Raw genomic sequence first — 60,948 nt, forward strand, 5'->3', positions numbered from 1 at the left:
AATAAATAAATAAATCTTTTAAAAAATAAATAAAACTAAGTAACATTATGTGTACTATTTCATGTATTTCTTTTTTTTTTTTAAGATTTTATTTATTTATTTGACAGAGAGAGGCAGCCAGCGAGAGAAGGAACACAAGCAGGGGGAGTGGGAGAGGAAGAAGCAGGATCCCAGCGGAAGAGCCTGACGTGGGGCTCGATCCCAGAATGCCAGGATCACGCCCTGAGCCGAAGGCAGACGCTTAACGACTGAGCCACCCAGGCGCCCCTATTTCATGTACTTATTTGTATATCTCAATCTGTCTATTTGTTTTTCTTTAACTTAAGTGTTGTTTAACAACTTTGGATATTTGATTGTCATTGTTTTTCACCTTTGATTTATTTGTTAATAAAATTGAACATCGTTCTTCGTACATTCGTTTTTATGTCAGTTATATTACTTATATCCCACTAAATTATGTTTTAATTATTTCTTTCATTTTCTGATGGCTTTAAGTGTATTGTGTTTGGTGATATTAAATTTTTAATTTCCTCATATTATTCCAAACAAAATGTATTATATTTCACTGTAAAAATAGTGAAAGGAGCACTGGTATACATTTTTTTTACTTATTTCTCAAATATGCAGATACATTCCTTTATTTCTTTTTGGTATCTCTGACCTCCACTTTAGACCTTTTCCATATGCTCCTTACCTACATTTTCTTTCTATGATTTGGGGAGTTGGTAGTTAAAGCTTAGTTGAGGCAATACAGTGTCCTCCCTGTAGCCCAGTGATGTAAACAGACCATTTCAATCACTAAATTAAAAACCATGGAATAATTAATTACGTCAACGAGTTTCAGTTTACATTTTTTAAATGTGATTAATAAGCCTAATAGAACAGCACTGTTGTGAGAAGATAAAAATTATGGAAAAGTTCTAGCCCGTGGCAGGCTTTTGTCAATTGTTACTTTTTTTCACATCCCACTTCCTCCCTTCCGTGAATGAAATTACTTTGGCATTCACTTAGTAGCATTACCATCATAGAGAGCAATGATAAGTGTAAAAAGGAAAGTATGTGTTCATTCTCATAATGTATGACTGAGATTTGGTGGCATTTTTTTTGTGTTATGACACATCAACAAATGGAGCTGGGGAATGCAGAGAAAATTAACTACTTTCTTTTATTTCATGCATTATCCTCTCCCTCTTTTTACTGTTTGATTGAAAAACAGGCACATAATTTTCCACGGAGCTTAAGAGGGCAGAATTAATTCCATAACTTAATAAATATTTGTTGGTGCACTGTTGGGGGTAATGCAAACTGGTGCAGACACTGTAGAAAACAGTATGAAGGTCCACCAGAAAGTTAAAAATAGAACTACCTTGTGATCCAGTAATTTCACTACTGGGTATTTACCCAAAGAATACAAGAATACTAATTTAAAGGGATACAAGCACCCCTATGTCTATAGCAGCATTATTTACAATAGCCAAATACGGAAGGACCCCCAAGTGTCCACTGATGAAGGAATGGATAGAGAATATGTAGTATATGTAAAACGGAATACTATTTGACCATAAAAAATAATGAAATCTTGTCATTTGCAATGACATGGATAGAGCTAGAGAGTATAATGCTAAGCAAAATAAGTCCTTCAGAGAAAGACAAATACCATATGAATTCACTCACATGTGGAATTTAAGACACAAAACAAAACAAGCAAAGGGAAAAAACAAGAAATAGAGGCAAATCAAGAAAAAGACTCAACTATAGAGAAGAAACTGATGGTTACTAAAGGGGAGGTGAGTGGGGAGATGGGTTAAATAGGAGATGGGGATTAAGGAGTACACTTGTTATGATGAGTACAGGAAGGGTTGAATCACTATATTGTACACCTAAAACTAATATAACACTGTATGATAACTAACTAGAGTAACAATAAAAACTTAATAAATATTTATTGAATGCTGTAGTCCAAAGACAGGAAATTATAACTACCACACAGAGGTCAGGGGACTGCAGAAAACCATTGATAATCTTACATGTCCTCCAGAGCCTTTGGGTGCAAGACTTGTGGAAGAATGCTAAAGCCACCACAAAAATTCATGTCTTATATCTTTTGGAAGCCATATAAAGAATGGCTTTCATCCCCATTCCATTTTAAAATGTCATACAATGTCATACAAATGTATATCATCGGTAGGACCTAAACCATATTCAGAATCCTGCTGGCCAAGAAATCTGAGAAATGTAATTCATAGTCTTCCAGCTTCTGCAACACAGGGGAGTGCATAGAAAGGGGTAGAAAGGCTTCCCAGGGCTAGCTGACAATATCTGGAAAAGTCCTCTGAGTTTTATTCCTCCAACATTTCTGATGATTTTTTAACATATCAGATTTCTTATATTAAATCTTTTCTGTTTAAAATGCTCAGTGCAGTTTCTCTTTTGTTGACTAAATCCTGAGTGATGTACACTCCCCAAAGATTTTGACTGAATGGCTTTTATACAAGTGGATGGTGATTCATATTTTGAGAAACAATGTTTTTGAGGGATTTCCTCCCCCCTACACACAATATTAGAAGGGATAAAATTGCATTCCCTCTTTAGGCTAACCTTGTCCTATTGGCTATTTCAGTGGAATATTTCTTGTGTGTGATCTATCCAGTCATTTCTTTGATGAGTAAACACTGCAGTAACTTCCAGAAGGACAGAATAGAAAATTAGAGAAACCATAAAACACCTCAGGTAATCTTGGGTAAATTACTGAACCACAAAACAGCAAAGACATGTTCCTGAGAGCCCAGCATTCCAAGTCTTCAAATTTGCTAGTCAGAAATGCACAGCCAATACTGCCAAATTTTCAAATGCTTTTAAGAAACTTTTTCTTGGCATGAAATGACCCTTTCAAATAGTGACAAGGAAGTAATAAACAATTTTACAGTTAAACAAAACATATCTGTGGGCCAGACCTAGGGACTTAGGGACCTAGCCCTAGGAACCACTGGCTTGTGACCTTGGCTCTAGGACTTTACTGTGCTAGAGCACAAGGATTCAAAAATAAAACAAACTGTCTTTTGTATCAAAATGTTCCCAGGCTATGGAGAAGAAAGGCACACAATACAAATATGCACAGGATATAGGGGCAGCACAGAGGAGGGTGGAAGTAAGTCTGTAGGACAGCACAGGTTACTGGAAGAAGTGATGCGTTATCTGGGTTTCAAGGGGGTGTGTAAGGGCTCATTAGACATGTGCCCAATGTGGGGAAAAGGGCATTTCAGGAAGAGGGAACAATATATACAACTGTGCATAATGAAATGACAGTCTTCATAGGGATCTGTAATTTATTTAATATTGCTGAATCATAAAGTAAGAGTGGTGAGGTGGGGGACAGTGGAAGGGATTGAGATCAGAGGAAAGGAGATCAGTAAGACAGAAGCCATAGTTCTGACAAGAGATGATGACTTGAAATAGGGCAATGGAAATGAGACTGGAAAGGAGAGCATACCTAAGAGAAACTTTTGCACAGAAGCACCAGGACACATATCCATCAACAGGGAAAAGAATGGGATATTATACAGCATTAAAAGTGAATGAACTACAGCTACATGGATGAACCTTATAAAGAAAATGTTTAGCAAAAGATAAAAGTCCCAAAATGCTACCTAGAAAAAGATGCAAAATGTTGTGAAATTTGAAAACAAAAGTAAAATACATTGTTTAGTCATACATGTATGTGATAAGAATATAATAAATATAAATCAAGATATTGGTTTCTTTAGGAGGGCAGTTGGGGGAAAATGTTGAGAAGTTTTAAATTATCTGTAATATTCTAGTTCTTCAGTTGGGTACCAGATTCACAGGTTTTTCCTGTTATTTAAATGGGTAGACGGATAGATAAGTAGTTGTTTACGACCCCATGATGAAAATGTCATGACCAAGTATTCTGTTTATTTCTGTACTCTGTACTGAGGGCTACAAGAAAGAGATATTTTGGAGGTGAAATCAGTTGGTTTCCAGACTTTTTTTAACCTTTAATTGGTTTTAGACCAGCTCCTCCAAAGGAAGAGGCCTCACTGTGTGAGGCCCACGTGCTTTTACATCCCGCGCTTTTTGCCCTTTGCCCTTGGCCATCATCGCTTCCCCTCCACAGGGAAGCGGGTGACGCCAAGCAGTGGGGGAAAGGGGAGGAGCAAGCCCGCGGGTCCAAAGTGTTCCTATTGGTGGGGAGAAGGAGTGAGAACGAGGCTCGAGCTGAAGCGTGGAAAAGAGGGGCGAAGGGGGCGGGGCTAAGCGGAAGGCGGGGCTAAAAGAGCTTAACGGGAGCTAGGCGCAAGTGCAATTGTCCGCGCCTCGCTGCGATGGCGGCGGCGCCGAGCACAGTCACACCGCTGGCGGCGGAGTCTTCCCCTCAGGAAGCTACCGTCTCTGCCACCTCCTCCTCCTGCTACACCGCCTGCGCGGCGGCGGCGGTGGCGGCGGCAGTGATTGTGCCTGCCTCCTCCGCCACCTCCACCCCTGCCAGCCCGCCTGCCGGTGGCTGTGGCGACGGCGGCGGCAGCTTTGGCGGCTCCACTATGGCGGCGGCGGGGAGGGGGGGCAGTAGTTTTAAAGTAGACACCCGCCCTTGCCTCAGAGAAGGTGAGTTCCCGTCCCGGGGTGTGGGGGCGGCCCCATCTCCTTCGCTGCCTCTCTTCAGCCCGTCCGAGATCGGACTGGGCGCGGTTCGTCACCGCCCCACCCCCCACCTGCTGTGGCGCAGTAAAGGCCAAGCTCGCCCCGCCCCGCCGTAGTAGCCCCGAGTGTGCAAGATGGACCGAAGCAGAGAGGGGCTTCCCTACTTCTTCCCCCCCCCCCAAGAAGGCTGGGTGGGGGTTCCCCAGGAAAAGGAGCTGCAGGTATTCACAAGGCAGGAATTTGAAGGGAAGAAAAATACCACATAGTTTTTCTCCCAGCCAGGGTGCCTCAGTATGGTCTACGAAGCTGAGGTGTGATTTGGTAAAAAGAGGAGGCAAGGTAGAAGTGCTGTGGAACTGGAGGGTCAGGGAAAGGGAAAGGGGACTGATGGAGAAAGGGGGCAGAGATAAAAGAGAAAAGGCCGAAGAAATAAGTAAGAGGGAGGAAACCCCGTTTGGTGAAATTCAGCGTCCTGCAGTGGAGAAACTTGCAGTAGGGTATTTAAAGAGAGAGGAGGTTAGGAATTTGGGGAGGTTAGAGTGTATACTTTAGCTTTAAAGTAGGAGACTTTAGGGTCCTAGGGTCTGGTGGAGGGGGTTGTACTAAGAAAAGAATAAAGGAAGAGAGTGTGGTAGAAGCACAGATTTCAGAAATCACTTTGGAGAGTTTTCTTTGGCTATTTGAGGATGTGACCTTGTAGAGCAAGGTTTAGGGGCCCATCTTTGAGATGGTTTTGATTTTAATAAGTGCTGTTGTACCTACCAACACATACTACTCCTAACATAAAAAAGATATTTCTTGATGATTTCAGTAATAAGTGGTTTCTAGTTCACACGAAATACTATATACTAGTAAACAGCCTACTAACAGCAAACTGTAAAATTTGCCATTGAAATGTGTTTTAAAGCAGTGTTTGGAAATGCTTCTTAGATTGTTGGGACCGATTCCACTACAGAAGAGCTCAGTAAAGCATTTTGCCATCGTCAATTTCGTAATTAATTTCCAGTATTTGTGTGTTACCTTATGTTGCTGACTTGCCTCCAAAGTGAAAGACGTGGACGCCAAAATGGAGTAGAATAATTTAAGTTCTTTTTTCTTAGAACACCCCATTAAAATTACCCCATAAAAATGATTTTCTCTTCACATTCTTAAATGCTATAGCCCTCTGCTGTTTCATAACCTTTCACACCTTTCACTTTGGAGGAATGGCAAAGTAAAAAATAATTCCTTTACAATATTGGTCATAGGCACATTACATAAATGCCACTTACTAAATATGGAAGTTAGAAATACACTGTGATATGGTGATGTCTTTTTATTTATTAACTCACTTACTGAAGGCAGCCTTTGAAAGACTGTAGTGTCTTAAGTCAGCCTGAATTTGTACAGTTGTTTCAGGATGAAAATATGAAATCTGTATTTTTTTTAAAGATTTTATTTATTTATTTGACAGAGAGAGAGACAGCCAGCGAGAGAGGGAACACAAGTAGGGGGAGTGGGAGAGGAAGAAGCAGGCTCCCAGCAGAGGAGCCCGATGTGGGGCTCGATCCCAGAACGCCGGGATCACGCCCTGAGCCGAAGGCAGCCGCTCAACGACTGAGCCACCCAGGCGCCCCATGTATTTTTTTGTTTTTATACCAAACTATGTATAACTACAAAGAGGGAGAGAACAGGTTTTTTTTAAAGATTTTACTTATTTATTTGACAGAGATAGAGATAGCCAGAGAAGAGAGAGGGAACACAAGCAGGGGGAGTGGGAGAGGAAGAAGCAGGCTCACAGCGGAGGAGCCTGATGTGGGGCTCGATCCCATAACTCCAGGATCACGCCCTGAGCTGAAGGCAGACACTCAACGACTGCGCCACCCAGGCGCCCCGAGAGAACAGTTTTTAGAGATGGTCGAGATCACAATTCAATCTGGCTGTCATGGCCTTTCCACAGTAGGCTTTAGGACCAGTATCTCATGGGTATCTCATGGAGCAAATGGCTTTTTGCTTGTCTCTGTGACTGTCTTGGTTATAGTATCTTTGAATTTATGTAGGTATTGATGGCTTTAAGAGATAGAAATTCATAAAGTAGCAGCAATACCCTGTATATACTATTACTAGCTGGCAAAATGAGGAGAGCTCTAGCATAGGAGTTTGGTGCAGTGAACCTACGTTCTGTTGTTTATCTACTAGATTTTGTGACCCTGAACAGATCACAAACTTCCTGGATTTGGGTTTTGACATTTCTGAAATAGAGGTGTTGGACCAGCCAGACTCCAAGGCTGATTTCAGATCTGAAAGTATGAACCACGATTTTGCAGTTCTGCATTGATATTCTCAATGGCATTTCCATGGCTGTTCATTAGGACAGTAATTCATAAGCCATGAGAAACTTTGACCATAGTTATCATTTGACATTCAGTGAGTAATGAAATCTGTGTTGTTAGTGTTGAGACCATTTACTGGGATATGAAAAACCAAATATTGCTATCTAAAAATTACCTCTTACCATTTCATTTTAGGTAAATATCCTTCATTAACTGTTCACTGCAAACCAAAACTCTCTTACCTTTACCCTTAACAGAAGATAAATCTGTGATATGGTACACTGTCCAAAACGTTATTAGGCCTCAAAAATATTTTTGTTTAGATATTTATAAAGACTATAAATGGTTGCCAGTTGTACGATAGTGGATAAAGGAGAAGAGAGAAAAATGTTGCTTGATGGTCTGCCGTTATCTTTTGCTTGTTTGCTTTTTAAGCCCTGGTTAGGAAATTGGTCTAAACGATGACAAAGAATTGTCAAGATTCCAGTTATTACAAGTCCACTCCAGATAGGACCATTAAAAGTTGTTTGATCAAGCATTTGCTGAACTGTTTTCAACTGTAGCCAACATCTTTCTTGGGGTTGGTAATGAGCAGATGTCAGTGGAGATTAGAAATTGCCAAGCAGGGGAGATAGAAGCTTTTGAGGTTACAAATGGGAAATTGGGTAATAAAAAGAAAACAACAAACAAAAGAAATGCCAAGTAAATGGACATATGACAAAACACACACCTGCCCAGAATTCACAGTAAGGGGAGTCATGAGATTTTGTAGGACACTTCATATTTCATTCAGTAACATTTTCAAAAATGTTTAATGGCTCAAAAATGAGTTTTGACCCAGTGTTGATGTTCCAATGTAATCATAGTAAAAAGCAAAACAAAAACAAATCCCTCTTGTTTATTTACCTCTTCCTTTTAAGAAAAATAAATTATTAAGTGGATTCTGTTTTAAATTGGAGGACATGCTGGCTTTTTACTTAATTAATAATTCATTTGCATAGCAATTACCTAACAATTACCTTCGTCTCCTTATTATTTGGTAAAGTTTCAAGCCCACTATAAGAAAACCTAGTTAATGGCCTTTCCTTCATTTATTCAGGAATCATTTATTGAACGCCTGTATGCGTGTGTGCCAGGCACTACGCTCAGTGATGAGGATATAGATGAATTAGACACAGCTATATTAAAGAGCTCAATAGTAGTACTTGATAGTAAAATTATAAAATGAACAAATAACTGGGAGAAAATACAATTTTAAATATCACTTGTCAAATTCTTAAACTATCAGGGCTGTCCCATTGTTCATTATAAATCTATTCTACCCATGGTGTCTTATATACTACAGGCACACTAAAACACATTATATTATAAATGTGGTATCTAGGAAGGAATAATCAGCAAACTGTTAGAATTAATTTTTAGTTCATTACATTTGGCAGGGTGGAGATATCTGGAGAGAGGTTAATGACCACTTGTTAGCTTCTGACCCTCTGTCTTTATTAGGTGTCAATATGTGATAATATTGACTAAGCATGCCCCCTCCTATATTCATCATCTATCTGTTAGGGTATGAACTTTGATTCTTTTCCACCTGAAACCAGTCTTGTAGATCCATTCACACTTACTAACCTGTTGGAATGAATGGCATGGTGGCTTTCTGACACCAAGTAGCTCTCATAGGATCAAGTAAATTAATGGATATACACAGGACTTGAATTCATTTTATAACTTCACAAGCAGGCAGGACTCCAGAGCTAACTAGCCAGAGAGTGCTTATTATTATGAAGGTCAGGGACTTAGTTTAAATAAAGACAAAGTCAATATTAAACATAAAAAATTAGTACGCCCAGTAATTTTATTAATTACATTGTATTTTGTAATTGTTAATATGCTACAGGAAAACCTTCATTATTTTTTTATTGTAACAATCTGTGTAAAATAACCAAAACTTGCCAAACTTATAGGTCAGGTGCTAATCTTATAAACTGAGAAAGTAAGGATACTAGACAGCATTATAACTGAGTGTTAATAATGCTCACAGGTACAAATCTGCATTTCTGGCGCAAATAATATTTCTGAAAACTCCTTAAATGGGTTATGACATTTAGGGGAAAACAAGAGTTAAAACACCTTGGCAAGGTTAACGTGGTCCGTTTTCCACCATAACTTAGTGTTGAGCCTGTTTATCTTTCCTTTATATGATGGCATTAAAAAATTGCAAAGGTCAAGTCAGCTATTAAAAAATCCTTTTAAATCAAAATGTTTGAGGGAGGCAATCTCAAAAGGTGTAATCATGGAGAATACAGCACATTTGCGCTTTGCAGAATTAAAATGATGGTTTCTCTGGTTTATTAATACCTGACTTAAATCTGTGACTAAGAGTGAGATTTATGTTTATATGATTGCAGCCAGCTCTTCTGAGGTTTGCTCCATTCTTGTCACTTTATTAAAATAGGATGCAAAAAGGTTTTTTTTACAATGCTATTTTTTTTGCATCAATATCAGTTGGACTGTGAAATTCCCACCTCAACAAAGCATTAAAGCAGTGAATAGCTAGTTATTGCCATAAACATTTGATGGGTTGTCTTGAGGAAGAAATTTGATGTTTTGTACAACTAAATCTAATTGTCAGCAATAAATGTAAGTAAGTTTCATTTTGTTAATTATAGCCATTTATATAGAGAATCATCTAATTTTAATAAGCTTAAACTTCTTATCAAGATAATCAAAGAACATTTAATTGGAGTGAACAGAGAAAGTTCTTGTACTTAGAACTGAAGGTATGTTACAATCTTCCTTTCCTTAGAAATCCTGTGTGGTTGGTTTTTTGGTTTTATTTGTTTGTTTGTTAATCTATCTATCTATCTATCTATCTATTTTTATTTGAGAGAGAGAGAGAGAGTGCATGCACGGTGCATCCGGGGTGTAGAGGGAGAGGGAGAGAGAGAATCTTAAAGAGGCTCCCCACCCAGTGCAGACCCCAACACAGGGTTTGATCTCAGGACCCTGAGATCATGACCTGAGTCAAAATCACGAATCAGACACTTAACCGACTGAGCCACGCAGGCACCCCAGATCCTGTATGGTTTTTAATTTCATTCGTGAGAGTGGACCAAATCATAGGAATAGATTCATTGTATTTTTTTCTGACTTATGCCATAAATGTTTTTCTTTTATCACAAAAATCTATTTCATCCTAAGTTGTCTGGTGTTATCTAGTAGTATTAGAAAAAAGTTTCAAATAGGATAATTTGGATTTCACACTCAATTGCATTTTTGGACACAGAAGTTAATGGTATTTTACTTTAATATAATAATGCAGCTATTTGGAGTAGGTACAATCCAACAAAGGTCTCTAAAAATGAGTTTCTGGGAAGTGAATCCTCTTTGCTTTTTATATCATCAAAGGCAGACACTCAAACAAGCTGAATTGAATATTTTTATGTCAACATAAGGGATTCTAATCCACAGAATGTTAATTATTTGTACTAACATTTGTATTTCACTTACTTTAAAACATCCCTCAGCTATTACTAATGCCTCTCCTCAGACTTCTGGAACGTTTTCATGTCAAAATCCACCTGAGGGGCGCCTGGGTGGCACAGCGGTTAAACGTCTGCCTTCGGCTCAGGGCGTGATCCCGGCGTTGTGGGATCGAGCCCCACATCGGGCTCTTCTGCTATGAGCCTGCTTCTTCCTCTCCCACTCCCCCTGCTTGTGTTCCCTCTCTCGCTGGCTGTCTCTATCTCTGTCAAATAAATAAATAAATAAAATCTTAAAAAAAAAATCCACCTGAATCTGGAATCATATATTTTAACTTCCCCAATCCTTTGTTTCCTTTGACCTCTGCGCTTTAGCTTCCTTATTTTGAAATGAGAACAGTAGACTAAATCACTTAAAAACTAGAAGCAATTTTGCCCCACAAGGGACATGTGTCAATGTCTGGAGATATTTTTGTTTGTCACAACTGGGGAGTGCTGCCAGCTTCTAGTTGGTAGAGGCTGGGGATGCTGCTAAATGTCTTACCATGCATAGAATAGCCCCTCACAACAATGAATTATCTGGCCCCAAGTGACAATAGTACTAAGATTCAGAAACGTTGGACTAGATGATCTCTAAAATTACTCTGATCATAAAAAAGTTATTATATATAATATTAAGTAAAACTTTCAGCTACTGAATTAGTAAACAAGCATACTTTTTCAAGTGATTATGTGTGTTAAACATTTTATTTTGTTTCATTTAATAGTCACCATGTCTTGGGAGAGACATTGTTTTTCTGTACTTTTTAGATAAAAAAACTGGCTCAGAGTGGTTAAATAATTGCTCAAGGCTATATAGTCAGAGGTAGAGATAGGATTTGAATCTGTTTGACCAACTCAAAAGCTTATTTTTTTCCTTCTACCCAGTACTGTAGGTCATAGTTTTTCCCCCCAATCCAAATTATTACGAAAGCTTTGCTTTCTCAAGTCATGTAAACACTCCTGTAGGAAGAAAATAAAAAGACTAAACACTTGGGACACCTGGGTGGCTCAGTCGGTTAAGCATCTGCCTTCAGCTTAGGTCATGATCCCAGGACCCTGGGATGGAGCCCTGCATCGCGCTCCTTGCTCAGCTGGGAGCCTGCTTTTCCCTCTGCCTGTCGCTCCCCCTGCTTGTGCACTCTCTCTCTCTCTGTCTCTGACAAATAGTAAAATTTTTAAAAAGACTAAATACTTTCATTAACAGAAAATTAGTTGATTCTTTCTCTCGCCAAAGGCTAACACCACACAAAAATATAATCAAATTGTAGGAGCACCAAATACATGAACTTTCTTATCAGATCCCATTTATGATTTGTCACAAACCACTCTTTCATTTAAAATAACCCTTATGAAAATTTATTAATTAACCCTTATAATTGTTATTCAAGAGAGGATCACTTATGTGATAAATAGCTAAACAAAGGTTTATTACTTGCTCATGCATTTTCCTCTGAATGATAGGTTGACTCTAGGGGAACTGCCTGCCCTTCATCCTGTGGTTGAGGGAGGAGAAGTTTGCTTTTGTCTTTTATTTTAACTTTTTTTCAGTATTTTATTACATTTCTTATTGTGGCCAAATATATATAACATAAAACTGCCATTTTAAGCATTTTGAAGTGTGCAACTCAGTGGCATTAAGTACATCCACATTATTAGGCAACCTCACCACTTTCCATCTCCAGAAATTTTTCATTGTCCCAAACTGCAACTCTGTACCTATAAGTCATAGTTTTGTTATATGACCATATTTCTCCAATCTGAAGAACTTTCCGATGTGTCTAATTTCTGGAAAATAAAGTATTTAAAAGTTATGCTTAATTTGTTAACAGTTGGCCACCTGAGGAAGTGTACTGTTTATTGTGACCACAGAGGACAGCATTGCAAAGCAGTTTTACTCTCTTATTAACTCTGAATGTAAACAAGACCATGCATTAAATGTTGGTTTTATTTCATCTGTTCCATATCCTTTAAGCCGTAACTCCGTTATCAGCCTTAGGTCTTTTTCCATTTTGAACCTAGTTTTTGATAGTGCTTTCTTATTTCCCATTGCTCTTTTTATGTTAAAATGCAAAGAAATATTATCAGCGTGAGAAACTCCTGTATGTTTCAAAGACAGTATATCCAAGTCTTTATTTGGGAGCACAGCATTGTATCACTAAGATCTCATTATCAAGCTACACTAAGGTGGGCTTTGATTCTGCGTATAAAATTTTGCTCCCCTATCCATAGCTCTTTTCCAAGTTTATGATGGCATATAAAATTCAAATATGTCAGAGCATGAAGAACAGTTGAGAAGTACTATGCTAGGAATATTAAAGCAACATGTCTAAGATTGGGAGATATTTACCTTCCCACGTTCAAAGAACTTTATTTGCTGCAGATGAAGGATGAAGTCACACTTCACAGCATTTATTATTTTGTCATTTGATATTCTAATGTGTAATCTACTTATATTTTTAACCTTAGCTCTCCTAAATTCTAACTAAATTAGACTGGAAGATGCAGGACCATCTGCCATGAATTTGGTGTATTCATTGTTGGAAAAGAAAACTGAGCCACTCGTACCTAAATTATAACCAAAATAATACCCTAATTTGATAAAAAAAAATTTGTTGACACTAGCTATAATGACCAAAACATTATATTTATTAATAGAAATGCTGTGTATGTTTTTGCAAAGAAATACCTTGGAGAGAACCAATTTAAGGGTTAGGACATAGATAAGGAAATGCAGAAAATGGAGGAGTAAGGGAAGAAATATTGGGACATTTTGAATTTTTAGGCCCTAAAGTCTGTATGATTGTATAGCTGCTTAAAACTTCAAATCATCTTTTGTTTCCTGATAGACATTATTTGGAAGGAGCTAAGATATTTGGATTCTTCTATAAGTACCCCACCAAAATTTTACTTCTCTGTGTATTTCTATCTAAAATACAACCTTTTCTTATTGATAACTATCAATCCATATATGGTCAAGTACAAAGAAACTTTAGAAATGGAAGTCTGAAAGGTTGTGTTATGTTCTTAGTCGTATAGCTAGTTAATAGGGTAAATAAGGCTAATGCAGTCTCTCATTCTAGTGCTTTTTACAACTCTTACTGCTTTTGGAATTAAGAATCAGTGTAAGCCCATATTTAACAACCAACCGATAAAAATACATTTGTTTCAAATTCTAACCAGTTTATAAAGAGAAAAGATGTGAAGAGAGTATAAAGAAGAAAAGGAAAAAGAGGAAGAAACAAATTGCCAAGTTTCTTCATCTCTTCATTCCTACCAGAACCAGTTCCAAAGCCCCAGTTCTTTGTGAGAACACTTATTTTAGTTTCTGGCATATGTGAGTCCACAATAAACATTAGTTCCTGTTCCAGCCATCTTCCTCACAGCCAACATCATTTACTCAAATGACCCGTAATTTAACATCTATTACCTGAAGTTGGCCTGCCCTCTAGGTCTTCCCCCTGAGACAGGCTGGAAAACACCTGCACTATATATCACCAATTTCATCTCCCACTTTCAGAATTGGCTATAGGCCATTTACTTCTGGGAGTCCAAAAATCATTTCTCAAATAGGGGAATGGGGGTATGTCAATCAGCTTAGTCACCAAATAGATATTGGGCAGCCGTTATGTGTAAGGATCTGAGCCTGTCCTGTAGGGCAGTGATTCCCAACATGGTTGATTATCAGAATCACTTGTGGTTGGATTGGACCACCCACAGAGATTTTTAGTTCAGCATGTATGATTTTGAAAAACTGCATGTGAATTTGATGTGATACCCTGATTGAGAATAATTTTTACATGAGCTTTTGTACCTGAAATTTTGAATGTAGATTTAATCATATTTGAATTTATTAGGGAAACATGCTATTTAAAGAAAATTAGGGTCAGTCCTCCTAAGTGCATTTTAATGTGCATCATGATTCCAGTATCTTCTTTTTTAATTACAGATTTTTGTATATTTTAGTTTTTGATTGACTGAAGTCAGAATATCAGCACGTTCATTTTATTACAATCACAAAGAATATCCCATTGACAAGTAATTATAAGTGAATTTATTTGATTTAAGGTCAGAGTTCCACTTCTTGCATCAGGAATAACACTGTGTAAGCTTAGATGTGATAGAGCTAAAAGCTTATCATATTCATAGCAAGTTCTAAGCTCAGGATTTAATGCCCCTCTGGTTTTGATAGTTACATCTCTTATATCCATTCCTTCCTTTCTGTGCCTGCTGCCCCTCTGGTTCAAGCCTCAATGACTCTTGCCTGCAACTGATTCCTAACTCCTATCCCCATTTTGAGCTGCTACTTTTCCCTTTTTGAATGCAGAATTCAATCCAAATGCCCTAGTGAAGACAATTATGATTTGGCCTCATTCCAACCTTTCAGTTATCGTCCTTCATATACTTGCCTCTCCCCAAATGTTTATTCCACTTTTTTATCTGAATTTTACACCTTTTAAATCTTAGTTCAAAACCTGTTCTCTAGAAAACTTTTCTCAAACTCCTCAGCAGGAACACACTGTACCTTGTGTCTTTTATCACTTATGACATTTGATCTTGGGATCATAGTTTTTTCTATATACTAACTATACACTTAGTAAATTTGCTGAATTGTAAATTTCTTGAGATTAGGAATTCATCATTTCTAACATGTGGGACAGTTATGTATATAATAGAAAAAGTAGAGATAAAGTTTAAGTTTTAGCTCCACCAAATAACACATGTGACAAATAATTTTGATTGTACCGAATCCCTGTTTTCTAATCTTCAGAATTGTGAAATGCCACTTACATTGCAGATTTGTTTTAAGGACTAAAGGGGTAAGCTGTTGTTTTGTTTGACACATAGAAGGCCTTCAATAGATGCTCATTCTTTTCTCTTATCTCTTTCCAAAATGTCAACCATAGTACTTTGACACTAACTTCAATAATTATCATAAAGCTAAATGATGCCTAAAGGCATTGATGGCTTGAACTAGAGTAGTGTTATGGGAATTGAAAAGGAAGAGATGGATGTGAAATGACATTATAAGCTAGAATTGACATGAAATAGTGATTTTCTGGGGAGAAGAATGGCTGAGATTTTGAGCCTGAAACATTGTGCCATTTAATAAAGAAAAACAGACCAAGAACTTGTTTGAGGAAGTGAGTCAAAGGCAATAAGTCTAGGCAATACCATTCTAAAGAAAAAGTTACAGGGGCACCAGTAACTTCACGGGCTTCATGGAGATGGTGTGGGGCACCAGTAATGAAAGGCTGGCTTAAAATACTTGGCCTTCGTATTTCCCAACTTGAGTTGGGAAACACTGAGTTTCAAACATTGAGTACTTAGACCTGGGGAAATCTGGAATTAAAGATTGATCTAAGAGAGAAATGAGTGTTATATTTTAGGAATTACTAAACTTCTAAATTAGTAGTTTCCTTTTGTCTTCTTAAAGGAAACTTACCTTTGGTAGTAAGTTATATTGCCAATAAATTATAATATTTCCTAGTTAAAGATTTTAAAGGGGAATTCAAAATCCTACCAGTATGCTCAAATTGCATATAATAGTTAATTCTGAAACAAGGGAAGTCCTGAAATACATTTTAACCTCTTCACCTTGCTGATTTTAGAGTCAAAGATAAATCATATATTCTAAAACAATCTAAAAAAATAGTTCAGAGGGGATACTATTGATATATTATAGGGATAAATTTTTAAGTGTTTGTCAAGGCATTTCTGACATGTTCCTAATTACAGTTATTCTTTCTTTTTATTAAACTATAATTAACATATAGTATTCTATTAGTGGCAGATGTACTATATAATGATTCAAAAATTCTGTATGTTTTTCAGTGCTCATCAGTGTAAGTGTGCTCTTAATGCTTTTACCTATTTCACCACTTCACCCACCCACCTCCCTTGGAAACCACCAGGTTTTCATCTGTATTTAAGAATCTGCTTTTTGGATTTGCCTCTTTTTTACATTGTTCATGTGTTTTGTTTATTAAATTCCATGTACAAGTGAAATGGTATGGTATTTGTCTTTCCCTGACTGACTTACTTAAATTAACATTCTACCCTCTAGATCCATCCATGTAGTAGCAAATGGCAATATTTCATTTTTTATGGCTGAGTAATATTCCATTGCAGATATATACATCACATCTTCTTTATCCGTTCATCTATGGATAGGCTCTTGGGTTGCTTCTACATCTTGGCTATTGTAAATAATGCTGCAATAAACATAGGGGTGCATATATCTTTTCAAATTAGTGGTTTTGTTTTCTTTGGGTAAATACCCAGTAGTGGAATTACTAGATCATATGATAATTCTATTTTTAATTTTTGAGGAAGCTCCATACTATTCTCCACAGTGGCTGCATCAGTGTTGCATTCCCAACAGTGTATGAGGGTTCCTTTTTCTCCACATCTTCACCAATACTTGTTAATTTTTGTGTTTTTGATTTTAAGCATTCTCACAGGTGTAAAGGGATACCTCGTTGTGGTTTTAATTTGCATTGCTCTGATGATTAGTGATGTTAATTATAGTTATTCTTATCTTGGACAAGCAATTTTTTAAGAAAGCCTTTTTAGTGCATACAGTGATACTGAAAATTAAGCTTAGTTGAAAATATCTGATATAACTTTTAAAATAAATATCTTTAGGTGTGCCTGGTGGCTCAGTCAGTTAACTGGCTGGCTCTTGATTTTGGCTCAGGTCATGATCTGAGGGTCCTGGGAAAGAGAAATTAGGAAATCAATTCCATTTACAATAGCACCAAAAATCATACATTATCTCGGAATCAACTTAACCAGAGAGGTAAAGGATCTATATTCTAGAAACTACAGATCACTCTTGAAAGACATTGAAGAAGATACAAAAAGATGGAAAAATATTCCATGCTCATGGATCGGAAGAATAAACAGTTAAAATGTCTAAGCTGCCCAGAGCAATCTATACTTTCAGTGCCATGCCGATCAAAATACCAATGACATTTTTAAAGAGCTGGAACAAACAGCACTTAAATTTGTGTGAAACCAGAAAAGGCCCCGAATCGCCAAGGAATTGTTGAAAAGGAAAAACAAAGCTGGGGGCATCACATTGCCTGATTTCAAGCTATACTACAAAGCTGTGAAAGCATGGTACTGGCACAAAAACAGACACATAGACCAATGGAATGGAAATAGAGAACCCAGAAATGGACCCTCGGCTCCTTGGGCAACTAATCTTTGACAACGCAGGAAAAAACGTCCAGTGGAAAAAAGACAGTCTCTTCAACAAATGGAGCTGAGAAAATTGGACAGCTACATGCAAAAGAATGAAACTTGACCGCTCTCTCACACCATACACAATGATAAACTCCAAATGGATGAAAGACCTCGATGTGAGACAGGAATCCATCAAAATCCTAGAGGAGAGCATAGGGTGCAACCTCTTTGACATCGGCCACAGCAACGTCTTTCATGACACATCTCCAAGGGCAAGAGAAACAAAAGAAAACATGAACTTGTGGGACTTCATCAAGATAAAAAGCTTCTGCACAGCCAAGGAAACAGTCAAAAAAACTAAGAGGCAGCCCACAGAGTGGGAGAAGATATTTGCAAATGACACTACAGATAAAAGATTAGTATCCGAGATCTACAAAGAACTTCTCAAACTCAATACACGAGAAACAAATAATCAAATCAAAAAATGGGCAGAAGATACAAACAGACACTTTTCCAAGGAAGACATACAAATGGCTAACAGACACATGAAAAAATGTTCAAAATCATTAGCCATCAGGGAAATTCAAATCAAAACCACATTGAGATACCACCTTTTGCCAGTTAGCATGGCAATAATTGACAAGGCAAGGAACAACAAATGTTGGAGAGGATGTGAAGAAAGGGGATCCCTCTTACACTGTTGGTGGGAATGCAAGTTGGTACAACCACTTTGGAAAACAGTGTGGAGGCCCCTTAAAAAGTTAAAAATAGAGCTACCCTATGATCCAGCAATTACACTACTGGGTATTTACCCCAAAGATACAGACGTAGTGAAGAGAAGGGCCATGTGCACCCCAATGTTCATAGCAGCATTGTCCATCATAGCTAAATTGTGGAAGGAGCCGAGATGCCCTTTAACAAGAGATGACTGCCTTAAGAAGATGTGGTCCATATATACAATGGAATATTACTCAGCCATCAGAAAGAACGATTACCCAACATTTGCAGCAACATGGACGGGACTGGAGGAGATTATGCTAAGCGAAATAAGTCAAGCAGAGAAAGACAATCATCATATGGTTTCACTCATTTATGGAACATAAGAAGTAGGAAGATCAGTAGGAGAAGAAAGGGAAGAAGAAAGGGGGGGTATACAGAAGGGGGAATGAACCATGAGAGACTTTGGACTCTGGGAAACAAACTTAGGGCTTCAGAGGGGAGAGGGGTGGGGGATTGGGATAGGCTGGTGATGGGTATTAAGGAGGTCACGTATTGCATGGTTCACTGGGTGTTATACGCAACTAATGAATCATGCAACATCACATCAAAAACTAAGGATATACTGTATGGTGACTAACATAACTTAACAAAAAATTATTATTAAAAAAAAGTGTGGACCTCAAGTGTAAATGCAGAAAGTTTCAGTATGTGTTATTACTACAGTGAGAAACACTATAGCATAATTTCTAGATTTGAGGGGCTTGTGCAAGACATGCTTTGCCAGATAGGTATGCTGATCTTTTTAAAACAATGGAGGATGTTTGCCCACCATGAGCAAAGTTTCTTTGTGGTTCCAAATGATTTTTAGGTAACATTGGAGCCGTAGCTCTAGATAAGTGACAGTCTTAAAACAATGTTTTTCTTAGGATTATCTCCTGTAAAACAAAATTTCAAGGGTGGGTTTTTTAATCCTGCCTTTCATTATCGGTGCCCTAGTTCACCCAATGAAGCTCATGAAGTTACTGATACTCCCATAACTTTTCCTTTGGAATGATATTGCCTAGACTTATGCTAAATAAGTAACTCTTGCTATATCAGACATTAGAAGCATACTTAATATACCCATATTAAATTACATCCTTGATAAGTAAAAAGCTATTAATGTAGCCTCACAGGCACTCAGATTTGAGGTGACATATAAAACAATAGATAGTTGAAGAATGAAAATAATACTTCTAAATATTCATTAGTATGATATACAGTCTCACCTCCCTTTATTTTATTCATAGATATGACTTGGAATGAACAGGAAAAGACTGAACTTTATACAGATAACTTTTGTAATATATGTGGAGTGGTGCTTCAGTTTGAATCACAAAGGATTTCACATTATGAGGTAGGTTAAGAATAATGGAAATAGAGTCTAAAGGAGGTTTTTGTTTTATTTTTTTATGGTTTAATGTATACATATATTTATTTATATATTTGTTTATCCTCCAAACTCATTTAAAGGAGGTTTTTAAATGTAGCAGATAAACGTCATATTTTATCATTTTTTATTCTTATGAAAATCCTATGAATTAGGTGATATTATTTCCCTTTGGTGGACTAGGAGACTGGCTCAGAGAGTGACAGTAACTTACTAGCTTAAGTTTGGGGAATTTGGGTTTAAAATCAGTCTTTTTGACTCCAAAGCTTCTTTTCTTTTCTTCACACCATTCTGTCTCCCTTTGTATTCACCAAGCCACTATAACCTTCATGTCCTCATAGTAAATATAAAGGAGGCATTATAAAGCTTGAGTAGGAAACTATTAATGTGAATAAAGCGATATTATAGAACTCCAGAGTCTTCCATTATAGTAAATGAAGGCTGTAAAAACAAAACGAACCAGTCTTGCACTTGACTTAGCCAACATCTTTTTAAGCACAGAACCATAGAATTCTAAAGCTAGGAGAGGGGATGTTTAATGCTCTTACTCCTTTGGTTTATTGATTAAAAAACTGAGACCCAGAGGGATCGTGACTCTTCATAGCATCACTGGCATGACTAAGCTTAAAAATGATTTCTTCTGATTTCATGTCCAGTGTTCTTTTCTTTCATTTGGTGTTACCCCCCCCCCATTTCTATATCCTATGATGAGCTATTGGATTTCTTTCATATCTAGTGTCTGGATTACCAAATGTACTTGATAAATTTACTTTAAAAAATACAATGCCAGCTTTACTTTTTTAAACACATTTCATTTTGCCCATTGCTAATGTTATTGGCAGCTATATTTCAGTTCTTATGTTGACTGGGATTCAATTACTATAATTACAGATAGGGAAATCTTGTTGGCTGTGGATTGTGAGGACCTACATTCAAGCTTTAATGCCATCACTGTTGTATAACCCTGGGCAAGTCACTTTACCTCTCTCAGCATGTTTCTTGAACCTGCAAAATAGGGGTGGTAAAATTTCTCTTACTAACCTTGTGAGAATTAAAAGAAATGAAATACGTGACAGTGCTGAGTACATCCTCAGACCCCATAGTTCAAAGATTTAGAGTTAGTAAAGAGAGACAATCAGGGGGCTCTGTGATAACTGTGGTTCGAACCATTTGAATTTAAATTTGAGAAAATAGCTTTTTGTGGGCTTATGAAGTTCTATTCAGTGTAGAAAATATACAAAAATACGAGAAAATCACATTCCGTTATAATTCTGTCACTTGTAGGTAACCATCATTTAACTTCTGTTTTGCTAATATGATTCCAGTATGCTTTCTGCATACGTATGTGCACACACACACACACACACACTTTAACAAAAGATAATCGTATACGTTGTTTTATACTTGTTTTTTCATACAAGAGCATATTCTGGACACCTGTCCTATCATTACACTTTTTTATTTTTCTGTAATATTTTAATGGCAATAAAGCATTATGTAATGTTAGATCATTTTTTTATTAACAAATATTTATTGAGAACTTCCAATACTTCAGAGCTTGGATGGTTATAAAGATTAAATTATACATATACAAACTATATATATTGATAAATAACACAATGTCCTTATCTTCACAAAACTCTGCAAATAATGCAGGCAGTAAAAATACATTGCAAAATAAATTTTATGATATTAAAAAGCAAACATAGATAAGTTTACACATTGTATAATTAGAAAATGTTTGCTACTAACCTACAATTAAAAAGTTGGCACTTTATAAAATGAAATTGATATTTAAAGCATTGCCAATTCTAGTACTTTGAAAGGTTATACATTTTCAGAAAGACTGAGTTTTTAAAAATATTTTACAGAATTCTGAACCTTTGAGAAGCTGTTCTGCTCTGGGAAAATTTGGGGAGAGCAAAGCTAGATTTCCGAAGAGTCAGGTTTGCTGTTCACTGTATTATGAAATAAGTACTTTTAAAATGTATGGATTTCAAAAACATTTTTGAAAAGCAGTATGGTTTTAATAAGAATAGAAAATGGGCTGTACATGTCTCTCAAAATTCCATTTCTTATCAATTTAATTCTAGATTCTATAGGTTACCATTTTTTTCTTTTTTTCAAGTTTTTATTTAATTCCGGTTAGTTAACATACAGTGCAATATTAGTTTTAGGTGTACAATACAGTGATTCAACACTTCCATACAACACCTGGTGCTCATCACAAGTGTGCTCCTCAACCCCCATTACCTATTTAACCCATCCCTGACCCACCTCCCCTCTGGTAACCATCACTTTGTTTTCTATAGTTGAGTCTGTTTCTTGGTTTGCCTTCCTCTCTCTTTTTTTTCCACTTTGCTCATTTGTTTCTTAAATTCCACATGTGAGTGAAATGATATGGTATTTGTTTTTCTGTGACTAACTTATTTCACTTAGCATAATACTCTCTAGCTCCATCCATGTCATTGCAGATGGCAAGATTTCATTCTTTTCTATGGCTGAGTAAAATTCCATTGTGTGGGTTATCCATTCATCAGTTGTTGGACATTTGAGCTTGTTCCATAATTTGGCTATTGTTAATAATGTAGCATATTTTTAAATTTAAATTTCAGTGCCATCTGTGAGTTTGGTGCTTATACTTATTAAATCATCAAAACTATTTATAACTTTCCATATATTTTAAAGCATTTCCATACAAATACTCTATTTGAAAAGGTGATTTTTTTCCTCTTTAGTATACAGCTTGGTTAATACTCTCAGACTATCTCAGTATATAGTATTTATTGCACATCTAAAATAAAACGGTACTGTAGAAGTTTTGAATTTTTCTTAAGTTACTTAAATTCCAGTTAGTTAACATACAGCATAATATTAGTTTTAGGTGTACAATACAGTGATTCAACACTTCCATACAACACCTGGTGCTCGTCACAAGTGCACTCTTTAATTCCCATCACCTATTTCACCCATCTCCCCACTCACCTCCCCTCTGGTAACCATCTGTTTTTTCTCTATAGTTAAGAGTCTGTTTCTTGGTTTGCCTCTGTCTCTCTTTCTTTTCCCCTTTGCTAGTTTGTTTTGTTTCTTAAATTCCACATATGAGTAAAATCATATGGTATTTGTCTTTCTCTGGCTTATTTTCCTTAGCATTATACTCTCCCTCTCTCGCTCCATCCATGTCATTGCAAATGGCAAGATTTCATTCTTTTTTTTTTAAAGTTTTTATTTATTTGTCAGAGAGAGAGGGAGGGAGGGTGGGAGGGAGAGGGCCAGCACAAGCAGGGGAAGTGGCAGGCAGAGCAGGCAGAAGGAGAAGCAGACTCCCCACTGAGCAAGGAGCCTGATGCAAGACTCAATCTCAAGACCCTGGGATCATGACCTGAGCCAAAAGCAGACGCTTAACCAACTGAGCCACCCAGGCATCCCATATTTCATTCTTTTTGATGGCTGAGTAATATTCAATTGTATGTATATACCACTTCTTCTTTATCCATTCATTGGTCAGTGGACACTTGGGCTGTTTCCGTAATTTGGCTATTGTAGATAATGCTGCTATAAACATCGGTGTGCATGCATCCCTTTGAATTAGTATTTTTGTATTCTTTGGGTAAATACCTAGTAGTGCAATTGCTGAATCGTAGGGTAGTTTTACTTTTAATTCTCTGAGAAACCTCCATACTGTTTTCCAGAGTGGCTGCACCGGTTTTCATTCCCACCATCAGTGCAAGAGTATTTGCCTTTCTCCACATCCTTGCCAATACCTGTTTTTTCTTGTCTTGTTGATTTGTTGTTTCTTGTCTTGTTGACACATTCTGACAGGTGTAAGGTAATATCACATTGTAGTTTTGATTTGTATTTCCCTGATGATGAGTGATGTTGAGCATCTTTTCGTGTGTCTGTTGGCCATCTGGATGTCTTCTTTGGAACAATGTCTATTCATGTCTTCTGCCCATTTTTTAACTGAATTATTCATTTTTTGGGTGTTGAGTTTGGTAAGTTCTTTATATATTTTGGATACTAACCCTTTCTCAGATATGTTGTTTGCAGATATCTTCTCCCATTCTGTAGGTTACCTTTTTGTTGTGTTGATTGTTTCCTTCACTGTGCAGAAGCTTTTTATTTTGATGAAGTCCCAATAGTGTATTTTTGCTTTTGTTTCCCTTGCCTCAGGAGACATATCTAGAAAGAGGTTGCTACGGCCGATGTCAAAGAGGTTACTACCTGTGTTCTCCTCTAGCATTTTTATGGTTTTAGTTCTCATATTTAGGTCTTTAATCCATTTTGGATTAATTGTTGGGTATGATGTAAGAAAGTGGTTCAGTTTCATTCTTTTCCATGTTGTGGTCCAGTTTTCCCAAAAGGACTCCACCAAAAAATTGCTAGTACTGATAAACAAATTGAGTAACGTCTCCAGGATACATAATCAACTTACAAAAATCTGTTACATTTATATACACCAATAATGAAGCAGCAGAACGTGAAGTTAAGGAATCAATCCCATTTACAATTGCACCAAAACCAATAAGATACCTAGGAATAAACCTAACCAAAGAGGGGAAAGACCTATACTCTGAAAACTATAAAACACTGATGAAAGGAATTAAAGAGGGACAAAGAAATGGAAAGACAGGGGCGCCTGGGTGGCACAGCGGTTAAGCGTCTGCCTTCGGCTCAGGGCGTTATGGGATCGAGCCCCACATCAGGCTCCTCTGCTATGAGCCTGCTTCTTCCTCTCCCACTCCCCTGCTGTGTTCCCTCTCTCGCTGGCTGTCTCTATCTCTGTCGAATAAATAAATAAAATCTTTAAAAAAAAAAAAGAAATGGAAAGACATTCCATGCTCATGGATTGGAAGAACAAATATTGTTAAAATGTCTATACTACCCAAATCAGTCTACACATTTAATGTAATCCTTATTAAAATACCATCAGCATTTTTCACAGAGCTAGAACAAACAATCCAAAATTTATATGGAACCACAAAACACCTGGAATAGTGAAAGCAACCTTGAAACAGAAAAGCAAAGCTGGAGGCATCACAATTCTGGACTTTAAGCTCTATTACAAAGCTGTAGTGATCAAAACAGTATGGCACTGGCACAAAAATAGACACATAGATCAGTGGAATGGAATAGAAGACCCAAAAATGAACCCACAACCATAGGGTCAATTAATCTTTGACAAAGAAGTTTTGAGTTTTAATGATGTTGTGCTTATTAATATTTCCATTTGTATTTATACTCATATATTTAAGCAACTATTTTTGCACTTTTGCCATATAGATATTTCCTTCTAATACCTTTAAAAGTTCTGTTTCTCATGTTAAAGTATTTACTCCATCTAGTATTGAATTTTGCATATGGAGGGTGTTTATGACATTTTTTCATACAGATATCCAGGTGTCCCAGCACTGTATATTTCACAGTCCATTCTTGCTACATTGATTTGTAGTGGCACTTATGTCATATACTAAATTTCATATATATTTTTGTTTTGAAGCTATTATTCTATATTATTGTATTGCTTTGTTTGCCTTTCTGTACAATAGTTTCACCTTGTTACTATAGCTTTAAAAGGAAGATATGTGGCAGTGAAATTTTACATGAAAAAAATCATCATAAAGTTAAAAGACAAACCACATATTGAATGGTAATTTATAATAAGAGATAGGACCATATATATAAAATTTTACCTCTTTTAAAAAGGAGATCTGAAAGAAAGATAGCAAAATGTTAACATCTGTTAAAAATGGGTGGTGGGTATTGGCTTCAGCTATATTAGTTTCTATACTTTTCTGTAAGATGGATATATTTCATAATTTAAGATTCTATGGATAGTGATTGTATCACAGCATGTGCTCAGGGATGTTAGTTTCCTTTCTACCTACATCAGCATTTTTGTTATTCTTACATATTTTGTTACACATCTTTTAGAGATTTTTCTCATATGCTTAACCTAGAAGGATTAAAATCTTCACATAAAAGCATTTGAGAGGTAGGCGTTGCAGGGCTCATATGACAGTTCCATGACATTGGGAACCTAGGCATTTTCTGTTCTGCTGAGCTAGCTTTTGTCCTCAAGATCCCTTATAGTCCCAGATGACTGTTGGAATTGTGACCTTTCCATCTTAATTCCAGAAACAGAAGGGAAGAAGGTTAAAAGGGCTCATCCTTCAGCCTGTTAAGGAGATTTCCCAGAAGTTCCAACCAATAGTTCAGATTATATCTTATTGGCCAGAATCTAGTCACATGGTTACATTTTGCTTAAAGGGAGGCTGAAACATGTAGTCTTTTAGCTGGGTATATTGCCCAAGACATGTAACTAAGAAGAAATTTGATATTAGGAAGCAACCAGGAGTCTCTGTCAAAACCAAGAACATAAAAGTTATTGACCTCTAAATTATAACATTACTTTCATTTTAACTGAGATTTCAAGATTTGAAAAAGCATGTGAAGCTCTTTCAGAAACTTGGTACACACCGCATGTATTACAACTCACACGTGCTATCCTCAAATTCAAAGAGGTGTAAACTCAGTGTGCCTCTGTTATTGAATAAACAAAGTCATATTATATCTTTTTTCAGAGTGAAAAACATGCTCAAAATGTTAGGTTTTATTTTCAAATGCATGGGGAACAAAATGAAGTGCCTGGTAAGAAAATGAAGATGGATGTTAGGAATTTTGAGGTAAGTGACTTATATTGATGTCGTAATTCTAAACTTTGAGTTATCAAATCATTCCAACAAGATTATGCTTATTTCAGGTCCATAGGAGTGAAGTAGCGGACAGAAACAAATTTTGTGATCTCTGCAACATGATATTTAGCTCCCCAGTTGTTGCTCAGTCTCACTATGTGGGAAAAGTCCATGCTAAAAAACTGAAGCAATTAATGGAGGAGCATGATCAGGTATCTCCATCAGGATTTCAGCCAGAGATGGGTAAGATTACATTCACCTCTTCAGCTTCAATACAGGGGCTCCTTATCATTTTTTTTCCCAAGTTTGCTATCCATTTTTTTTATTGGAGAGACTCCCACTCTGGAGTAATAACTTGATTCTTCTCCTGCCCAGTTAATTTCTTTCTGTGTCTTTGTTGCTTAACATGGAAATTATAATCCTAGCTGAACTTTAAGAAATGTTATGACCTTTCTGTTTTAGTTTATTAAGTATAAATGAAAGCAGGTAATTTGCTATGCTGCTATAAAGAAACAACAAAAAGCAGCCTGAGCTCTCCATTTTTTAATCAAATCATCAAATCTTACTTAGCTCCTTCTTCTTTCCCTTGCCATCTATCTCATTTCTTCTTCTTTAGTACTTTCTAGAACATTATCTCACATGTGCGTTCACACCAGTATTTTCACGTAATATAGTTATGCTGTAACATTTTCTGACTATAACTATAAGCAAAAAAAAAATAAGTTATGGATTCTCCTTCTACCCTGATAGTTCATTTCTTTCTTCTTATAAATATAAAGTACCACCAACATCATCATTCAGTAATGGGTACTTATTTTATTCTAGATCCCAAAGAAACAGAGAACTATAAAACATTGCCTCTTTCCTCCATCCAGTGATATTGAGTCACCAGCACATGAGAAATCTCACCTAAAGATCTCACTTCTGGCCTAGGGTGGCAGAGTACACCCTGGAAAACCAAACTTGTGCTTTGAAAATTTTGTGTGCTAGAAGAAAAAAATGAGATGATTAATCCTCTGGAATAAATAATTTACCGCATTCTCACTAGCTTCAACACTTTAGGAATAAGGCATACCTAGTATGGAAAATTTACGAACATTAATTTCCAACTCATATTGTAGGCCTCATCCAAGCTTAAAACATACTGTTTTCTTAATAATGATGAGCACTGGGTGTTATACGCAACTAATGAATCATTGAACACTACATCAAAAACTAATGATGTACTATACAGTGGCTAACTGAACATAATGAAAAATCAATAAAAAAGAATACTATGAATAATAATGCTATGAGTAATAATATAAATAACTATGAATAATAATGCTATGAGTAATAAAATAAAATGATTAAATCAGAGTTATTTTTAAACTTATTCTAGTCTCCATAATTTTTGTATATTTGTTTTTCTTCCTGTCATCTAAAGAGGGTTAGAGTCAGTATGGCCTACAATAAGAAAGCATCTTGTAAAGTCTTATTTTCAGTCCCCCAAACTCATCAATTTGAGCTCAGGTAGGATACTAAATGTAAGAGCTCTAAAATAACTATAATTGTGGAAACATAATTTTATAGCCTTAAACAACTGCATAAATTTTATTTTGATACAAACACCACAAATCTGGACTGGCCAGACTCCAACTTAGAAGTTGGTACTATCTGTTTTACCCTAATTTTAAGAACCATCCTAAGCTCTCATGCTTTCATCGATTTTTCCAATGAATATAATTAGCCAATGCCTGATGCTGAATATTCTTTCCTGTACCTTTGTTGAAGAAACTTGTTGACAGACTCTATTCGAATTTCTATTCTCACAGAAGGAAATTCTTTTTAACCTGAATACCTTTATCCAACAGCCCTGTGTGGAAAAAAGTCCAAAGATAGCAGTTTTCAAAGAATTCTGAATTCCCCTGATACTTTGTAATGAATGCAGCTCTAATAGCTGAATATATGTTGATCACTTCTCATTACAACTATTTCAGCAGGTGTGCCTCTTACTACTTCTGCAGAATCAACTTTTCTGAAGCCCCTTGCTGTCAAGCTTCCTCCAGGTGGGATTAAAGACAAGACTATGCCTTCCTCTTCCAGCAGTGCTTTGGATTTGAATAATCCAAACAAGTATTGCAAGCTCTGTCCTGCTTCCTTTAATAGTCCATTAATGGCCCAACAACATTATGTTGGGAAAAAACACAAAAGAAATGAAGCTAGGAAGAAATTTGTAGACAACATAAGAGAGAAACCTCTTCCAGCAAAATCAGATGCAAATGGTAAACAGTAAAAATATCCCAAAACTCTTTCATAGGAAGTTTATATTTTATAAAACATACTGGCTTATGTATATATCATTTTGCTGTAGGTTGATAGTACTGATGGGATTATAGAATTTTAGATGAGTAAAGACTTCAGAGTCCACCTAGTTCTGTCTGTTGGTTTTCTAGAAAATGAGACTCAGAAAAGTTTAGATGATGTTTATTAATCATAGAATCAAATATGGTATTCCCATGGTTCCATGGTATATCATAGGTACATAAGGAAGTATTTTTAATTAGTGTCATGTGGTTATATTATTCAGTCACTAAGTATGGCTTAAGTGTCTCTAGAGTGCTAGGCTAGTTATTGTTGGGAATACAAATGAGGATATACCATTTTCCCTGAAGGAGCAAGTGTGTAAACTAGTTGGGTTAATAGCACTTCATTGCAAGAGGCTACAGACATGAATTTTTGTGTACATATTTTTGGTAACTAGAGGAGTGAAACATCATGGTTCAGAAAACCTTCATAGAGGAAGTATATGATTTAGATTGGTAGAAGTGGGAAGGAGAGAGAATTAACAAAGGAGCTAGAAAGAGTGGCAAGAATTCAGGCACAATAAAGATTCTGATCCTGACTGGAATAATCCACTTGCTCTTCTAACCATATTTTTTTTTCATTTTTTCCCCCACAGGCACCTTCTCACTACTAGTGTATTTTATTCCTTTTTCATATTCTTTCTTCCACCCACTTCTTTTCCTCCACTCACTGTTATTTTTCAATTCTTTTCTTCCTAGACCTCTCTGCTTCATGTGAAAATGTTCATTACTCCCACCTTGAAGCCCTATTCTTTGTCATATGTAACTCCTTATGCTCTGGTTCTTCTTCTGTGTTTCTGTTTCTTTTCTGTTTTCTTTGGGGGCTCTTTTTTTAAATTCATTACCTAAATGTAGGTGTTCCTGTGGCTCCATTCTTGACCTTACTACAAACATGATCTAAGCTGTTCCCCTGATTTCATCTCTTATCTGTATGCTTATGACCTTTCTGTCAAGCTTTGGACTCATATATCCAACTGGCAGCTACTGCTTTACCTGGATACCTCATATCCATTTCAATTCCACTCCATCATTCAGAGTAGAAACCTGTAGTTAACTGTGAATCCCCCAACACTACCTTCTTCACTTTTTATATCTAATGAAACACTAAGCCATGACTGTTTTACCTATTCCCTTATCTTCAGCCCTACTCTTCCCATACTTGGTCAGGCCCTCAACATCTTTCCTAGAGCTTTGCTACTCAAAGTGTGGTTTTTGGCCAGCATCATCAGCATCACTTGGGAGCTTGTTAGAAAAAAGAATCTCAGGCCTCACTGCAGACCTACTGAATCAGAAACTGCATTTTGACAAGATCCCTAGGTGATTTGTACTCACAATAAATTTTGAGAAGCACTGTTCTAGAATATTGCCGCAGCCTCCTAACTACTCTCCCGGCCATCAGTTTTGTCTCTCCAAATCTGCCCTCAATTTAAGCACTAGAGTGTTTCACGTAAAGTGCACATCTTTCTATGTCATTCCCTACTTTAAAATCCTTACTTGTTTCTCCTTTTTCTGAGGATAAAAATCTAAGCTTCATAGCTCTTTACCATCTTTCCCTGCCTACCTTCTCCAGGCTTATCCCCTGCTACTTCCTGCCATGATCTGTATAGGTCAGAACCTACAAACTGCTTATGGTTTCCAGAAACCATTACCCTATTTCTTGTCTCTGTGCCCTTTTTCATGCTGCCATTTTACCTGGAACATCTCCATGTTTCTCCTCTTTATCTAATTCCTACTTATTCTTTAACATACTACTTCCCGGGAAGCCTTTTCACTTCCTTCAAGACATCTTCTGTTTTTCCTTAGCCTGCATGTCTAATTTTCTCTCTGTGTGTCTTTATCTCCCACTAGAATATGTAAGTTCTTTGAGGGAGGGGTTACACCTAACTCATATGTATTTCCAGTGCTAGAGATAGAAACTGGTACAGAGTAGGCCTACCTCAATAGCAATTAGTTTAATATAGAATCAGTGAACTACTAATCTTGATGTATTGAGTGCTAACCCTGCATTTATACTAAGTTTCCTAATTAATGTAATTCAACATATCCCAAAAAGTTACATAGAGATCTGTGTTTTTATCTAGGAATTTGAAGAATGTTGATTTAGGCAAGTGTAGAAATAAAAGTGGTAGGGCTTCTGAAAGTAGTAGATGTTTGGAGAAATAAGAAACTTTAACTTGTTAGGCTATTTTCCTATTGCTGGGGTGAGGATATCTGAAATAAGGGGCCGGCATTAGGTAAAATTGGAACTGAGTCAACTATGAGAAGTGTGTATACTCTAGTCACTTCTAAAGGGAGAGTCATGTGAGCATTCTGAAGTTTCAAGGTTATTAGAATACGAGAAGGAGGATTTTGGTGAAATTTTCGTCTGGCCAGGGAGGGAGTGCGGACCATTAGCATAACAGAGCTCAAAGAACAAATTTTCAGCCCTGCTTTTGACTGTTCCATTTTAAGAACAGTAAACATTTGGGGATTAAAAAATAGCTGGAGAATTTAAATTAACTAATGAGAATTTCAATGAACAGAACAGAGAATCCCATATTATAAGCGAGCAAGTGGTAAGACAGAAACAATTTGATATATGACAACTTAACTATTTCATTCATCACCCCATTTTCTCCCTTCTTTCTGTCTCTGCCTTTTTTCCATCTGTTTTGTTTATATATGTTCCTGCTATACCTAATCCCTGTCTGTCTGCATCATTCTCACTGCTTTCTTCATGTCCCTCATCCAGCCCAGATCTTATTAGCACAGGAATGGCTACCATAACGATATGGAACTAAAGTATGTATGTATTTTTTATTTATTGTATTTGTTTTGTTTATCTTACTAATTTCTAGCCTCATTATTGCACTTAGATATTTCACCTTCACCTGTAACTCAACATACCTAAAATTGAATTAATAAACTTCTCTAAAACCAACTTGAATTTCCCAAGATTCCTGTCTTTGCCAGTTGTACCACTATTTATTAGTCACCTACATTTGAATCTTTGAGGGCGTCTTCAACTACTTAATTTTCCTATATCCTGTCCATCAGCAAGTCTTATCAAGTCTTATTAGAACTATTTTTCCTTTCCATTACATTTCCACTACCATCACTTCACACTTCAATGCTTTAACAACCTTCTGGAAGGCTTTACATGTACCTCATTGTTATTCTCTCACTCCTTAGTAGCAAGATTTCAACCCTGGATCAATTCCACAGTCACCTTTTCTACTTTTACATTCAGGATACTGAGTGATGCTATGGAAAATTATGTAAAGCTAGAGATCAGGTATCTCAACAGAGTCTTGGGATCCAATCTCTGTGGATTTGTAGTCCTATTTAATCCTTTACCTTTTCCTTCACTTTCCTCTCACAATGATTTTAAACCCACACCACACTCCAGGACTCTCTTCCACTCTTCTACACTTCCCCTTCTCACACCCTTCAGGTAAACTTATCTCCCACATTCAATCAGTCACCAAGTTTTGACATTTTTTAAAATTTTGCCAGTTTTAATGGTATATTTCACCAATCTCCCTGCTCTTCTCTATCCCTATGGTGTTCTAGCTCATGCCCTCCTTATCTCTTGGCTCGTCTAGTTATTTCATACATGTGGTCTCCTTACTTTGAGGCTTGTTCCTCTCAAATTTATCCTCCATACTGCAGCTAGAGGAGAGACTTCTCCCTCACACAGCTGACCATGTCACTTACTACTTAAAGCATTTCAAGTTTTCCCAATACACAGGATAAAAAGTCTAGGCTCCTTGGCATAACATATACATCTCTCTGATCTGACACCCTTTTGCCTCTCCTGTCTTGTCCTGTTATATTTTATTTTACAACAGTTCCAAATTTTAAGTTCTTACAAACACTTCTATGCTTATATCATGCTAGTCCCTCTCCATACAATACTGTTCTCAACTCTTTTTATCAAGTTAACTATTGTTCATCCTTCCAAGTTTAACTAAGTCATCATCTCTTCCAGTAACCTTCTTCAGACCATACTGTGCTAAGTGCCTCTGCTTCTTTGAGCTCCCATACCCCTTAAGCATACCTTATACCTTTTACCAAATGAGATTGAAATCGTTTGTTTATATAACTGTTTCTCACTTGGATTTGTAAGCAACTTGCCCATTTTTTTCATCTTGTACCCCTAGAATCTAGAATGATGCTTAGTGCCACATACGTGCTTAGTGTTTGTTGAACAGATTATTTGAAGTCAACACATGCTCATTTCTGTCTCTCCCATATGTGATACTGTTTCATCCCCTGGAATGCCTTATCTGCCTTCCTTACAATTCAAATCCTTCTTGTCTTCCAAGATCCATCATAACTTCCCTCACTGCTCTAGCTGCTGGTATTCTCCCCATCCTTTGATTCCTCATAGACTTCACTGTTCATTGACAATTGCATTAATTATAGCCCCTTAACTGAATTAGCCTCCTTGAGACAAGGGATTATATTTTATTCTGCAATATCCATCTCAGCACTTTATATGGTAATAAGTACATAGTTTTTTTTTCAGTATTTGCTAATTGTTTGAGAGGCAGTGTCATGTAAAAGGATAAACATAGATTGGGAGATATGTTTAAAGTCACTTACCCAGTTGTACCTCAGATTCCTTAGGTGTAAAGTGAAAATAAGGCTACTTCACAGGATTGGCAAAAGATGAAATGAAGCAGTACAGTACCCATCACAGAATAGGTCCTTAACAAATGTTACTTTTTCTTGAAATGCTTTGTTCTCCTGTCGTAATTTAAAAACAGGTAAATTAGACTTTTTCTACTTTTCTTCATAAAGTAAATTCCACATTAATTTGCATTTTTGCTTATATGTAGCTCTCAATTGATTATTTCCCATTTAAGCTGTTAGACCAATGGTTCTCACCTTGACTTCATGTTAGAATCATGCAGGGAGATTTTAGAAATCTCAATACTCAGGCCATCCCTCAAATCAATTAAATTAGAATCCCTAGGACCTACACATTAGTGTTTTGTTTTCTGTTTTTTAACTCCCCAATTGATTAGGATATAGAGCTAATATTGAGAACTACAACATTAGACTATAAAGACATGTACTTCCCCAATCTGTGCTTTGAAAACTAAGATCTTACTCTGGGGAGTAACAAGATAGAGCTGTGATTAGGAGAAAAATGGGCACGCAAGTGTTAGGCTATGGAAGATTCTGAAAGGTATGAGATGAAAAGAAGCTTGAGTTTCTGGATGAAGTCAGAAACAAGGAATCCTAGCAGAGCTGAGGGCAGCAGAGCTGGACAGGGCCAAGGAGCAGACCAAGATGGGAGAATAGAAAGTGTAAGAAACATAGTGGATTAGAGAGATTTAAAGTATATTTATCTTGGTGAGCACTAAGTAATGTATAAAATTGTTGAATCATTATATTGTACACCTGGAACTAATGTTAACACTATATATTAATTATATTTCAATTAAAAAAGGAAAAGAAAAAGAAACATAGTGGAGGCGGGTTACAGAAGAATTAGACCATGAATGGAGCCAATAAATAGGCTTCATATCTTCACAGAAAGTGTTTACATCATTTTTATATATTGTTTCCTGAGATGTCTATATCTAGAAAAAGATAAAGAATATCAGTGTATGAAAAAGACAGGGGCTAAGGTAATAGTAATCAGACCACAAAGTTCCAGAACTGCCTCTGGACTTTTTATATGTGACCTGCAGCTTCTCTAAACCTCTATATTACCTATATTATAATCTTCTAATATAATTTGTAAGGAAACAAAGGAGGAACTGAGGAGAATATTATTTATACTGTATACTTTATAAGCAATAAACAAATATGTAAAACCCCTGAAATAGAATCTGAGTTTATAATCATAATGAAGATCATTGGCTCAATATTAGGGCAGTGGTGCTCAACAATGGCTGTATAAAAAAATCTTCTAAAAATGCTTTCAAAAAGTAAGAAAGCCTGATTTAAATGGTCCAATGTGGAGCTGTAACATGAATATTTTTAAAGTTTCCCACATGGTTCTAATGTGTAGCTAGCACTGAGAACCACTATCCTAGAGGAAACCAGGATTCCTGCTTATCTTGCATAACTTGGGTGCTCTCAAAATGTATTGTGTTGGCCAAGCAAATCTGAGTCTTAGTTTTCACACTTGTTAAATAAGGATGTTAATAATTTTTTGAAAAGGTTTGTTGTGAGCATGCATAATCCTGGATTTAGTCCTTAACTTTGCAGGAAGTCCAGAATCTTCACGGTAGGTCAGCCTCAAATCAGGGACTGACCAGACCACAAACAAACTTGGCAAACACTGATAAATAATCAAGGAACTAGAAAGGTATTCCCTTAGTGTATTTCCCACACGTTCTCTAAGAATAATTACCTGGGGTATTGTTAAAATACAAATTCCCTCTCCTAGAGACAGCAGATCATGTTCTCCAGGGGAGGGGCTTGGGGATCTATATTTGAATAATACTCCAAGTAATTCTTATCAGAGAAGTCTGGGAAACATTGTAATTTAAGTTACTACATTGTCATTCTGGTATTGATTTATGGTAGGAGGAGATATATATTTTTTCAGTTCTCAGGGTTTTTAAAACTTGGATCTATCATCCAGGGTATCCCTTTTTTGGGATCAAAGAATATGGGAAACCAATTTATAATCAGAAAGTGACTTGGTGAGCATGAAATCAGAGCACTGAGAGAGAGGATGGTTATGAACAATCATTCATTCAGTCTTTGGCATAACCTGCTGAGCTCTCCTGGGTCCACTAGAGGTATCTGTCAATAGTAATACTAGCAGTGTCCTCGTGTTCTTCCAAGTTAGCATCTTTCTTTCCCCTTGACAATATTTTCTTGTTTCTATGAATAATCTTTGCTTGGACAAGGCCAGTACACTCGATAATGATTAATTTAGCATCCTTTGAATGATTAAGTTGCTGTTTGATTTAAAAGATGACCTCGCTTGACCCTAAAATTATTGTAGCCATCAATATATTGCCTCTTTTTTAGGGTGGGATTATTTTATATTTGGCTTATGAAATTGACTAATTTGCTACTTCTGACCAAAGAGAAGGTGGAAGAATAATGAGATTAAGAAAATAAAGATTAATTTATCCCCTCCTTTCAATTCTACCTAAGAAGCAGAATAGAGAGGTAGCTGCTATACCTATTCTATAGTTCTTGACTCTTTTGAAGTGGTAACTAGTAGTTTTGTTTTAGAATTTTGCTTTCAGCTTTTATCCTGAGAGTGGGGCTCACTGAACCTCTCTCCTTTCTAAAATCTGTCTGTGGAAATTACTTTTGGTAAACTAATGCACTACAGTGATTTCAGGTAAGAGAGTAAAAATTTGCTTTTGTTTAATCTTTTGGGACCTTTCAGGTTTTTTTGGGGTGGAAAGAGAATTAGGAGCAAGCAAAAAGGTTGGTTAAGGAATTAAGAGGCAAATGTTGGTTGGGCATACTAAATTTGAAGTGCCTGATGTACTTTCATGTAGAAACAATAGGCAGGCAGATAGCAGTTCCTTAGGAAAGAGGCCAAGGCTAGAGAAGCAGTGTGGCATAGTGTAAAGAATTCTGGGCTCTAAATTAAGAAGTATGGGTGCTGAGAGGTTATCTCTATTACTAACTGGATCTTTGACTTTGACCAAGTCATTTGACCTCTCTGGGCCTTATCTTTAAATTGGGAATGTTCAGTAGATGATCTCAGTAAATTCCTATCCAGCTTTGTGATTCTAAATGTGTCCATATTGACCTCCTTAATTTGGACTCTCTTATTTTTTTCAGCATTTAGTATGAGAAGCTACGTTTGCCATATTTGTAATATCACCTTTACATCTTTAGAAATGTTCCGGTCCCATATGCAAGGAAGTGAACACCAAATTAAGTAAGTATTTTTTACCAAAATGCTCCTGTGATACCAAAGAGCAGGGCTTCTGTCAAGTATCCTTGCATGTATTTTACAAACTTTCTAGGCATTCGTTTCCCTATGTGTTGATACTGCTATAGGTGATGGTATTTGAATCCCCTAGGGACTTCTCTAGCCATGATAGTATACTGGCAGAGCTGGGTAATTGGCACCCCTCCTGACCAGACAGCATTGTCCTTCTCTGGAGAGATGCTAAAGAATCATTCTCATTGAGCCATACAAACTCAAATAATTCCTGGAAGGTTGCTTAGTTCCAGGAGATACAGCGATCTGGTCATCATCCTTGCAGCGAGGTACAGTGGTTAAGAACAAGTGTCTTGCTGTTGGACAGACCTGGATTGGAATATCAGATCTGTCTTTCTAACAAGTGTATAACTTTGGACAGCTCCATTATGAAGTGGTTATAATCAAATATTAAAAATATGTGTAAGGTGCCTGGCCTGGCATATAATAGGAGCTCAATAAATATTTATTCCATTCTATTTTATTGTTTTAAGGAGGAGAGGATTAAGTGGACTGACTGGATAAATCAGGTAGCAGGACAGAGGGGCACTTAACTATTGTATTTTGGGTTTGTTGCTTTAAAAATCAAAGCATAGTGATTCTGTTACATTATTTTATTCTGGTAGAAAATATTTCTACTTTGAGTCTGAATACTTAGGAGCTAAATTGTCTGATTCAACAAATTAATCTTCATTTAGACACTTTTTTTTTAATCTCACGGTTCCAGAATAAATAGCCATTACATTTATAGATCTATACAAGGAACTAATTAAAACTTTTAAAACAATGTGACATTCAGATCGGACCATCTTTGGGGCATTAAATATTATTGGTCCTTTCCTACATATCTCAACATGCCTTACATTTTAAGTACTAAGACAGTAGCAGCTATGTCTGCATCTTTGTACACATCTTCCCTTTTATCTCAGCCCTGCAAATTTATTTGTGTGTAAAAAATTGTGAGGTACATGGGAAATACCTGACTGTCCCTGCTGCTACTTATTTTTGACATAAAAAGTGATGATTTATAGCTTTTTTTATATTGCAGTAGGTTTTAAAATTTGGGCTTTTTTGTTTTTGTTTTTCCAAACTAACCTTTTTTAAAGCAAAGAAAATATTCAGAATAAAATAACCTAGTAACAAGAACTTTCCACTCTCTTCTTTGCAGAGAATCCATTGTCATCAATCTAGTGAAGAATTCAAAGAAGACACAAGACTCTTACCAAGATGAATGTGCAGATTACATCAAAGTGCAGAAAGCCAGAGGATCAGAGTCCAAGACTTGTTTCAGAAAGATAGAAGAGGGTTCTTTGGAAACCCGTGGGTACAGGGAAGTAGTTGATTCCAGATCCAGACATAGAATGTTTGAACAAAGACTCCCATGTGAGTCTTTTAAGACATACCCAGGATCATACAATATTTCACAAACAGGAGAAAACCAGTTACCTCATTGCTCACCAGCTCATTCAAAGAAGACCTATGACTCTTTCCAAGATGAACTGGAAGATTACATCAAAGTGCAGAAAGCCAGAGGACTAGATCCAAAGATTTGTTTCAGAAAGGTAAGAGAGAACTCTGTGGAAACCCGTGGGTACAGAGAAATTGATTCTGGACCCAGACAAAGAATGTTTGAGCAAAGATTTTCACTTGAGACTTCCCAGACCTACCAACAACTGTATAATATTTCACCAGTGGAAAGCCAATTACATCACTGGTTACCAACTCATTCAAAGAGGACTTATGATTCTTTCCAAGATGAACTTGAAGATTATATTAAAGTGCAGAAAGCCAGAGGACTAGAGCCAAAGACTTGTTTTAGAAAGATTAGTGATAGCTCTACAGAAACCCATAAGTACAAAGAAATGGTTGATTCTAGACCCAAAAATAGAATGTTTGAGCAAAAACTCCCATTTGAGACTTCCCAGACCTACACAGGATCATACAGTATTTCACAAGCAGTAGAAAACCAGTTACCTCATTGCTTACCAGCTAATGACAGCAAACAGAAACTAGACTCCATGACCTCTTGTCAACCCATCAGAGACTATTTCCCAGAAAAACCAGTACCCCTGAGCCTTAGTCAGCAAGAAAATAACTCTGGCCCATACAATGTAGAATCTGAAGTTTACAAGCACCTCTCCTCAGAAAACAGTACCAGTGACCATCAAGCAGGTCATAAACGGAGACATCAAAAGAGAAGAAGGCACCTGGAGGAAGGTGAAGAAAGGCCAGAGAAAGAGCAGTCCAAGCATAAAAGGAGAAAGAGTTATGGGGATACTGATCTAGACAAGGACAAGAGCATCCGACAAAGGAAGAGACAGGGAGATAAAGTCAGTGTCAGTTCAGGAAAGCTTAAACATCGAAAAAAGAAAAAAAGCCACGGTGTACCCACTGAGAAAGAAGAACGTAAGCACAAGAAAGAGAAAAAGAAATCTGTTGAAGAAAAGACAGAAGAAGAAATGCTTTGGGATGAATCTATTCTTGGATTTTGAGCTTTTAGTTTTGTTTACCCACGGATGAATTGAAGAAATCAGTTAAGAATATGGATTTAGAGAAACAGGAACATCTAGTGAAGAAAAGGAGCAGTGGATACAGTCAGTGTCAGTTCAGGAAAGGTTAGTTTTTGTGTGTATAAGTTGAAATTGAATTGAAAGAAGAAACAAGCTTAAACCTACCCTCTGAGAAAGAATGTACGAAAAACATAAAAACACAACAAGAACATAAGAGAAAAGGAAACCTGTTGAAGAAAAGACAAGAGTCAATGTTTTGGGCGGAGTTTGTTCTAGGAATTTGAACATTTCATTTTGTTTACCGAAGGATGAATTGAAGACATCAGTTTAGAAAATAGATTTAGACAAAAAACAAAAATATTCAATGAAGAAGAGAAGAGGTGAATATGGTCAATGTCAATTCAGGAAAGCTCAGTTTTTTGGGGGGGTGAGAAAATTGAAATTGAATTGAAAGAAGAAACAAGCATAAACCTAGCCTCTGAGAAAGAAGAACATAAGAATAGAAAAGAAAAGGAAATCTGTTGAAGAAAGATAATGCTTTGGGATGAGTCTACTCTTGGATTTTGAACTTTTTAGTTTTGTTCTCTTAAGGTTGAATTGAAGAAATGAGTTGAAGAGTTTGGTTTCATGAAATTGTTGTTATTGAATTTTCCTAAGTGAACAGTTAACTTTAACCTCTAACAAAAGCCAAGTGAAGTAAAAGTATTCAATATGCCTTTTCCTCAAGTTACTTTTCCTCGTTTTCTTAAAAAAAAAGAAAAATTATGTTTCTTACATATAATGTAATTTTGCTTACATTGTCTCTACTTCTCTTCATCAAATTGCTGTGGTGGTGAATTATTTACCCATGGGAGATAATTTATTTTAAATGAGAGAATTACTAGGCATTACAGAATCCATTCCTTGTTTGGGTTTGTGTTAGTGTTGTTGGTATTATATTGTTGTTGTCGTGTGTTTATTTGTTTCTTGGTTTTCTCCAAGAAAAATGACTGAAATGATTTAGACTGATTTTTTTGTTTGTTAAATCTAATTTGCAGTGTATTTTTGTATTTTCTAGTTCTGAAAGTGAAAATGAAACAGTCTATAATAAGTTTAGATGATATATAGTTTTAAAAAGCTCTCAAAAGGTACTGATACAAAATCAGTCTATATTCTGGAAATGTTTATATTATATTAAAGTGTTTTAATTTCTACATATTGTTTTGTGTAACCAGTCATTTCCCACTCAAAGATGATTTTATTTTGGGAAAGAGAGAGGAAACAATTATACAGTTTGTACCTCTTGGGAGATCACAATATAAGGTTTTAATAATTTCATTTATTTCACATCTTGCTTAGTAGACACAGACTTGAGTTCAGTTTTAAGTTAAAAAATTTGACCAAGTAGGGGCACCTGGGTGGCTCAGTCGTTAAGTGTCTGCCTTCGGTTCAGGGTGTGATCCCAGCATTCTGGGATTGAGCCCCACATCAGGCTCCTCCGCTGGGAGCCTGCTTCTTCCTCTCCCACTCCCCCTGCCTGTGTTCCCTCTCTCGCTGGCTGTCTCTCTGTCAAATAAATAAATAAATAAATAAAATCTTTAAAAAAAATTTGACCAACTAAATAACTTGAAACTGAAGAAGGAAGGATTTTCTAAGTGGGAGAGGGTTGTGAGAGTACATTACCTTTAAATTGTTTCATCTTTTTTTTTTTACACTGATACTCCCTTTTTTTTATGATTAACACCTCCTGTAAGTATTTGAACATCACCATGGTACAGTAGAAAGAGTAATCCTGGGAATCCAAATCCCAGGATTCTGGTCTCAGCTGTACCATCAACTTGCCATGTGACCCTGTGGGAATATTATCAGAATCCAACAAGGAGTCATCAGGAATAGGAAAAATAGGCTATAGTATTCCTTTGATGTGTTAATCTTATCAAAAAGGTAAATAAATTTAGGTGGTGATGCATCTGCATGTAGGCAACACATTTAATAGTGTTTTTTCCTTGAGATTTTGTTGAAATGGTAAACATGAGCTGAAGCATAATATGATTGATTGGGTTTATACCAGGTTTAATGAATAGTCTGAAAGGGAGTTTAATAGTTCCCAAATTAACTTTTCTTCCACAAGACTGTTGGTGTAAGATTATCTGGTGCTACAATACTACTCTTCTTTTTAACACATCTGGTATACTGGTGAAAGGAGAGGGAAAAGAACCAGAGCAGAGCAAATAGACTGTGAATTAGCCACACGAATGGCAAAATCTATTTTCTGAATTTGGCAAAAAATGCAGCTTTTTTCCACAGAAAGTGCAAGAGAAGATTATTGAATTGTAAGCATTTTTAGAATTGATAAATTCTTTTGCAGAAGTCCATTTTTTGTTGAAAGGTGGAGGGTAGGAATTCAAAACTATACATCATCAGAATATTCACTAAGACACCAAATTGCTTTGATCTTTTCCAAATAACTTAAATAGATCAATGATTTATTAAAATTAGCAGCACACAATTTCATCAATAGTGTGTAAATCACACAAAATTTTAACATTAAAATCATTTAAATGAGGTGCGGTGGCAATTTGGGGGAGGGATAAGGGTGTGCTGTTGACTACATTCTTGGGGAAGTTACCAGTGACTTGCTCTAGAAAGTGGTTTTGAAAATTTTTAGGACAAAAACTGCTTTGACAAAAATAAACTTTATGTTAACTCTATTATAAAATTAATTTTCTATTAACCAGAAAGTATTTTCTGGTTGAAGCTGGGGACAAGGACCTGGAGTCTGACTTTGGCACATTTGCTCCACTCACAACTTCTGCCTCTGAGCACTAGGAGGTTACAGTATAAGTCAAGATATTTAAATATATGTGCAGCATCCAAAATTATCTTTACTTCAGGAGTTGAGGCTGAATCTAGTAAGATGAAATTTAGTAATATAAATATTAAATCTTGTATTTGGCTGTAGAAGACAATACAAAAATATATTTGAAGAGGTGTAATTTTAAGATATTGCGTATGAAAACAACGTTGATTTTTATTACATGCTTAGTTTGAAAGACTAATATGCTCATCCAGATATAAGACCACATATGATCTAAGACAAATTGTCAGTATTCAGACAAGTAACTTAATAGCACCTAGCTTCATAGGTATGTCCTCAATAGAAATGGAGGGGCAAATTTTGGCTGAATTTGGAAAATAATTTTCAATAATTGCAACTATAGGGAAAAAATGGAATTGACCGCCTTGTCATATGCATTCCTTAAACAAATAATAAGAGCTGACTGTCAGCATTGAGCCAGGAAGGAACCTGCGGGAAAAAATGAAGAGCATGGATTCTATTCCACAAACAGCCCACAGTCTGACAGAGTAAATGGACCAAGAAATAGGAAATTGCAATATAAATTCGATAAAGGCTACAATAGGAGTGCTGAAGGATGCTGTGGATAGAAGGGTAACAAGCTTAATGGAATGGGAAGTGGGCATTCAGGAAAGGCTTCCCAAAGGAAGTGACATCTAAGCAGACGTTTTCCTCTCAGTTCAAAGACATTTCTTTGATACATCCACTTGGCTATCTAATAGGTACTTCAAACTTAATATAGATAGCTACCTAGAGTGCCTGCTTCTGCCATTACCAACCATTCACCCACAGTCTCCCCCATTTCTGTAAAACTGTCCAATTGCTCAAGTCAAAAACCATTTTTGAGAACCTCTTCACTTTTACATTAGTCCATAAGCAATTCTCCTTGATCATATCACCAAAATATCTCTCTTAATGTTCAATTCTCTTCATCCTCACTGCCACCACTCTAAACTGAGATATCATTTCTTGATCGAACTAGGAAAATAGGCTTGAGAGCAACTGAAACATTCAAAGAAGCCATCAGAGTTTCTGAATTACAGGTGAATGGAAAAAAACTACACAGAATCAGCAAGAGATCAAAGAGTGCTGTGGTGAACTAGGCCCTTGAGGATTTCAGAACTATCCAGCATAGTGTTTCCTGCAGAACAAACCCACATACAAAAAGAAAACTGCTAGTTTCAGAAATCAAATGGAACAGGACAGAAGCACTGTGGGTAAGGGGAAAGGAAAGTTCAGAGAGTAGTGGATAGGGGAAGAATCCAGAGAAAGCAGATCCCAGGAAGTATTATGACAGCAAAATAAACTTGTAAAGGTGAGAGTAGCACCTTGGAAGGCCAGACCTAATAGAATGTGAACACACCAGAGAAATGCAGACACAAAGCAAATGAAGACTAACCTAACCCAGTATTTTAAAATGAGCTGAAAGAAAGAAAACATTTAAGAGCTTTGATACACAGCATAAATTCAGAAAAAGAACCCAGAAATAGACAACAGAAAGATGTAAAACAAAAACAGACAGAACTAAGTAAATAAATATAAAAATAACTAGTGGAGATTAAATTGCCAGGAATATAAGAAAGAAGAGACACTATGTTAAAGATAGGAAAATACAATGAATCCTGGAACACTACATCAAAAACTAATGATGTACTGTATGGTGACTAACATAATAAAAAAAAAAAAAGAGAGAGAGGGAAATAAAGAATAGGAAAAAAAAAGGAAAATAAAGACAAATTTTTGAAAATTATATAGATTGATAGAACAAATTAAAGCCAGTGGGAGATAAATTTGTTGTAATGGAACTGTGTTGGTGCTGCCCAGAACCACCCCTGCCCCCTGCCCCAACATTTCAGGACAAAGGCATTCATTTCCCCAACTTTTGGGGTAATTGGCCTTGTGTGAAGGGAACTGTGTCTTGTAAGATCATGCCCTCTCCTGGGGGCAACATGCATCCATTGGTGGGATAATGTAAGTATATATATACAAAGGCCAAGGTCTCCTGTTTCAATTTTGGGCACCTCTGAAAGGCCATCTTATTTCCAGAGTTCTCCATGGGATCAGCTGAGACCTTTGTTGTAACTGTACCACAGTTCAATTTCTCTGCTAATTCTGCTTCTCTTACTACCTCACAGTGTTGTTCTTTTGAACATGCCCCTATAAACTACCTACAAACAAATCTCCATTTCATCCTTATTTTCCCCCAGAACCTTACCTAAGACAGGTGGTATCAGGAGTAGTCCTAGGAAACAGACTCCACAAAAATGAGATTTGGGGAGCAGGAAGTGAGCATCCTGTCAATCATTGGTAATTAATAAAATACTGCTAGTAGGTAGTCCATGATGTGCTATAGCAGTACAATTGTTAAAACTTTCACCAGTGATAGTAGTGAAAAGGAACGTTCATGCAAATATAATACCTCAAGCAGTTGAGAGGATTGGGGGGAAACAGCAATTATGTAGAATCTGCTGACTCTTGCTGAGTGCCATTCTGTACTGGAGAGAGAAAATGAAAGGTTTAGAGAATTAATTACCAATTTAAAGCAACATATGAAAGTCAGAAGGCATATTTGGTAGTATATAAAAGGATTTCCATCTCTGTCTTGAAATCTCATCTCCCATGAGCCTTCTATCCTGAAGAGGTGGACCAATTCTAGGATTGCCAGAAAAATATACAGAATGCCCAGTTAAATTTGAATTTCAGAAAAAGAGCTATTTTTGAGTATAAGTATGTCTGATGCAGTATTTGGGACACAATTACACTAAAACAAAATTTCATCATTTATCTGAACTTCAATTTAACTGGATTATTTGTATTTATTTCTTTGTTGAATCTGACAACCCTACCCATTTCTCCCAGTTGGTTGTTAGCATTCCCATCTTGCTTGAAGAGGATATTTAGCCCTCTGCCTTGCCAAAATCGTCCCCTCCCCTAGCATCTACCACCACAATTCCTGCTGGTCACCAGACCAATAACTATAATCAAATCACAACTTAACATGGCTTGAGAAGTGTTGGTCTGATAAGGGTAAAAAGAGTCTATGTGCACTCTAAAGGCCAGAAAATTTGAGGCCAGACTATAAGAGGGCTAGGTGTTTCCAGGGAGAGCCCCATAATGCAGGGAGGTTAGCGATAAAAATAGAGAAAGCAGCCCACTTGAGGGTATATGAGAGAGAATATGCACAGGGAGAGTAGGGTAGACATGAAAGGCTTTGACAGAGAGGGTTGTAGTCTTTGCCTGTTAAGTAACAGGGGTCATTGCGGATTTCGAAGCAGAAAATGAGAAGGAGTTGGACTGGATGGTCTTAAATGAATCTGATGTGTTCATTTAAAAAAGAGTGTTAGTGTGAAGTTGGAAGGATGAGCAGGGAAGGAGACACATAATCTGTATGGTAATCCAAATGTAATATCAGGGACTAGGATGATGTCAGAGAAAACTAGGCGTGAGAGACAGATAGAAAAAGATTACGAAGTTCTCTTGTAAAGACTCTGAAAGAGTAGGACCGAGTCATAAATGTCTGAGAGAAAAGCAAAACTTAATTTCAGACAGTCTAATTTCACAATGACTGATACCAAGAAAGTCAATCTAACGTCGTGATGCCATGAAAGGAAAGAGATAGCCTTCAGATAGAAAGAAGCCTAATAATATAGCTACAGACTCAAGTTTCTTGAGATTTTTAAATCCAGTCCTGGGAGGATTAAAAACCTCAAGTATGTAACAATTGACCCATGGGACGTGTCTGTGTAACTTCACTGTGCACCTCAATTTAAGATAAGCACTCAGAAAACAAATGTTTGGGAGTAGCAATAATAAATCATATTCTGGAAAGCTAAAAAAGGATTTTCCACAGGGCTGCTATTCTAAAAACAAAATAAGATTATTAGTGCAATCGTGCTAAAGATTTGTCTATGTTTCCATCCTTTTATTTTTATATAATTTTAGGTATATTATAGCAAGATTAAAGAGGGAGAATTCATGAAGTCTTTAATTGGCTCACTGAGGGTAGAACAGTGTGTCAGGGAAATCTAATTGTGTAATTCTTTTCAAAAGATTAACTGTACATCTATCTTACCGTACCCGTTATATACACAGGTCAAGGAGATTTGTTAGAAAAAAGGAAGTGTGTCTGGTACTCCCCAAAGAGATAGAAAAACAGGAAGTATGCAGTACTCTTTCCCTTTAGTTTAAGAAATGCTCTAAGCAAGAGATTTATTTGGTTCCTCGAATTTTCAACCACCGTAAAATGGGTGAATCTATAAACGCTATAAAGGGACATTTATGGGGAGAAGCCAGAGCCATGGCTTATCAAGCTCTCATTTATCCTGAAATACTGCATGAAGTAACCAAGAAAGTAATCCACATTATGTTTTTCTTTTCCATAGTTGATAGCACCTTTAAGAGGTTAGGTGCAGCAGGGCTCATTCCCATCCTGGAAAGAAAGAAAATTCTAGCTTTATAGATTTCTTCAGTGCACACCCAATGAAGTCAAGAGGTGATTCCTCATGTTTTCTCTGAATTCATTCCAGTGTAATAGCCGTTATTCAATAATTGGCAGAAACCTATCAAATGCCCAGGTAGCTTATAGTGCAGAAGGACGAGAAAAAATCCTATATGCTATGGTGAAATGACATGGAGTATTGTGGCACTGGATTCCGATTCAGAAGACCTAAGTTTGAAAGACCACTCTCACACTCATTTGCTTTAAGATAACTGGAAGGAGGTCATTTAACCTCTTGCAACCTTACTTCTCCTCATCTATAAAATGGAGATTTAAAGGAACTCATCTCACAAGGTTATTTGAGGATGAACTTGAAATAAGATAATCAGAAGGGGGAATGAAACATGAGAGACTATGGACTATGAGAAACAAACTGAGGGCCTCGGGGGGGGGGGGGAATGGGATAGACCAGTGATGGGTAGTAAGGAGGGCACGTATTGCATGGTGCACTGGGTGTTATACGCAAGTAATGAATCATCGAACTTTACATCGGAAACCAGGGATGTACTGTACGGTGACTAACATAATATAATAAAAAATCATTAAAAAAAATAAACTGCATCAATAAAGTAAAATGAGTATGGAAAAAAATGAAATAAGATAATGTGTCAATGCAGTTTTGACAGATACTGAACTCTCGATACATACTGATTAGACTATCAAGTAGAGAGTAACAGTTAGGAGACCATTACTAAATGCTACATTACAAGGTGATGACCCCAAGAAAAATCCTTTCCAGTGGTCATAGCTGTCCAAAGGGAAACTGGTTTATCTCAAGAGGTAATGAATACCAGCAGTGTTCAAAGGCTGACTAATTATTAGACTAGGATGTGTGGGGAGCTCTGAAGCATTACATGTGGGGTTCAACACCAAACTTACTGTCATTATCCCTCATAACTTCACTCTTATTTTTTCTACCTTACTTTCCTTTATCTACAATTTCATCATTTAAAAAAATCCTGTCATGAAGCCTCTATCTTTGTAAGCTGTCTTGACACTTTTTTAAAAATAAAGCCTGATATAAACAAATAAGCAAACAAATTTCACAAAAATTATAAGTGGAATTGAATCTAGGAATTAACATTTTTGTGGTTTCATTTCTAGGAGAGATTTTGTAGGGAAAGTGTGTCTTCAGGGAAAGTGAGAAGTAATTATAAATCACAAATTCCTTCCATTGTCACAGTTTTTATGCTCTTGCTTTATGGGTGGGCATTTTGCCATCAGCTATGACTTTATAATAGTGGATTTATAAATTAATAATTATACTGCCACCCATTGGTTAAGTTCAAGTTTTTAAAATGTTTTCACATGCCACCTTCATTATCCCAAGTACACATATGTGAGGCTTTGAGTGATGCGCCTCAAATCACACAACTCCCTACCTGTTGGCAGTTAATATCTGTAAATCCACTGTAGTGTGTCTAATTTGTCAAACATCATATCCTTTGAGAAAGAAGGCTCCACTCTGCAAGAGTGGAATGCCATCATCTACCAGAGATCTTCCCTCACCAAAAGCACATGCTAATGCCCAAAGTATCTGGAAAGAGGAGAGAAATAGTCTTTCTTTCTAAAGTGTTCTTCTCCCAGAAGGAATGAGACTTTCAATTCCATCTAAAAGGTTTAAATCCTATGGGCTAAAGACTATCCTTTGTGAGAATGCAAACACTACTCAAGGGGTAATTTATTCAGCCATTACCAGCCACTAATTTCCCCCATGGAAAAGTGGCAAGAAAGGAAATAGAAAGCTCAAGGAAAATTTCAAGATGAGAGAGAATTGGAATTAGATTTAGGTACCAGTATTGGGCTAGGCACTTTCACGTTTGTTAGAGCTTTGAATTCTTAAATTAATTCTGAGAACCAAGAGGAAAAAAAGAGAGAAAATGAATCTCAGAGAAGTTAAGTCCATTGGCCAAGATCATAGAGTTCAGGGCATAGCTGCGAATTGAATCCCCATTTTTCTGACCTCTGAATCTGTTCCAGGAAGTTCATTATCCCTGGAGAGGTGGTGAGCCAGAATGCCCTCTGGGTACAAAGACCCTAGATAGGCCCTGGGCGATCTTATCCATTAAGCACAGTAGGCACAATGCCTAGGTATCATATTACTTTTAGGAGTCCATGAAAATGGTTTAATTTAAGGATGTGATGCCACTCAAAATAGCAAAGTAGCAAACTCCAGGGCCTGGCCCATCTACAAAAGCAATGAAGCTGGCAAAATTGTTAGAGTCAGCTTTCACAGAATTCAGAAATCTAGTCAAAATCTTAGAACAACCAGGGGAAAACTTAATGAAGAAAGAAGCTGCAGTGTTTAAGGAAGAGAGAGTGGTGGCATTTTAAACACCTCTCTTACCATTCCCATTTCTCAAATCAGCAGCATCCATGAAGACTCCTGGTGCAGGTTACTAAGTGCCAGAGGGAACAGTACAGACCTTATTCTCAAAGAATGGTGGTTTTGTATTTCGGGTGGACTGGCAGCTCCGTGAAAGACCATCTCAAGGGCTTTCCATTGTTTCTTTTGACTTGGAGAGTTCCCAGGGCTGCAATGACTTCCCAGGCAGCATTGCTGACAGCATTTGTGATGGTTCATTTTATGTACAAACTTGGCCAAGCCATGGTGCCCAGATATTTGGTCAAACGTTATTCTGGATGTTTCTATGAAGATTTTGGGGGGATGAAACTAACATTTAAATCAGTGAATTCTGAGTAAGGCAAAACCCCCTCTCTATGGGTGGGCCTCATCCAACCATTTCATGGCTTTAATAGGACAAAGACTAATGACCCAGAGCAAGAAGGAATTCTGCCAACAAACTGACTTTGGATTCAAACTGGGTCTTCAGCCTGGAAGCCTAGCCTGCAGATTTTTTACATACCAAGCTCCCGCAATCATGCGACCTAATTCCTTAAGACCAACAAATAAATAAACATCCTGCTGGTTTTGTTTCTCTGGAGAATCCTAATACAGAGATGTTGGTACAGAGAAGTGAGGTACTAGCTTAATAAATGCCTAAAAATGTGGAAGTGGCTTTTGAATTGGGAAGGGTAGAGGCTAGAAGAGTTTTGAGATGCATGCTAGAAAAAGTCTGGATTGCCATGAAGAAACTATTGGTAGAAATGCGGACATTCGAGGTGATTCTGGTGAGATTTTAAAAAGAAAAGAGGAACATGTTATAGGAAACTGGAAGAAAGGTGATCTTTGTTACAAAGGGGCAAAGAACTTGGCCAAATTGTGTTCTAGTATTTTGTGGAAAGTAGAAATTGTAAGTGATTAATTTGGATATTTAGCATGGAGATTTTGAGCAAAAAGTTGAAGACATTGCCTGGTTTCTCTTTGCTGCTTATCGTAAAATATAAGAAGAGAGAGGTAATTCGGAGCAGGAATCATTAAGCAAAAAACACCAGAACTTGATTGGCAAATTCTGTCTACCCATATTGCAAAAAATGAGAAAGCATGTTCGGGGGAGAACACCAAAGGTGTGATTAGACAGTCACTCCATAAAAGAGATGATGGGCATTACTCACAGTCTAACCAGCAATCTCAGCAGAAGCCAGAAATAGAGATGGGGTTATACCAACAGAAACCCTGCCAGCTTTGACTGAAGAAGACAAAGATGAGATGAGATGAAGAAAAGCTATTGGACTTCTGGGATTCTACAGAACAATAGACCTATCCAGCTGTGAACATGTATTATCCTTCAAGAAAAAAATAAGAATGACCCCAAAATGAGACAGTGTCTTCCTGGGTTTCAGAGGGCGGGGCCACCCCTTTGGTTTCAGTGGGCAAAGCCTGGGGTCTTGGGAGTGGGGTTGCCACCTCAATGGGCTCAGAAAGTGGAAATTCCACCCCTGTGGGCCTGGAAGACAGAGGACTGCATCGAAGAGAACTATTTCTTGGGCCTCAAAATCAAGTGGAATTTTCCCACTAGGTTTTAGACTTGTGATCTGTAGTTCCTTTCTTCTTTCCAATCTTGTCCCTTTGGAATGAGAATCTGTATCTTCTTTTTTTTTTTAAAGATTTTATTTATTTATTTGACAGAGAGAGAGCCAGTGAGAGAGGGAACACAGCAGGGGGAGTGTGAGAGGAAGAAGCAGGCTCCTAGCAGAGAAGCCTGATGTGGGGCTCGATCCCAGAACGCCGGGATCATGCCCTCAGCCGAAGGCAGGTGCTTAACGACTGCACCACCCAGGCTCCCTGAGAATCTGTATCTTATGCCTATCCTACCATTGTATTTTGGAAGCAGGTTAACTTATCTGATTTCACAGGTTCGCAACTGGACAGGAATTTTGCCTCAAGATGGATCATCTCTTGAGTCTCACCCATACCTGATTTAGATATTTAGATGAGATTTGGGACTTAGAGTTAACGCTGGAATAGGTTAAGACTTGGGCTGTTGAGACAGGGGTGAATGTATTTTGCATATGATAAGGACATGAATTTTGGGGATCCAGAGTGTGGATTGTTATGAATTGAGTCCTGTGCCATGAAAATTCATATGTTGAAATCCTAATACCCAGTACCTCAGATTGTGACTATATTTAGAAATAGGGTCTTTAAAGAGGTGATTAAGTTAAAATGTGACTTTTAAGATGGGCCCTAAACTGATTTGGCTTGTGTCCTTTCAAGAAGAGGAAATGTGAACACACAAAAGATACCAGGTATATGTGCACACAGAGTAAAGACCACGTGAGGACAGAGCAAAAAGTGGCCATCTGCAAGTCAGGAAAAGAGGCCTCAGAAGACACCTTGATCTTGGACTTCTAGGTTCCAGAATGGTGAAGAAAATAAATGGCTCTTATTTAAGCCACCCAGTCTGTGGTATTTTGTTATGGCAGCCGTAGCAAACGAATACAGCATTCAAAAGGGAAAGTACTGACCACATCAGCCTAGAAAAGGGCAACAGTCAGGACAAGCAACAGACAGACTGATAGGCCTGGGAGAAAAAGAGGTTGGGAAAAAAATATGTAGGGAAATAAGGGCTTTTAAAAGCTCCTGTGTATATCAAGGAATCCAGAAGTTCTCCTAATGCCACTGGCATCAGCACTGTATTTTTTTTCCGTTGAAAGAGGGCCAGTTAATATAACCTATTACTTCAGGCCGTAGCTTCCCACAGCCTATTGAAAGTTCAAGAGATTTATTTAGTATCTATATTAAAGAAAAGACTCACGTACAGACATTTCACTTTTCATGCTTTATGCTTGTCTGTTAATTTTTCAGGTAATATACAGTGATGCTTTCATAATTACCTGATAAATTAATCAATTAAAAGGAAAAAGTAGCCTTATCACCACTCCCTCAATCCTTCTGTTAGACCACTGTCACTCTCACAAATACGCTGCTCCCTCCTTACTACTGAAGATCTGTTTGTGTAGATGTTTCACATAGGCACCTGTGTTGAAAACTAAGATTGATCCACATGACTCCTGGGTTCGTAGAAAGGGACTGGAAAACCATGTTCCCATCCATATATATATTAGGCAGTTGTGACTCCATTGAAATAGAAACAAATTAGCAGCACAACGAGATCTCATATTGGCATATATTTGTTGGAAAATTCCTTGTGACATTACCTAGAGTGGCAAGAACGTTATGAGAGGAATGTTGTTGTTGTTGTTGTTGTTGTTGTTGTTGTTGTTTTGTCATAAGTCAGATGTAAGATTACATCTATCATACAACAAACACCATCCCTGGCACATAATATGAGCCTAAAGATCCTGAGATGCCTTAGAAGTGGGAACATGTCATCATAATCTTGCCATGCATTTATAGAAATTTAATTTACTCAACAAGTATTTCTTGAGCACCTTCTAAGTGCAGATACTATTATAGGCATTGAGGATACAGTATTTAACAAAAAAAGACAGAAACCTCTGTTTTTATGTGAGGGAGACAGAAAATAAACTAAGTACAATATTAGTAGGATAGAGTGATAAACGCTAAGGAGTAAAGTAGGGAAGGAGGATAGTGAGAGTTGGGATCAGGGAACTAATAGCTAAGAAGGAAGTAATGAATAGGGGATATGAATAGGGAAGCTAGGGAAGGCCTCAGTGATAAAATGAATTTGAAACAAATATCCTAAGGAGGTCACAGAGAGAGTCTAGGGGGTATTTTGGAAATAGTATTCCAGGTAGAGAGAATAGCAAATGCAAAGGTCCAGAGGACACAATATAGTTGGCATATTCATGAAACCACGCAGAGGCCAGTTTGGCTGGGAAAAAGCGAGGAAAAGGAAGCATGATAAGAATGAAAGTCAAGAAGGAAACTGAGGATGAGATCATGTTGAATGGTGTTAAAGGTGCTGGCCTGAAATCATATCTCAGCACTTCAACCATTCTTCCAGTTTCCTCAATTCCTCACTTCATCCTCCTTGTCCCAATCAGTGCTCAGAATTTCCATACAACTATATATTCTTTGTAATAGAAAACCTTGGAAGCAATGATTTCTTCCAGGTACATTTCCAGAAATGGTATGGTCAAAGGGTCTATACGTTTAAAATGGTTAAATGGAATAATATCCTTCATATTTTAAGGTATGATAATTTTCCCAATACAAAAAAAAAAATCTTCCAATCTTGTAAGCACGTGATTTACAGCCAAATGAGTATATTACAGAGACAAGAACAGTGGTTTGGGTTCAGAAGGACCTCAATTCCAATATGATTTTCTAGATTACAGCTGAATTTGGTGGTGTCCTGGGGAGGAATAAGGGGTTGGCAGTCAGAAGGGCATTTGTTACCACCTCTGTCTTTCTTTTCAGTGGCTGTATGACCCTAGACAATATTCTTCTTGTATCTCAGCTTCCTCATCTAGAGAATGGAGATGATGATTATCTTCCTCACACGAATAAATGAGATAATCTATACGGGGCACATGGTCAGACTTTCCTGGGTTCCCTACAGGGCAGCAACTAGGGAACCCACCTGCAAGAAGCCTCGTGCCAGGGGATATTTAAACAGCAATAGGAGGCACACGCTGGGCCCACGGCGGTTGCTGCGGGGCTGAGGCTGGAGCCGGTAGGGAGAGGCACTGGGGGCGGGGAGCGCGGAGGAGGGCGGAGGCTGCGGCCACGCCTGTGGCTGGCGGGAGCTTGGCAACCGGCTTGTAAGTAAACTGCGACGCTGTCTCGGTTCCCCGGCCGTCGTCCCGACGCCTCGCGCCCTAGCGCCTCCGCACCAGCCTCGTGCGCCCTCGTCGGCTCCCCGCGGCTCCCGACCCGCGCCCCTCGTGTCCCGCGGCTAAGCCGCGCGGGATGTGACCTCTTACCGCTGTGCGGCCTCCCCAGCCCCCCGGGGGGCCTGCCTTTGCTTACTTTGGGGGTGCGGGGGTGGGGGGCGTGGGGAGCGGCGCGCGGATCGTGCCGTTGTTGTTCCCGGACTTGCAGCCGCCTCCGCCGCCACCTCATCCGTGCACCCTGAGCGTCCCTTTATCCCGAAGCAGCAGTGGAGAAGGCGAAGCGGCCGGCGAAGGCGAGGCAGTCGGGGCCCAAGGCGCGAAGGCGGCGGGGACGGCCGGCGGCGGCCGGCGGCGGCTGCAACCGGAGCGGCGGCGGCGGCGGGGCCGCTAACCCCACCTGAGGGGACGCGGCGGCGGCCGGCGACAAGGAGCGGAAAGTGGGGCTGGCGCCCGGCGACCTGGACCAAATCACCTTGACGCGCGGGGCCGGAGCTGACAAAGACGGGACCCTACTGCTGGAGGGCAGCGGCCGCGACGAGGGGCTGCGGAGGACCCCGCGAACATTGGGCTCCTGGCCAAGAACCCCTGAGCCGCCCTGCCAAGAGGAACAGCGCCAAGTACCGGCGCAGCCAAACTGATCTACGACGCCCTCGAGAGATCGCGGGGCTGGGCGCTGTTCCACCACGCGCTGGTGCTCTCTACTCTCGGAGCTACCTAAGCGGCAGAACCGGGCTCACGCAGGAGTGTTCCACCTACGACCTAGTGCTGTCTTCACCGTGTAGCTGGTGTCCCCGATAGCAGACGATGCGGAAGAAAGGTAACAGAGTCTGAACTCTACCTTCCCGGGTGAGGCGCTTTGTACAGCTGCTTTTCTGAAAAGTCCCCAGGGGAGGGGCGTCTGGCTGGCCCAGTGAGTAGAGCATGAGACTCTTCTAGTTATAACATGAATAAGTTCTGGGGATCTACCGCATAGCCTGGTGACTATAGTTAACAATAGTATATGGTATATTTGAAGGATGCTGAAGAGTAGATCTTAAAAGTTCTCCTCACACATGTACACACATGGAGGTGACTGTGTGAGGTGCTACATGTGTTTATGAACCTTAGGTGGTAGTCATTTCATTGTATGTGTATCACCTCATGACATTATACATCTTAAACTTACACGATGTTATATGTCAATTATATCTCAGTAAAACTAGAAAACACACAAATGAAATTCATGATTCTTGATTGAATCCCAGATTGAAAAAATAAATAACAATAAAGGAAAAACTAAATAGCAATCGTATTGATAGGAGTGAATTACTAGATCCAAGTCCCTAAAAGTGTGTTAATTTTAATTACTGATATAAACTTAGGCTATAATTTTAATATTTCTATAAAAAGAGGAAAATGAAGAAGCAAATAAAAGTTATAAGTACTTCCAATTAAAAGTAATTATTTTTTTGAACTTTTATTAAGATTGTAAGCTTGACAATAGATATTACTATTGTCTACTAACTATGGTGTCATGCATGAGTGTTTACAAAAACTACATGATTGACTCAATAGAAGCAGAAAAAGCACTGGACAAAATCCAACACCCATTCAGGATACAATCAAACTAGAAATAGCAAGGAACTTCCTCAACCTGATAAAATGCCATTTCTCAGAAAATCCTAAAACTAATATCCTGGGGCGCCTGGGTGGCTCAGTTGGTTCAGCATCTGGTCTGCCTTCGGCTCAGGTCATGATCCCAGGGTCCCTGGGATCAGAGCCCCTAGTCGGGGCCTCCCTGCTTTGGGTCTTGGGATGGAGCCCTGCATCTGGCTCCCTGCTCAGCGGGAGAGTCTGCTTCTCCCCTTCCCTCTGCCCCTTACCGCCCCCCATACTCTCTCTCACTCACTCTCTCTCTCAGATAAATAAATAAAATCTTAAAAAAATAAAACTAATATCCTATTTAGTGGCAAAAGACTATTTCCCCCCTAATACCAGGAAAAAGGCAAGGATGTTTGCTCTTACCAGTTTTATTTGGCATAGTACTGGAGACACGAGCCACTGCAAAAAGGTGTGAAAAAGAAATGGAAGGCATATAGATTGAAAAAGAATAAATAAAACTATCTTTATTTGCAGGTAACATGATCTTGTATGTAGAAAATCGTAAGAAATCTATAAAAGAAATACTAGTACTCATACACAAATTTTGAAAGAGCAATAATGTCTATATACTAGAAAGGAACAATCAGAAAATGAAATTAAGAAATCAATTTCTAAAATAGTATGAAATAGAATAAAATATTTAGAAATGAATTTAACAAAATAAGTGCCAGGCCTATTCACTGAAAAATTATAAAGGACAGCTGAGAAAAATTAAAGATCTGAATTAACCGACAGGTTTATCATATTTAACAATTGGAGGACTTCCCTGTTCTCTCTCGCTCCTTCTGGGATTCCAGTTAAATGTGTTAGAATTATTCACTGCATTATCTTTAATTCTTGTCCCCTCTTTTTCAGTATGTTCCATCATTTTTTTTTCTCCCCAGGCTTCATTCTGGATATTTTCTTCAGACTGTCTTTCATTTTTTCAGGTGGAGAACTCACTATGTCCCTTAAAATCTAACACCACACGTTTGGGGTAGTTTGAATTGTCCACCTAGAGCGCAGGAGGGAGGTGAGGGTTACAGACATTAACCCAGGCTGAACACATCAGAGCAGGGATAATTTCTCACAGCGGACCCTCTGTCCAAGTCCTTCTGCTGTGCCTGTTCTCTCCTGGGTGGTGAATTCTCCCCACCTCTCATCTTCCAGGAGGTACAGGGCAGCCTTCCAGTCTTCTGTGCTATATTTCTTTCTCAATTATAAAAATCAGTGATATTTCTTCGTTAGCCATGACAGCATCCCAGGATTTTGTTCTTGGTCTTTGGTGTTTTCTACTTTGTGTTTTATTTTGCATTGTCTTTTTTCATTTGTTCATTTTTTTCTGTGTTTTTTCCAATTTCAGAGCATGATACCAAATTAGCTTCTCTCAAAGAACTCGAGATGCTGAGGTATTTTCCAAGGGAAGTATGATACATTGTCTGAACAAAGCAGTTCTGGGTTTCATTCTTCAGCCCTGTAGGAGCAAGATAGAGATGCAGCAATGGATGATGCCCTTATGGGCCCCTGGATAAGATAGTAAGTGACTGAAGTGTGCAGGGATGGGTGTGAGCTGGGACCAGTAAGGGAGCAAATATTGGGAATTTGCAGGGGATTTGTTTTGCTTATTTATTTCACTCATTATCACATGTAACACTTCCCTCTCAGCACATATAAGCCAGCTAGTTGTTTTTGAACAGTTGTGCATTACTTTTATGAATTTCATGAAACCGCTCCTTTAATGACAGACATTTAGGTACCAGGATTTTTTTCCCCATGACATCCTGCCACAGAGCTCATTCTGCTTCCTGTGATGCAGTAAATGTGGAGACATGTTTCTGTTGCATAGGTCAGGAAATGGCTCTGTGCAGACAGAGTATCTCTACTTTGGTCCTAAAGGATGTTGCCTTTTCTTCCTCCACCCCAGATACCTTCATGACAACCACTTTGACTGCACCAGAGCCTTGTAGATTCTTGCTGTGCCCAAGGTGAGGTTTGGGAATTTAGGACAAGTGAGAAGGATGAGACTCAGGGCTCCAGGTTTTGCTGATCTCCCAACTCCCTTCCTTCACTCCTTCCGTGTTGTGATCAAGGTCCCAGAAAAGGCCTTCATGAAGCTATTCGTGATCCTGAAACCTAAAACTCTGAAAGGAGACATTGGTCTTGTCATCTTCCTAATCCTGATCTTTCTTCTCTGGCCTGCAATTGAGGTGAGAGGCCCAGCTCACCCAAGAAGCCAAACGTTATCTGGTAAGGGTGACACTCATTCACCCAAATGACTGGTTTTTGTCTTTTTTTCTCCCACCCAGTATCCCTAATTACTTTGATAATAAAGAATGGCATTGCATGTTATGCCAAATCCCTGCAAAATCCATTCAGGTATTGTGTTCACTGTTCCACTGAGGAGGAAAGGGAAAGTCAGAGGGTCAACAACTCTTGGGAAACAGTGGGGTAAGGTTCAAATCCTGGAGCACCCCTCCAAAGCCCAGGCTGTGTATGCTCCCCAGAGCCATGTGGCTGCTGAGACGGGGAATGTTCTATTACTCTGATAAACCTGGGGGTGGTGTTCTGTGCCCCTAGTATATTAGTCAAATGTTTTTATACAGAGAACAGTAGAAATTCTTAGCCATACAAATCTATGCAAATTTTGAAACAACCTCTCTGGGGAAAGACAGTATTAAAGAGCACATGGAAAGATGATGAGATGGAAAGAAAAAAATGCCCACATATATGCCTGATATAGCATTAATATCCTGGGTATATAAAAAATCAGTAGAGAGCAGGGAAACTGATATTAACCAAGAATTCTTATTAAAAGCAGTAGTAATTACCAGCAAGAAAAGCTGTACAAGGCATGAGATTAAAAATATATATGTATAACATACAATAATTAAATATATATTAAATATATAATTAAATATATGCATATAACATACAATAATTAAACATATATATCATAATTAAATATATATATTTCATGCCTAATCTTTTTTTAATTATGTTCAGTTAGCCACCATATAGTACATTAGTTTCTGATGTAGTATTCAGTAATTCATTAGTTGTGTATAACATATAACACGCAGTGCTCATCATCACACATGCCCTCCTTAATACCCATCACCCGACTACACTATCCCCCCAACCCCCTCCACTCTGAAACCCTCAGTTTGTTTCCCGGAGTCCATAGTCTCTCATGGTTCGTCTCGCTCTCTGATTTCCCGCCCTTCAGTTTTCCCTCCCTTACCCTGTGGTCTTCAATGGAATATTACTCAGCCATCAGAAAGGATGAATACCCACCATTTGCATCGACATGGATGGAACTGGAGGGGATTATGCTAAGTCAAATGAGTCAAGCAGAGAAAGACAATTATCATCATGCCTAATCTTACCACCCAGCCAGTAACTTTGTCCTGAATTTAAAAATTACTGGGAAAAATTATTATACTCATTTTATCAGTGAGGGCAGTACATGCAAATTGTTTTATAAACAAGTTTGTTTTAAAAACATTAATCTGTTTCACTGAAATTCAGTTTATTTCTGAGAAACACTAGGTGAAAGAAGGAAACTGCACCCAGCTGAACACCTGAGAACACACAAAAGGGTACACACATACCCCAAACGTCGACCAGCTCCCTCAGTTCACGGTGCTTGCTATGACCCATACCCATCCACATCAGGTGTTAGAACTTTCTGTCTGATTCAGGTAACCTGTCTTCCACCACTTCAGGGAAACTCACAAATTGTAACCCTTTAGACACTCACTTTTACAAACAAACTTCACATCTTTATCAAGTAAACTGCCATAAATATTGTAGTATTTACATACATAATCACTTAACAGGTCTGAAACAGCACTACCATTTTTATTAGCTTTCTGTTTTATTTTTAATGGAACAGTATTCAAAAATCTCTCAACAAACCCTGAGTCCAGAAGCCTTCACTGTTGAATTCTCTCAAACATTTAAAGAATTAGTATCAATCCTTCTCAAATGCTTCCAAAAAGTAGAAGAGGAGGGAACACTTCCTAACTCATCCTGTGAGGTTAGCATTACCCAGATACCAATGCCAGACTGATACTACAAGAAAACTAGAGACCAGTATCCCTTAGAAATATAAATGCAAAAATCCTTAACAAAGTACTAGCAAACTGAATCCAACAGCATATTAAGAAGACTATACATCATGACCATGTGGGATTTATACAAAGATGCTTCAACATTACAAAATCAATGTATTAAGGAGGGCACGGGATGTGATGAGCACTGGGTGTTATATGCAACTGATGAATTATTGAACTCTACATCTGAAACTAATGATGTTCTATATGTTGGCTAATTGAATTTAAGTATTTAAAAAAAACTAAAAAATTTTATTCTATAGGTAAATAAATAAATTTTACTCTTTAGGCAAAAAAGAAAAAGAAAGAAAAGAAAAGAAAAGAAAGAAAGAAAGAAAGAAAGAAAGAAAGAAAGAAAGAAAGAAAGAAAGAAAGAAAGAAGGAAAGAAAAAAAAGAGAGAAAGAAAGAAAGAAAGAAAAGAAAATCAATGTAATACACCATGGTAACAGAATGAAAAACGTCTTTCCATCCTTGGAATGAACCCTGCTTGGTCATGGTGTATAATTTTTTATATATTGCTGAATACTATTTGCTAATATGTTGTTAAGGATTTTTGCATCTATACTCATGCAGGATATGTAGGGTGTGTTTTTTTCTTCTATCTTTCTTACTTCCTCCCTCCCTCCTTTCTTACTTCTTCTCTTCCCTTTCCTTCCTTCCTTCCTTCCTTCCTTCCTTCCTTCCTTCCTTCCTTCCTTCCTTCCCCCCTTCCCACCCTTCCCACCCTTCCCCCCTCTCTTCCTTCCTTTGTCTGGTTTGGGTATTAGGGTATTACTAGTTTCATGAAATGAATTGAGAAATATTCCCTTCTGTTTTATTTTCTGGGTGGAGATTTTGTAGAATTGATGTTAATTCTCCCCTTAACATTGGATTCTCCAGTAGTATCATATGGGCCTGGATTTTTGGGAGAGTTGTTAAATTACAACCTCAATTCTTTTAATAGATGACTTTTCAAATTCTCTATTTCATATAGGGTGACTTATAGTATATTATGTTTTTTAAGGAATTGGTCACTTTTATCTAAGTCGTCAAATTGATGTGTGTAGAGTTGCCCATAGCATAATATAGTCTGATTATATTTTTTATGTCTGCAGGATCTGTAGTGACATCCTCTTTAAACCATGATTTTGGTCATTTGTGTCTTTTCTCTCTTTTCTTTAGTGGTCTTGCTGGAAGTTTGGCAATTTTATTGATCTTTTCAAAGAATCAGGTGCTCATTTCATTCATTTCCTCTATTATTTTTCTCTTAAAGTTCTTCATTTCTACTCTTTATTATTGTCTACCTTATTCTGGTCTTGGTTTCTTTTGCTGTTCTTTTTCTAGATTCTTGAAGTAGAAGCTTGGATTATTGATTTGGGACATTTTTGTCTTTTCTAATGTATGCATTTAGTGGTATAAATTCGCTCTCACTGCTGCTGAATCCCACAAATTT

General features: G+C 37.7%; 1 protein-coding gene across 6 annotated transcripts; it reads left to right on the forward strand.

Moving 5' to 3' along the window:
- The first annotated feature begins 4,317 nt into the window (after positions 1-4,317).
- On the forward strand, positions 4,318-40,477 carry ZMAT1 (zinc finger matrin-type 1). Of its 6 annotated transcripts, none has more exons than XM_045789474.2 (7): positions 4,318-4,623; positions 19,693-19,799; positions 26,417-26,518; positions 26,596-26,770; positions 28,507-28,791; positions 36,628-36,727; positions 37,941-40,477. In XM_045789474.2, exons 1-7 carry the CDS (start codon positions 4,344-4,346, stop codon positions 39,262-39,264), a joined length of 2,373 nt encoding a protein of 790 aa, XP_045645430.2. In that variant the 5' UTR covers positions 4,318-4,343; the 3' UTR covers positions 39,265-40,477. The 6 variants fall into 6 exon arrangements, with proteins under 6 accessions (XP_045645430.2, XP_087716309.1, XP_087716308.1 ...); XM_087860183.1 differs by having other exon boundaries at positions 28,507-28,575; XM_087860182.1 differs by having other exon boundaries at positions 28,510-28,791.
- The last annotated feature ends 20,471 nt before the right edge of the window (positions 40,478-60,948 follow it).

The sequence above is a fragment of the Ursus americanus genome, chromosome X (genome assembly GCF_024610735.1).
Source record: "Ursus americanus isolate L20-20 chromosome X, mUrsAme1.1.p, whole genome shotgun sequence".
Taxonomy (NCBI): Eukaryota; Metazoa; Chordata; class Mammalia; order Carnivora; family Ursidae; genus Ursus; species Ursus americanus.

Coding starts and splice junctions, on each gene's coding strand:
- ZMAT1 (XM_045789474.2), top strand. CDS start 4,344: ATGGCGGCGGCGCCGAGCACAGTCACACCGCTGGCGGCGGAGTCTTCC. Junction 19,800..26,416: donor AAAGGATTTCACATTATGAG/GTAGGTTAAGAA, acceptor ATCTTTTTTCAG/AGTGAAAAACATGCTCAAAA. Junction 28,792..36,627: donor AGCAAAATCAGATGCAAATG/GTAAACAGTAAA, acceptor TATTTTTTTCAG/CATTTAGTATGAGAAGCTAC.